The following is a 72,089-nucleotide window of genomic DNA, read 5'->3' on the forward strand; positions in this document are numbered from 1 at the left end:
TATTAGAAACCCCAATAAAACACCCCATTTTAAAAACTAGACCCCTCAAAGTATTCAAAACAGCATTTAGAAAGTTTATTTAACCCTTCAGGCATTTCACAGAAATTAAAGCAAAGTAGAGGTGAAATTTGCAAATGTAATTTTTCTTGCTGAATTTCAATTGTATTCAATTTTTTTCTGTAACACAGAAGGTTTTACCAGAGAAACACTACTAAATATGTATTATCCAGATTCTGCAGTTTTTAGAAATGTCCCACATGTCTCTAGTGCGCTCGTGGACTAAAACACAAGACCTAGAAGCAAAGAAGCACCTAGTGCATTTTGAGGCCTCTTTTTTATTAGAATATATTTTAGGCAGCATGCAGGGTTTGAAGAGGTGTTGAGGTGCCAAAACAGTAGCAATCCCACAAAAGTGACCCCATTTCGGAAACTACACCCCTCAAGGAATTCATTTATGGTTGTTGTTACCATTTTGACCCCACAGTTTTTACACAGCACGTATTTGAATTGGGCTGTGAAATTTAAAAAATTAAATTTTTTCCAATAAGATGTAATTTGTGATAAAAATTTCTTATTTTCACAGGGAACAAAATACCCCATTTTGTTGCCCAATTTCTCCTGAGTTCAGCAATACCCAATTTGTGGCGATAAACTGCTTGTTCTGACAAGTCCACCTGTCCCATGTACCTATTGTAGTCCAGGATGCAGTCTGGTTTGGGGGTCTCTGTACTGGTACCTCGTACAGGTACATGGGTACTGGTGTGGCATCTCTCTTGTCTTGTACTTGACACACAATATGTTGCTGCTAGATTGTGCACTGCTCTCACCCGTTCTGAGTGTTTGCCCAAGTGTCTTAGGGAGGCCTCTCAGATTTCTTCAAAGGCTGGGTTCACACGACCTATTTTCAGGCGTAAACGAGGCGTATTATGCCTCGATTTACGCCTGAAAATACGGCTCCAATACGTCGGCAAACAGCTGCCCATTCATTTGAATGGGTTTGCCGACGTACAGTGCTGACGACCTGTAATTTCCGCGTCGTCGTTTGACAGCTGTCAAACGACGACGCGTAAAATGACTGCCTCGTCAAAGACGTGCAGGACACTTCTTTGGACGTTTTTGGAGCTGTTTTCTCATAGACTCCAAAGAAAACAGCTCCAAAAACGGACGTGAAAAACACGAGTTGCTCAAAAAAACGTCTGAAAACAGCTCCGTATTTTCAGACGTTTTTGGTCACTACGTGTGCACATACCCTAAGGGTATGTGCACACACACTAATTACGTCCATAATTGACGGACGTATTTCGGCCGCAAGTAGTGGACCGAACTCAGTGCAGGGAGCCGGGCTCCTAGCATCATACTTATGTACGATGCTAGGAGTCCCTGCCTCTCCGTGGAACTACTGTCCCGTACTGAAAACACGATTACAGTACGGGACAGTTGTCCTGCAGAGAGGCAGGGACTCCTAGCATCGTATATAACTATGATGCTAGGAGCCCGGCTCCCTGCACTGTGTTCGGTCCGGTACTTGCGGCCGAAATACGTCCGTCAATTACGGACGTAATTAGTGTGTGTGCACATACCCTAACAGTGCCGCAGGACTTATGGAAGCGAGGCACTTGAAGAGTGGGACTCTGGTATAAAAATTATCCAGGTAGAGTTGGTAACCCTGGACCAGCAGTGGGTGCACCAAATCTCACACAATTTTTGCATTAACTCCCAGTAAGGGGTGCATTCTGGGGGCTGAATACTGGTGTCCTTCCCTTCGTATATCCTAAATTTGTAGGTATACCCTGATGCACTCTCGCACAGCTTATACATCTTCACACCATACCTTGCCCTCCTACCCGGCAGGTACTGGCAGAATTGAAGCCTCCCTTTAAAATGTACCAAGGACTCATCAATAGAAATACACTTCTCGGGGGTGTATGCTTGGGAAAACCGGGCACTGAAACGGTCTAATAGGGGTCTCCGTTTATACAAACGGTCAAAACTGGGGTCGTCTTGGAGTAGGCAATGCTCATTAGGAGAAGCTAAGTATTGCCTCGTTTTTATTTCTTTTTAGGTTCCAGTTCAGTTCTGAAGTTGCTTTGAGGGGCCTATATATTAGAAACCCCTATGAAACACCCCATTCTAGAAAGTAGACCCCTCAAAGTATTCACAACAGCATTTAGAAAGTTTATGAACTCTTTAGATGCTTCACAGGAATTTAGAGCAAAGCAGACGTGAAATGTACATATTTGTCAGAAAATCTTTTTTATACCATTTTTTTCTATAACACAAAAGGTTTTACCAGAGAAACGCAACTCAATACTTATTGCCCAGATTCTGCAGTTTTGAGAAATATCCCACATGTGGCCCTAGTGTGGTACTGGATTGAAGCACCAGCCTCCGAAGCAAAGGAGCACCTAGTGGATTTTGAGGCCTCCTTTTTATTAGGCACCATGTCCGGTTTGAAGAGGTCTTGTGGTGCCAAACCAGTGGAAACCTCCAAAACGTGACCCCATTTTGGAAACTAGACCCCTTGAGGAATTCATTGTAGTTTTCTTGGGGTGCATGCGGCTTTTTGATCAGTTTTTATTCTATTTTTAGGTGGCGTGGTGACTAAAAAACAGCAATTCTACTATTGGTTTTTTTATAGCGTTCACCGCGTGCTATAAATGACATTCACTTCTGCGGGGCAACACGATTACGGCGATACCATATGTTTATAGTTTTTTTTTTTAATGTCTTATGGCGTTTGCATAATAAAATACGTTTTTTTTTAAAAATCATTCACTTTGTGTTACCTTATTCTAATAGCCATAACTTTATTTTTCCATCAATAAAGCCGTGCGAGGACTTTTTTTGCGTAACGAACTGTGGTTTCAATCATTACCATTTTTAGGTACATGCGACATTTGATCTCTTTTTATTCCATTTTTTGGGAGGTGAAGTGACCAAACAATTGTGGTACGGTTTATTATTTTCTTTTACGGCGCTCACCGTGCGGGATAAATAACAAAATAGTTTTGTAGTTCAGGCCGTTACTGACGCGGCGATACCAATTATGTATAGTTTGTTTATATATCTATTTTTATTAATAATAAAGGACTGATAAAAGTAAAAATCCTCCATTTTCCCTTATTACTTTTAAAACTTAATTTTCTTATTTTTACACATCTTTTTTTTTTACTTTATTACTTTGTCCCACTAGGGGACTTGAGGGCAAGAGGCCCTGATCGCTATTCTAATACACTGCACTACATGCGTAGTGCAGTATATTAGAACTGTCAGCTACTCACTGACAGCAAGCATAGTGGGTCCTGACTTTGTCAGGACCCACTAGGCTTCCGTCGATGGCATAGCCGGACGCCATTGTTTGGTGTCCAGTTGCCATAGTTACAATCGCCGGCCACTATCGTGTAGCAGGCCGGCGATTGTCTCTTAACCCCAAAAAATCTGCGCTCTATTGAACGCAGATTTTAAGGGGTTAATCAGCGGGGACACCGCGATCAGTCCCCGCTGTAGGAGCTGCGGCAGCTGCTGTACGAGACAGCAGCTGTGTCAGCTCCTGCATGTGTCGGGAGGACGGACGAAATGGCCAGTACTCCCGTGACGTACTATTCCGTCATGGAGCGCGAACGATACAGCTACCATGACCTAATAGTACGTCCAGGAGCGGGAAGGGGTTAATTCCTGCGAAACGCCTAAAGGGTTAAAAACACTTTCTGAATGGTTTTGAATACTTTGAGGGATTCAGTTGGGGTGATTTATAGGGACTTTAATATATAAGGCCCTCAAAGCCACTTCAGAACTGAACTGGTCCCTGAAACAGCCTTTAGAATTTTTTTTGAAAATATGAGAAATTGCTGCTAAAGTTCTAGGATTAACGATAGAGTATTACAACTAACAATTTAACTTTGAGTGAATACTGGTCAGTGATCTTGCAACAGGGGGCTTGTTACCGAACATTGGAGGTCTTGACCCTATTGCTGACCACAGCACTATACGTGGCTTTAAGAGCCGGACGAGCGCAATATAGCGCAAGGTGTAGCGTGGTACGGCGCTATTACTAATCAATCATTAGGATTCAGCTTATATATATATAATAGGAGAGACTGGTCTGTGGGTAGTTAGTATCTTTGCCTCATAGGCTAGGTCTCTGCTGCTGACCATATGATTGAGCCTGTTATTTTGGCTTTAAGGGCCCATTTTTAAGATTATCTTAATAAAACTTATTTTAATCGTTCAACTCAGGCAGTCATATTTAAAGTTCTAAGCCTTGTAACGTCCTAGAAAAATAACAGGTTCAAAAACCGATGCAAATATAAAGACATGGTGAATGTAAACTAGTAACTGTTTTGTGTGGTATACAAGCAGATACATTTAAAATTAGAAAACCGCAGATTTTTGCAAATTTTCTCCAAATCATGGTGTTTTGTTTTTTTACAAATAAATGAATTTAATCAACCAAATTTTTTCACTAACAAAAGTACAAGATGTTACGAGAAAACTCCGAATCACTTGGATAGGTAAAAGCATTCCGAAGTTATTACCACATAAAGTGACATGTCAGATTTGAAAAATTGGCTGTCATTAAAGAGGCTCTGTCACCACATTATAAGTGCCCCATCTCCTACATAATGTGATCGGCGCTGTAATGTAGGTGACAGCAGTGCTTTTTTTTTTAATAAAACGATCTGTTTTCACCACTTTATTAGCGATTTAAGTTTTATGCTAATGAGTTGCTTAATGCCCAAGTGGGCATGTTTTTACTTTAGACAAAGTGGGCGTTGTACAGAGGAGTTTATGACGCTGACCAATCAGCATCATGCACTCCTCTCCATTCATTTACTCAGCGCATAGGGATCCTGCTAGATCCTTATGTGCTGTCTTATACTAACACATTAACGATACTGAAGTGTTTAGACAGTGAATAGACATTCCACGGGATGTCTATTCACAATCTCTGCACTTCTTTACTGTTTCTGTGGTAGTTACAGCAGAGGAAGCGTGATCTCGCTGTAAATGACAGGTTACAACGAGATTACACTTCCTCTGCTGTAACTACCACAGAGTAACGAAGTGCAGAGATGGTGAATAGACATCCCGTGGAGGTCTCTAAATCAATGGAGGGGAGTGCAGGACGCTAATTGGTCAGCGTCATACACTCCTCTGTACAACGCCCACTTGGTCTAAAGTAAAAATACGCCCAGTTGGGCATTAAGCAACTCATTAGCATAAATCTAAAATCGGTAATGTAGTGGTGAAAACAGATAGAAATGCTTTTTATTTAATAAACGGTCACCTACATTACAGCGCCCATCTCCTTATGTAGGAGATAGGGCACATGTGGTGACAGAGCCTCTTTAAGGCCAAACCAGGCTCAGTCTTGAAAGGGTTAAAGGCCTTGCGTTGGCTTACGATATGGGATGTGATTAAGGCCAATGCATTGCTCAACAGGTTGTACAGATACTGTAAATGGTGAACATAACTTACATTTCGAAGGTTCGAGCACAAGAGTTTGCCCATTCAGGTGGTATCTAGTGTTCTAACAGCTGGTCAACAGGTCTACCTTCTGCGTGACTTATCATCCACATGCAAACCTAGGAGGCTGGGTGTCATGTCAGATGCCAATTACAGGAAGAGAGAACAGGATTCTTCTTATGCATATTGATGGAGAAAAGCAGATAGAGCAAACAATTCTAAATCAGAGGGGAGACACTTGAGGCTGCAGCACATTCTGGGTGTCCCAAAACGGGTATAAAATACCCAGGTTTGGACCTCTAGGATAGAGAATAAGGACTAGAGATATCTCCAGGGAGGACAATAGTAAAATTTGGTTTATGCCAGGAGGAACTCCGCTCAGACCTTTATCAATATATTGGTGGCTTTTCATTTGACATCTGGTTATTGTATTGTATTGGTCTATAGAAGTGGTATTCGCAGATTATACCATTAACCTGGTGATTGTTTGGTGTTTAACTGATCTTTGTCTATTATCCATGTTGATTTCTTAGGGCCTGTAAACAGCGTTGCTGTCCGTTGAGGGGTTCCGTCAGCGGTTTGTCGGGTTAACCCCTCAAAGGAAAGGAAAACTGAAACCTTAATTTGCATCACCATTGATCTCAATGGTAAACAGAAATGTTGCTAATAGCTTCCATTTGTCACTGTTGTGACAGGGTTCCATTGTTCTGATGGTATCTATAGCGCAGTCGACTGCGCTATTGAATCAGTCAAAAACAGAAAACATGAGGGGAAGTGAAGGCAGCGCGCCGGAGCGGAATTGGAGTGTAGGGACTGCACTGTACTGTATAGTAAACTACGTGGCTGGTGCAAGGCTGCCAAAAATGGTGACTGCCATAGTAAAAAACAAAACAAAAAAAAAAAAACACTGTAGGAAAGATGGTGCAGCTTGCAATAGGCCGGCTGTAAATGGTGCCTAGTAGCAATTAAAGCCTGTAGTGCCCTAAAACTAGTAGCCATCGGTGGGCAGCGGACCCATAAGTGTACTAATAGAACTGTATACAAGCGGGGATGGGGTTCAAACACTATTCATCCAAATCAGCAATTTCCTTCCTCCATCTCCCATATTTGTGACCCCCTCACTGTTTCACACTTAAATAAAGGGGACACTAGTGGGGGAAGTTATGCTTAGGCTGGTGGGTGACAGAGGAGCAGACACTCGTCTTCATAGACAAGTCAGACAAAGGTGCATTTTCAATAGGACACAGGTGTGTCTGACAAAGGGGGATTAGGTTAAACCTGTATCCCAGATAAAAAAGGGAATAAAACAAACAAATGCTGAAGACAACTGCATTAGCGGAAGGGCACCTCCTACAGACCCTAAGGTAAGACTGAATAGCTCAGTGTCTGGGCAGGGTCTTTAGTGTAGGAGGGGGGCACGATTTAATTTTAGCGTAAAGCCTTGGAAGCAACCGCATATATCCACAATTATAAAAGTTTCCACATACAATACTTTGGAGGCAAGAATTTATAGTCTTCTTGGAAAAGCCAATTTGTTTTCAATAATACACAGAGCCAATGGTGGTTGTGATACCAACTGCATGTTCATGATTTATTTTCTTCATAACCAGTTTTACAATAAAGGAGAAAATTGAAACGTATAACAGATCACTGTCAACTTTTATAAGATGGCTTCCAACAATTAAAATTACACATTGCTTATATTATGTATCCTGACAAGATTTAAATACATATCGTTTGTCAGTACCTTCAAAATGGGAAATCCGAAAACAGTAAATAAGGATTTTAAGATAATTGCGTGGGCAGGAAGTTTACTGTGAAAACCTCCGCAGCACCGTTGTGACACGGCACAGCTTACATCTGTTAGAGGTATAACAACATTTGCTGGAGTTTAGTTCCCTATGAAGGTTTCAATGTTCCGACAAAAAGGGAATAACCTTGCCAACATTATATATTTTAAAAAAAACAAAAAAAAACCCCAAAAAACAAAGAATACATTAGTGTGGACGTTTGAGGAAAAAAAAATAAAGATATAAAAATGGTAAGTAGGGAAGTTTCCAATTACGGTCAGAGGAAAATGACCACAAAACAAACAAATCTACTGAACGGCAGAGAACACTCCAATTTTCAGATTACCATTCAGATCAAATTCTAATGACAAAAAAAACAGGAAAATATATTAGCAATGCAAACTTGTTAAAAATGTGCATGGCTTTTTTTCGAACAGGTGATGGGAGCAACCAACCATTAACCCCAAAAATGTCAAAAAAGTATCACCTTTTGCTGGATAAAATAGAAAAGCGCATATGTAACTCTTAAAACAGAAATTAAAGACAGAATTGGAGGTGAAAAAGTCAAGCAATAGCCTAAATCATGTACTAAACCAAGTCTGTCTTTTGGTGTTGGTTCTTTTTTTTATTTTTATAACTTTTGTTTTTTTTAATAAAATCTCACCAAACAATCACCCTCACACCCTTACCCCCCCCCCCCCCCAACCCCACAATCTAGTCTTCTGTACTCTGCGCTTCTTCATCAGATGTCTCTTCACCAGACTTCTCTTGCGGAGGACTGGCAGGTTTCTTCTCTGGGGGTGGTGTCTCTGGCTCATCATCTTCATCTTCATCCTCCTCCTCAGTTTTGGGTGATGGAGATTTTTCCTTGGATGCCTTTGCTGCTGCAGGGCGACTCTTTCCTTTGGCCTTTGCAGGACTTGGTGTTACTACAAAATACAATATGGCACAAAATAAATGCTGTGCAGAGTTTTGATTTTTGTTTTTTTTTGAAGAACACAATGTTGGTTAGTTACACGCACTATATAGTTTCTCCCATTTCTGGCAGAAAAGTAAGGCCTCCTGCAGATTGTGCCTGCTGCAAAAACAAAAATCCCCACCCTAATCAGATCAATGGTACAAATTTTCAGTCACAGAATTATCTTCAACAAAATCTGCGGCATGTGCAGGGGGCCTTTGGGTAGATTCACACATGGCAGATTTTGTTGCGGAAATTTCTGCAGCAAGCACATTTGATTTCTGCAAGCCCCATTCAGTCGCTGGAATTTCTGCATGTAAATCCACCCTTAAACCAAAGCCGGAAAAAAAAAAAAGTTTTTTTTTTTTTTAGTTCATTAGGGGTCTTTAAGAGATCTGAATTCTCTTCAGTTTCCCATGACACTATATGGTACTTTAAATGCTACCAATCGAAACTACAAATCTTCCCGCAAAAAACAAGCCTTCACACCACTCGACGGAAAAAATATTATATAAAAAAAAGTTATGGCTCTTGGAAAGCGGCGTGAAAAACGAAAACGAAAAAAGATGGCTTCGTCCCAAAGGGGTTAATAGGAATACATCATTGCCTATCCTGTATCCAACAAGCTATAAATGACAACATTTTTACTTCTAAAGGGGAAGATCTGACCTTCTCCATTCCCATCTAGATAGAACAAACTAAAAACATGTAAAGCCAGGCTAGCACATGCCCCAGTTGCAGTACAATCGCAACTCAACCAGGCTGTGTGCACCGAGCCCTGCAGTGTGTCATGGCTGGTTTGAAGTCCTGGGGTAAGCCATTTCTTACCTGTAGCTTTTAGTCTCGGCTTCGGTACCTTCTTCTCCCTCTTTTCAGGCTTAGATTTCTTAACAATTTTTTTCTTCTTCTTTGATCGACCATAATCACTGTCATCGTCATCTTCCACCATAAAGTCTTCATCACTCCCAGAGTCTTCTGTAAAAGACAAACAAACCATGTAATTTTAAAAATTGAATTGCACAGAAATTGTGAACTGTTGCATTTCAGGTACATATTTCAAAGCAACGGGCTGTTATTACTATATACTACTCAGATATAGATGTTATTGCAGGTGGGAAGTAAAATAAGAATCTAATCTTGTGTTGCAGTACTATGCTCCATCGAATGTCAAAAGCTTTTCACCCCTAGAAGATTGCTTTTATGCAAGAGAATCTGTTAATGTAGCGCACAAAGCATTTAACACTGGCACACAGTCCTGTATGCCACCGCGCAGACTCGTGAAGCTCATGAGGCTTGTAAAGGACTGTCAGGCAGCATTTAATCACTACTGCATGTGATATTTACTAAATCAGTGACGTATTTTTAAAGAAACGTCCAGCAATATCACGCCACTATTGTTGCATTAAAGGAGTTTTCCACTACCGCACAACTGATGACCTATACACCAGATAGATCAGTATATGATTGGTGGTGGTCCAACACCCAGACAACGCGCCAATCAGCTGCCTCCAGGCACGGAATAGCCGCCAAGCTTCAGCTCCGCTCCTATTCACGTTCTGCAGCACCAACTGCTTCCAGCTCCGTACACTGCATACTGTGCAATGACGTCCGGTGCCCGTAGCAGATTGTATACTGTGAATAGGTCATCAGTTGTGTGTACACACACACACACCTCAACAAAAAATTTTTTTTTAAATAGGATTAAATTAATAACAGAAATAGGATGCAGAACACTTAAATCGTAACAATCTGAGAAGTCTCCTCGGCCATATTACTGCATCGGCTCTGCTCCCTCACTGACACCAGCACTCCGGTCATTAGGTGGTCATGCACGTTGCTCTACACTATGAACACCAGGTGGCGCCATACTATAAGCAAATTGGGTAACTTCATTGGATCATTTTAACAGCAAGTAAATGGGAAAAACCATTAATTTGACCGAGATGACTGGTCCACATTAAATAAAATACTTTTGATAGGTCTAGACGTTTTGATTGGTGGGGGTCCAGGTGCTGAGACCTACAGTCGCTGAAACGAACGGCCTGCATCTTTTCGCTCTGGTCGGCACTATTCGGGCTGAAAACAGCTCGCATAGACATTCCATGTAAGCAGCCTTCAGCCTAGCAAGAAGTGCTGACCAGAACCAAAGTGCAGGGCACTCAGCTGAGATCTCCTGCACCTTTGTTTCAGCAGCGGTGGGAGTCTGCGCATCCAACACCCCCACCGATCAAAACTTTCAATAGGTCTATGAAATCAAAAGTTTTTGGAAAATACAACTACTCTTTAAAATAAACCAATGCTTCTTAAACTCACTCTCCAATAATTGTGCTTCATCTTCTTCCTCTTGCTCCTCCTCTTCACTCCCAGCATCTCCCATTAACATCTCCCTTTGCTTGGAGGCAGCCTTGGAGGCAGCCTGTCTTGGTTGGCGAACATTTTTACGTTGCTCCTTTTCATCTTCGCTGTCACCTTAAAAAAAAATAAAAAATATGAAGGCAGGCAGAAATAAAAGTTGAGCAAAGAAATTAAAATAGGTATAACTTGATAGCCGTGGAACGAAAAAGGCCATAATTACTTGAAGCTATGAAATAAAATTAGAAATAGATTAGATGAGCCAATACAATATCTAATATGGATCAGGGTAGCTTCTAAAGAGGATTTCTGTTTAAGAAAATATTATGCACAACGTATTTGCTACCTTGGGCCGATCGCTTTTTTCCTCTGGAAGCACGCCTCTTTTCAGGTGTTGGCTTTTTGACTTTTTTACTCTTTTTTGGACTCTCATAGTCACTATCTGCTTTTCCATCCCCTGCTGCCAAGTCATCATCACTGCCCAAGTCTTCCTCTGGAACAAAAATAAAATTATTAACTATAAATACAGAAATGGTAGGGCGCCGGGTAATTGCACATTTCAAAATTATGCCCACACAGCAAATCACACAAACCCCACACCTAGCTGCCATATTGTGAGTCTTCGAGGTATAATTTGTAGGCAGAAGTGCTAAAGCCCAAAACTATATCCAGAACTGAAGGACACACCAGAGACATTTTATTTTTCCACATCTATGTAGAAACATCCTAGAAATTTGAGAGAGGTCGTCAACTCATTTTTTCATATACTGTACAAAAAATACTCAGGCTAAAAATTAGAATTAGGGTTTTTTACATTACAAAGCTCCACAAAAGCAGTATGAGCATTGATTCAGATTACATTCACCCACACATTAGGGGCGGCAACGTTTTTGACCCCTTAACGACATCCGACGTACTATTATGTTGCTGTTAAAGTGTAGCTAAACGTTTGACTAGCTTCCGACATGTCATAATGACACGTCAGAAGTTTGGATTGGTGGGAGTCCGAGCACTGAGACACCACCAATAGCTAGAACGAAGCAGATTAAGCACTCGTGTGAGTGCCCAGCCGCTTCCATACATCGGTTTTCTGGAAAAAGCCGAACACACACACAGAGTACGGGCTCATAGGCTTTCCGTACACCAACACATTTATTTCCGGAAAAAGCTGAATAGACACGAAGCAGCTGAGTGCTCACACGAGTGTTTCAGCTGCTTCGTTCTAGTGATTGGTGGGGGTCTCAGTGCTCGGACCCCCACTAATCCAAACTTCTGACATGTCAGAAGCTTGTCAAACATTTAGCTACATTTTAAAGAGGCTCTGTCACCAGATTCTCAAATCCCTATCTCCTATTGCATGTGATCGGCGCTGCAATGTAGATAACAGTAAAGTTTTTTTGTTTTGTTTTTTTAAAACCGTTCATTTTTGGCCAAGTTATGAGCTATTTTATATATATATATGCAAATGAGCTTTGAAATGGACAACTGGGCGTCTATTGTTTTTAACTGGGCGTGTTTACGTGTATGACGCTGACCAATCAGTGACCAGTCAGCATCATACACTCCTCTACATTCATTTACACAGCAGCGATGTGCAGCCACATACACAGAGATTAACGTTAATCAAGTGTCCTGATAATGAATACACATGAAATCCAGCCTGGACGTCATGTGTACTCAGAATCCTGACACTTCTGAATCTTTTCTGTGAGATTTCCAGCAAGTGAAACGAAATCTTGTTTACCTCTAATCTCACGAGATTTCGTTTCCCTTGCTAGAAATCTCACAGAAAAGAGTCAGAAGTGTCAGGATTCTGAATACACATGACGTCCAGGCTGGATGGTCATGTGTATTCATTATCAGGACACTTGATTAACGTTAATCTCTGTTTATGTGGCTGCATATCGCTGCTGTGTAAATCAATGGAGATGAGTGTATGATGCTGACTGGTCAGATTGGTTAGCGTCATACACGTAAACACGCCCAGTTAAAAACAATACACGCCCAGTTGTCCATTTCAAAGCTCATTTGCATATATATATATATATATATATATATATATATATATATATAATAGCTCATAACTTGGCCAAAAATGAACGTTTTAAAAAAAAAAAAACAACGTTACTGTTATCAACATTGCAGCGCCGATCCCATGCAATAGGAGATAGGGATTTGAGAATCTGGTGACAGAGCCTCTTTAAGTACTTAATGCAACACAGCGTATAGGTACATAGTGTTGCTGGTGCGAGCTCAGAAGCTGAGCCCGGACCTGTCAGCTGTATATTACAGATCAGAGCTAGATTCCGATCTGGAAGGTTACCCCTAAGGGTATGTGCACACACACTAATTACGTCCGTATTTGACGGACGTATTTTGGCCGCAAGTACCGGACCGAACACAGTGCAGGGAGCTGGGCTCCTAGCATCATACTTATGTACGATGCTAGGAGTCCCTGCCTTGCTGCAGGACAACTGTCCCGTACTGTAATCATGTTTTCAGTACGGGACAGTTGTCCTGCAGCGAGGCAAGGACTCCTAGCGTCGTACATAAGTATGATGCTAGGAGCCCGGCTCCCTGCACTGTGTTAGGTCCGGTACTTGCGGCCGAAATACGTCCGTCAATTACGGACGTAATTAGTGTGTGCACATACCCTTAGATGCAGCGGTTAAAACAGAGTGCTGCATCTATGGGCTTTACTAGCAGATCAGCACCCCACGATCGCATTGCAGGGTTCTGATGGCTGCTTTGGCAGACCGGAGGCTTTACAATGGCCTTTTGTCTTCCAAGTATGGAAGCTCGTTAAAGAGACTCTGTCACCACATTATAAGTGCACTGTCTCCTACATAAGGAGATGGGCGCTGTAATGTAGGTGACAGTAATGCTTTTTATTTAAAAAAAACTATCTTTTTTCACAAAGTTAGGAGCAATTTAAGTTTATGCTAATGAGCTTTCTTAATGCCCAAGTGGGCGTGCTTTTACTTTCGACCAAGTGGGCGTTGTACAGAGGAGTGCATGACGCTGACCAATCAGCATCATGCACTCCTCTCCATTCATTTACACTGCACTAGCGATATAGATAGATCGCTATGTGCAGCCTCATACACAAGCCCTAACATTACTAGTGTCCTGATAATGAATACACATGAAATCCAGCCTGGACGTCATGTGTACTCAGAATCCTGACACTTCTGAATCTTTTTTGTATACGAAATCTCGCGAGATCTGAGCTAAACGAGATTGTTTCACTTGCCGGAATCTCACAAAAAAAGATTTCACAAGTGTCAGGATTCTGAGTACACATGACGCCAAGGCTGGATTTCATGTGTATTCATTATCAGGACACTGTAGCAATGTTAGGGCTTGTGTATGAGGCTGCACATAGCTATATATCTATATCGCTAGTGCAGTGTAAATGAATGGAGAGGAGTGCATTATGCTGATTGGTCAGCGTCATGCACTCCTCTGTACAACACCCACTTGGTCGAAAGTAAAAGTACGCCCACTTGGGCATTAAGAAAGCTCATTAGCATAAACTTAAATTGCTCCTAACTTTGTGAAAAAAGATCGTTTTTTTTAAATAAAAAGCATTACTGTCACCTACATTACAGCGCCCATCTCCTTATGTAGGAGACAGGGCACTTATAATGTGGTGACAGTCTCTTTAAAGTCATCCTTCTCCTTTAAATGGCAGTCGAGGTCTATTAAATATTTGGGGGTTCAGATTCCTAGGGACCTAGTGGATCTTTATACTCTTAACCATCAGCCTTTACTTAAAATCACTCTCAAAAACTTACAATCATACGATTGAGCACAACTCTCATGGTTTGGCCGCATAAACGCTATCAAAACGGACATCCTCCCTCGGTTTTTGTATCTGTTTCAGGCCATTCCAGTACTGATTCCTGGAGCGTTTTTTAAGACTTGAGAAGGCCTTTCGAAATTTTGTGTGGGGCACTTTGAGACCACGCCTCAACCTGAGGTCACTGTCCCGTCCGAAACTGAACGGGGGAGCTGGACTCCCGGATCTGTCCATATATCATCAGGCCGCGGTACTCGCAAGGGTAGTGGACTGGTTTCATAATGGATCCAATAAACAGTGGGTGAGGATTGAGCAATCCATAGTCACTCTCCCTTAGATCGTTGCCGTGGATTCTTCCTGATTATCAGCCGGCTCTCATGACCTTTCCGCTACTTACCCAGCACTATCTCACTCTGTGGGACAGACTTGTAGGTTAGAAAGGGCCTTTCTCATAGACCCGGGCTTCTTAGCCCGCTGTTTGATAACCCGGAATTTCCACCAGCTGTCAATACGACTCATTTTTTGAGTTGGTCCTCTTCTGATGACACGAGACTAGGTCAGGTAATGTCAGATGGGAGACTGCTTCCTTCCTTGTCGGAGTTGCGTGGGACTTGCCCGGGGAGGACGCTTTCTTGGATGGAACATGCCCAATTGTCTAACTTCTTGCGTTCGGCTCTGCCGGACGGGATGCGTATCCCCACTGAAACTGCCTTTGAGTGGGTGTTGCTCCGGCTCGGGTGATATCTACTCTATATACCTTACTTTTGGAGACCTGTGGGGACCAGCCTCCTGCATACGTTAGCGCCTGGGAGAGAGAACTTGGAGTAACCAAGTCATTGGCAGATTGGGACCGAGTTTTCTTTCTGTCTCACAAAATGCCTGTGGCTTGCCATGCACAGGAAAAGAATTTTAAGATACTGACTAGATGGTACTGTTGCCCACAGATTCGAAATAGGATGTACCCTGAGGTGTCGGATTTGTGTTGGCGTTGCGGGAATGAGACCAGAACGATGTTGCACATTTGGTGGTCGTGTCCAGCATTGCAGACCTTCTGGAAAGCGATTTTTGAAATCTATGCAATAGTGGAGGGTACTCCGCTGGTGCCCACTCCTCAGGTGGCTTGGATATCCCCGATTGCTGGCCCCTTACCGAGTATTAAGAAGGGTCTACTACGGCATTTCTTGACTGCGGCCCAAACAGTTATTCCTAGACATTGGAAGTCTACTGTGCCGCCTTCCGTTGGCGAATGGGTGGTGGAGATGGATTTTTTATGTCAAATGGAATCTCTGGCAGCGGAAGACAGTGATCACTTTGGTGGAGTTCTTTCTCTGTGGAGTGCATGGTCGTCCTTCAAATCTGGTCCACACTTTGCTGATTGGCTGAGCTGAATCCTCACATAGTTGGGGTCCGTCATGCGCGGCCTGGTACTATAGTGGCTACCGTCTAGGGGGAGGGAAAGCCTATTCTTCCTCCTCAGTCCATCCCTTCTTCTGTCCCCCCCCTTGGGATATGACACAGAGTCTCTCCTGTGATTCATGCTCATTATTTCTTGGCTTCTTCGTCTTGTCTTTTGTCCTTCCTCCCTTATCTTTCCTCTTTCTTTGAGACCTGGGGGAGTTGTCACACACTACACAGAGTTCATGGTTCTAATTTTAAGATGTGACACTACTGGTTCTAGTACTTACATATCATATGTTATGTGAATTTCTTGGATACTGCATGTGGGAAATATGACTAAGCATACTAATGTCTTACCTATGAGTAATGCTGATAATAATGATATGTATGTTTTCTTATGTATATGTTAACATTTCCAATAAAAACCTAGTTTATGAAGAAAAAAAAAAAGAAAACCTCATGTACCCCAAAATGGTACCAATGAAGACTAGATAGTCCCGCAAATTTTTTTTTAAAAAAATGTTATGGCGACAAAGTGTGCAGTGCAGTCCAAAAGCAGCTAAGATTGGGCACCATTTATCAGTGCGACACTGGCCACACATCTACAGATTACCATTTACGGCATTATTATACCAAGTATTCTGCCCAGCTTACATAAGCCCCCAAATTATAAACTGAACAACCAGTAAAACCGCAAACAGAATTACACCAAGCAAAAGAGACGCTCCAAAAGCCAAATGGCACTGACTCCCTCCCTTCTGAAGCCTACAGCGTGCCCAAACAGCAGTTTACGCCCACATAAATGACATCGCCATACTCGGAAGTACCCGCTTAACAGTTTGAGGTATTTGTCTTCAGTGGCACACTGAGCATAACACATTGGGCACTAAAATTACAGTGAAAAATCACCATTTTCACTATACACTGCGCATTATTTTCTAATGAAAAACACCTGTGGGATCGAAACGCAAAATGGGGGTTACTACTTGGGTTTGTTTTACTACTTGACCACGGAGCCCTGCAATTGTGGGCCAATGCAGCAAAAAAAAAAAAAAAAAAAAAAAAAAAAAGGTAGGCCTCAAATTCACATGTTGCCCTTTACTTCTGAGCCCTGTCAGTCTAGGCAAATGATAAATGCCTTGAGGGGTGTAGTTTCTAAAATGGGGTCACTTCCTGGGAGCTTCCACTGTACTCTGGTACCTAAGGCCTCATGCACACGACCGTGTTTTTGCGTCCGCAATTCCCCCGCAAATCCACGGGAGAATTGCGGACCCATTCATTTCTATGGGCCCATACACACTATCCGTGTTTTCACGGGTCTCCGCATGTCCGCAAATCCGTGCCGCAGAAACTCAGGACATGTCTTATTACGGGCCGCAAATTCGATGCGGACATGCCAATAGAAGTCAATGGGCCCGTGGAAATTGCGGATACACCTCCGTGTGTCATCCGCAGTTTTGCGGAAGTGTTGCTAGGCGACGACCGGGAATGAGTTCTGTCGTCATCCTGTTTTACCTAGGCTTTTTTTTTTTTCATCCGCATTTTGCGGATTACATACGGATGAACTGCGGATGACATTTCACGGAACACGGTCCTGGAATTTGCGGACCAGAAAAAAACACTACGGTCGTGTGCATGAGGCCTTAGGGTTTTTCATAGTCGACATGGCGCCCAAAAACCAAATCCGCGTGCCAAACAGCGCTCCTGCATTTGAACCCTGCCGTGTGTCCAAAAAGCAGCTTATGACCACATGTGGGTTTAATGCCATACTTGGAATAATTGCTTTTCAAATGTTGGAGTGCTTTTTCTCCTTTATTACTTGTAAAAATTTAAAAAGTCTAAGTTTTACCAGGGAAAAAAAATAAAATTTAATTTTCAGTTTCTTGGCCTAATTCCACTAGATTCAGCAGAACAAAAAAACAAAAAACTGTGGGTCAAAATGCTCACCATACCCCTTGATAAAGTCCTTGAGGGGTGTAGTTTGCAACTTGTATTTTTTTTGGGAGTGTTTAAAGCGGTTTTGTGGTGCCAAAACAGTGTAAACCTGACATGGTGCCTAATAAAATACTCTAATAAAAAGGAGGCCCCAAAATCAACACTGTGCTCCTTTGTTTGAGGCCGGTGCTTCAGTCCAGTAGCATACTAGGGCCACATGAGAGATCTCTAAAAACTGCAGAATCTGGGCAATATTGAGTCGCGTTTCTCTGCCAAAACCTTCAGTGTTGCAGAAAAAGATTGAGGCTCCATGCACACAACCGTGCCCATAATTACAGGAACGGACAGCTGGCCGTATTTACGGGCCGTGCTCCCAATATAAAGAAAGGGGGCACAGTCCGTAAAAATAAGACACGTCCTATTTTTTTTTTTCTGGCAAGTCCTTAAGGGGTTAATATATACTATAAATTACAATATAACTACTTAGGAAACATGTAAAGTTAACCTTCAGCAGGTAAGGAAAAGAGAAATTGAACAATATGGTAAGGATGTATTTACATGAAAAGTTACAATCTGTTTTTTTGCTGCGATTTTTGCAATCGAGGCGAAACTGCAGCAGTTAAACAAAAACAACTAATGCAAATACACACTTTGAAGATCTTCATTTAAATCGGCTCAAAGATATTCATTGTAGTGATATATTTCTTTAGTATAAAACCTCTAAGTCTTGTAAGTTTACCTGCAGAGTTACCCTCTTCTTTTTTGGTTTTCTTGACATCTTTTTCTTCGGATTCCTCACTGTTCAAAAAGTGTTAAAAAATTGGAAAACTTTTAATGTGCACACAAAAACAGATATGTCAGCTGAATATACTGTACCAGGTAAGGGCAGTACAATAAGGAACAAGTCCGTTCTATTAGCCGAACCACTGTGCAACCAAGATATAGTAACGGTTGAGTGTTTAGAGAGCAACCAGGGCAATAAATGGAATGGGTGGACTACGGGTACCCAGAAGGATCAAAATTAGGAATATTTAGGAAAAAGTAGTACTGAGGGGTAACGGAGTATGTAAAAATAAAACATCACTGCAGAGATCTGTATAAGGACTAACCATAACAAGGGATTATCCTTTAGAGCTAGAGGAAAGGTTTCTACACAAAACACTTATACTGTAAAAGGGAATTCTTTACTGTAAAAGCAGCGAGGCTATGGAACGCTCCTTGCAGAAAGTTATGGTGAATTCACTAGAATTTCAAAAGATGCCCGTGAGTGTTATAATATGACAAGTTATGGGTACTAGTTGATAGGTCGTTTGACGGATTTATTTAGATTGCTACATTTGCAGTAAGGAAAACATGGTTTCCTTAAAACAAAATAAGCATTTTGCCTCATGGAGGTTTTTCCGTTCTTCGGGATCAACATTGCAGGAGAATAGGCTTAACTTATGTATTTTTTTTTTCCACCGTACAAACTGCCAGTGGGAACTGGTTCACTTTCACTGGGATTGCCCATCAGGGACATTTACTGCATATCCACAGGATATATCAAATGTCAGATGCGGGTCCCATTTATCTCTAGAACAGGGCCCCCTGAAGCCCGTTCTACCTTTCTCGCTTCCTGCTGCCCCGAGCCACTTCCTGATCACATGGTCGGAAGTTTCGAAAATAGCATAGCTCGCGGAGCTAGATGTTTTCGTAACTCCCATAGGAGTGAATGGCAGTTACGGAAACAGGTGGTGGTGCCCACAGAGAGCAGCGTTACCACCCCTTTGGTTAGTATAGCCTCATTTGCAAATGAACCCTTTCCGGATTAGACTAATTTTGCATTTTATGCTTTGTTTTTTCCTCCCCGTCTTCAAAAAGTCATAATACTTAATTTTTTGTTGACAGTCTTAGGAGGGCTTAATTTTTACGGAACAAGCTGTACTTTCTAATGCTACTATTTATTATGTGCAGTGTACTGGGAAACTGGTGAAAAAAAAAAAAATCAGATTGGGGTAGAATTGGAAAAAAGCAGTTCCGCTACTTTATGGGTTTCTTTTTTTACGGTGTTCAATGTATGGTAAAAATGACACATTACCTTTATTCTGCGGGTCAGTACGATCAGGGTTACCAAATTTATGTCGTTTGTTATGTTTTAGTAAAAATCTTGAAATAAACAAAAAAATTTTGCATCACCATATGGTGACCTACATAACTTTTATATTTTGGTGTACAAAGCTGTGTAAGGCATCTTTTTGCACGTGGGAAGACGTCGTTTATATTAATACCCTTTGGGTGAATGTCTAGCATTTTGACCACTTTTTATTCAATCTTTTAGAAGGTTGAAGTGGCACAAACAAATAAAAAATAAAATAAAAAAAAAAACACGAAGAAACCCTGCAATTTAGCCGCAGGCAGATCTAAATAGCAATCTCCCTATAGCAGGGCTGGGAGCATTCACAAAGCTCTCAGCTGCTGTAGGAGTACAACGGCTCCAACGATCTCGCTGCCGACCCGAAGTGAAAGGGGCAGTAAAAACCAATCGGTGGTCACATCTGACACCGGCATCTGAGGGGTTAAATGCTTACAATCAGATCTCAGATCGCAAGTATTGCCACTGGGTCCCTGCAGTGTAAGGCGGGATTCACACGACCGGGTCGTTCCCGAGCCCGAGTGTCGGCCATTTTGCCCGGCCGGTTTGCATAAAGTTATGCATCCGTGCCGGGCCGATCCGGACAGTGACATCAGCTGCAGCTCCTGAAGGGGAATCCCCATGTGTTCAGGGATTCCGCTTCAGGAGTTTCCCCTGATGTCACTGCCCAGATATGGACAGAGACATCAAGCGCTCTGTCCAGGAGTGGAATCCCCGAAAACACGGGGATTCCGCTCCTTCAAGGAGCTAAAGTGCGGCTAGCACATAGCAGAGCGGGGAGATACCTCCCTGCTCTGCTATAGTGGCGTCGCTACAGTAGCAGCCGCAGCAGCAGCTGCTAGCGGCGCCATCGAAGGTGTCGCCGGGCCAGGGTGCTTTTAACAAGCAGGGGAAGGGAGCCAGCGCAGCGCTCCCTTCCACCTGCTGTACACCCCGGCCCTGCAACACAGTGTACAGCGATGCCATTCGTCAGAATGGCATCAACTCCTCCTCCTCACATGCACTCTGCGCTGTGAGGAGATAGAGCGCAAGCGCCGGGAAACCCGGCCATCACTCGGAACACATTCCGGTGATGGCCGTGTAATACCCGGCCCCATAGACTTCTATGGGAGCCGGGCGGCCGGGTACCCGGGCGAAGATAGAGCATGTCCTATTTTTTGACGGCCGAATTTCCCGGCCGTCAAAAAAATCGGTTGTGTGAATAGCCCCATTAGGGGTCTATTATTCCTAATGCAGCCGGGTGCCGGCCGATTTATGAACGGCCGGCACCCGGCCGGGAAACCCTGCCGTGTGAATGAGGCCTAACGCAGCAGACCCGGCAGCTAAGAAGCACGTTCTGGTTCTGAGCGAGCGCCATTTCATAACACCCTTTCCTGACGTAAATAGAGGCATATTCGCGATGGGAAAGGGTTAATAAAAAAAAAAAAGCTGTTAACTTTAAAAAAGATCTGTCACTAGTTTAGTAAATGTTTCTTTAAGACTATATAAACCTTTGAAACTGCTGCAAAAGAATGACAGAATAAGCCAATACAGATAACTCGGGAGTTTGTAGAAAATCCAGATTTTTTTTTATTTTCTTAAAGCGAACCTGTCTTGGTCATTAAACAAACGACAAGCTGCTGCAGAGTTTGCAAATCCCTTTGTAGACATGACTCTTTAGAAATCATCCATTGTAATATGTGTGAGAAGAAGTAGTTATAACTTGTTGCAGGCTGTATGTAAATCCAGCCAGTAGTCATCTGGTCGTTACTTGAGGGTTGAGAAGTCTGAGCTGGACGTGATCACACCCATTCTGCCTTGGTGGGAGACCAGCTCAGCAGGGCTGGCGTTTGCCGTCAGTTCTATATTTGCAAATGAATAAGCAGAATGACATCTATTTGACCAAAAGCTTGCCGACAGGCCCATGAGCATCATCACTTAGGCTTCATTCACATCTGCGTCAGGGCTCCATTTCAATGGTGACGGATCTGCTGCCAATGGTTTCCAGTTGTCTCGGTTGTGCAGGGGTTCCGTCGTTTTGACTGAATCAATAGCGTAGTTGACTACGCTATTGATTCCGTCAAATCGACGGAACCCCTGCACAACCGGAAACCATTGGCACCGGATCACTCACCATTGAAATTAATGGTGATTGACACAAACGGAAACCAGAGGTTTCCGTTTCAATCAGGGCTCCGTTCCGACAGAACGGAGTCCTGACGTAGATGTGAACGAAGCCTTAGATGCGGTAACATGGAACCTGTGTTTTATCATTTTCTAGTGATCGTAATTGGAGAAGCTTCACTACAAGCATTCCAGGACCTGTCACCCAGTGATGTCAGATTAGCAATTCATTGGCCCTAGGAAGTGACAATCAGAAACAGCACATTCTGACTGGTAGAGAGAAGGGAAGCTAGTCATAATATAAATTATAGCCACACTTAAATTCAATGCAAGTATACATCAAATTCACACACCACAGGTTTTAAAGAGGATATAGTGAAGGCTATTTTTATTAGATGTGCACATTTACCTGTCCTCCTGCGAGTTTTTGCCAGATCTTCTTTTCTCCTTTACCTCTCTAGGAGAAGACCGAGATTTCTTGGAAGGAGGAGCAGATACTTTTCCATAATCTTCATCTGTTTGACAAAAAAAAAAATAATAATTTTTTAAAAAAAGGACTAGCGCAGAAAACAATGATACAACTCTTTTTAATCTCTCCCTCAAACGCCAAATTGCTTTATGCTGCAAATTTGGGGTAGACACTCTAGTGTCCTCACACAATCCCCCCTCCCTTATTCTGGCTAGTGCCAGGAGGAGGAGTTTGAATCTTCAAACCTCCTACACTGTGTGCCGCCATTTTCTGAGTGACTGCAGTGTGTAGGATTAGATACAGTGCTCAGCAGACAGTATAACACGAACATAAATTAACTGCTCCTATTGCCGCCTCCGCTCCAATTCCTTGAACATATGGCCGGAAGCCGCGGCCGGAAGTCGTCATCTTACTGTCCGGCAGCAGCTTCCAGTCGCCATGAAAATGGCGCCGGATTTCGCTCTGCGAACGAGCTTCGTTTTGGTCTGTGTGGGACGGCTCCCGTTCTCTATGGGGATGTATGTGCCGTATTCCGTCTCTGTATGTCGTTAATCGACACAGAGATGGAAAAAAAAAAAAAAAAGTCAGCCCCCATAGAGAAGTAAAAGTACAAAGTAAAAAGTAGAACACGAGAACACAAATAAAATTTATGCTAATATATTAAAAGCAATATGATTAAAAAAAATTAATTTCATGACACCTTCCCTTTAACATGCAGTAAAAACTGCAGGTTAACTTTATTTAGCGTGTCAATAAGATTACGGCAGTAACAAATGTATATAGATTTTTTTTTTTAATGTTCCACTACTTTTACAAGGAAGAAACTGAGGGTTAAAAATAAAATTTGAGTTGTTGCCATAGTCGAGACTAGAACTTTATTTTTCTGTCGATTAAGCGGAACGAGGGCTTATTTTTTGCGGGCGACCTGTAGTTTCTATTGGTACCATTTTGGGGTACATAACTTTCATTTTTTGTGGGAGAGGTAGTTTAATTTTTTATGGCGTTTAAAAACCCATTTTACTGTTTATTACTTGTCGTCATAGGGGATTTGAACCAGTTTGATTGCTTGCACGATATACTGCAATACTAATGTATTGCAGTATATCGTTATACTGACACTCTCCTATGAAGCCCTGGTACAAAGAGTGGACCTTGGGGCCTCCATGAGGCCACATACAAACCAACAGCACCCTGTGACAGCATCACGGGGTGCCCTTACAAGGTAACAGGGGGCCCACATTTCTAGCCATTTCAATGCCGTGCATTTAATGGGCTAAACGAGAGGGATCGCGTTCAAGCGGGATTCTGCTTGTAACACTGAAGTGTCGGCTGTAAGACCGTCTGCAGCCAACACACTCGTTCTATGGAGGCTCCATACTCCCCCACCCGACGTGCGACACACGGCGGGTGTCAGGAAGGGGTTAAAGTACCTCCACAAAAAAGATCGTGTGCACTATAAAAGGTTTTTCTAAAACACTTGAATTCTGATTTGGCTTTTAGCAGCAGCACAGACTGTGTAAAGTCGGTGCTGCTGGCTGCTCATAACTCTTCAGAGCGTCCTGCTCGTCTACCATATCCAGAACATCCGATCGCAATATAGAATTCTATAGCACTAACGGGCATTCTGGATATGGGAGCCATGTAGACAAGCAGGAGGCGCTCTCTCCTACTGAAGAGTAATGAGCAGCCAGCAGCACCAACTTTACACAGTCCGTGCTGCTGCTAAAAGCCAAATCAGAATTCAAGTGTTTTAGAAAAACGTTTATAGTGCACATTCCTGCACGATACTATATTTTCAAAGAAAGCAGAGGGACACTTTAAATGGGATTCTTCACTTTCACTATTCAGTGTGGCTCAACACCACGTGTCATATTTGATTGTGACTAGCAACCTACAACAAGGTCAGGAGTTAACTATTTAGGGGTTTGTGATCACATGAGTATAATTGCAATGTTTCAGTACAATGGTGATTTCAAAGAAGGCAGACTAATGAAGTCCTACCATTTAAAGGGAATGTGTTGCCAGAAAAACATGTTTTTTGTTTTTTTTAATTAAACATTTAGTGTGTAGGTGATTAAACATTGTTCAAATTTTTTTTATTTTTTTTCACGAGTCAGGAAATATTATAAATTAGATTCTAATTTATAATATTTCCCATTGCTGGTCACTAGATGGAGCTATTCCCCAAAATTGCAGCATTGCAAAATTGGGTAAAAAGCCCTCGCTCTAGTGAGCTCTCAGCATCCCCCCCCTCCTTTATCCTGGCTAGTGCCGGGATAAACGAGGGGTTTGAACGGTCTAACCTCCTACACTGTGTGTCGCCATTTTTTGAGCTAACACACAGTGTAGTAGGTTTACATACAGTAGTAAACGTACACAAACACGAACATACATAGAAATCTCTTACCTGCTCCTGCCGCCGCGGCTCCCTCCGGCCCGTCCGCTGCCACTGGTCCAAGTGCACAAGTCCGGAAGCCGCGACCGGAAGTAGTAATCTTACTGTCCGGCCGCGACTTCCGGTCCACAGGAAAATGGCGCCGGACGGCGCGCATTTCAAATTGGACTGTGTGGGAGCGGCGCATGCGCAGTTCCCACACAGACGGCGTACACAGAAGTGGATGGGACGGGACCCGTTCGCAGTCCCTATGGGACTGTGGCTGCCGTATTCCATGTCTGTATGTGTTGTTAATCGACACATACAGAAATGGAACAAAAAATGGCAGCCCCCATAGGGAAGAAAAAGTGTAAAAATAAGAAAAAGTAAAACACAAACACACAAATAAATATAAACGTTTTTAATAAAGCACTAACATCTTTAACATATTAAAAAATTTGTGATGACACTGTTCCTTTAAAGAGAATTTGTCACCATGTTTATGTGGACCTTTGAGGGCAGCATAAAGTGAGACCCGGAATCCAAGTGTATAACTTACTTTGCAATGTTCAGTTTTTCTTATTTGCATTACGGTTGACAACTCATTGCAACGGCCAGGATCAGAGAACTCTGTTCCAAGCCATTTAGCCACTTAGGCCCTGTTCACATCACGTTTTGGCCCTATGTTTAGCATGTACATTGGGAAAGCTCCCTACGTACACGCTAAACGTATCCATATGGCTCCATTAGCCAGAGAGAATAAAATAAATTTAAAAAAAGTGTTCTTTTTATGTAGGATGGAATAACATAGCATACCACGCTATTCCATTCTAAACACGAGGTATACATTTTTTTTTTTACATGGGAGAATATGTGACGGATGCAACTATATAGCATCAGTCATAGGTATACATTAAACGTGTACCTCGCTGAGCTTTCCTTGAGCTGGAATGCAGGGAAGAGCATCAGGCAGCGCTCGACTGGGATACTGGCCCCGAGGAAGCCCCTGACTTCACTGTCCATGTATTAACAGTGATGTCAGGGGCTTATAACTACGAAGTTCCTGGCCAAAAGTATCTATAGCGCCCTGGCCAAGGTCTTTGGGACCGAAGAAGCCCCTGGCGTTACTGTTCAATCTAGGAGTGGAATCCCCAGCCAGAGTGTTGCCGGCGCTCTGGTCAGGGAGTCTCACATTCCAAAACCCCTAACTTCACTGTCCATATATGGGCAGTGACATCTGGAGTTTCCCCATCACTCCAGGTCTGGACCCAGGAAGGGAAGTATATATATTTTTTTTATTATTATAGGTTCGGTTGTTTGACTACCTCGATGACTTTCATTTTCAATAAAAATTCAAAATAAAAAAAAAGGTTAACGAGGGTTGTTTTTTTTTTTTGTTTCAGTACAACTTCAAGTTCCAACTTTTTTTTATTTTAAACAATATTACTACTGGCTTAATAATGACTGCTGTCTGATTGAGTGTCCAGTACTAAGGCAGGGCTTTGTGTTAGCTGGTGAAAAGGCTAACACTAGACCCCCCCCCCCCTACATTATTACCCAGGAAGAGCCGGGTACGATACAGCACCTAACCATCTGTAGTGATTGCTGGATACTGGCGCAGCCACAGGCTGGTATTAGGCAAGAGAAGGCTAAAAACCGTGTCCTCTCACCCTGGTAATGCTAGCCTGCTGCGGTAATATTGTATCTGGCTGGTTATGAAAAATAGGGGGTACCACACTTTAACTAACCAGATACAACGTAACAGCAGTGTAGCATTACTAGGTTGAGAAGGACCACGGTTTTTGGTGTTTCCCAGTCTCGTAATACCAGCCTGTGGCTTCCCCAGTGCCCGACCATTACTACAGATGGTCGGATACTAGATCGTACCCAGCTCTTCCCGGTACTGGGGTAATAATGGGGGGTTAGTGTTAGCCTTTTCACCGGCTAACGCTAAGCCCCGCCTTAGTAATGGATGCTGTGAATGAATAAGACAGCGTTCATTACTAAGGCATAGTAATAAAGTTTAAAAAAATAAAATAATAAATTTATTGAAATAAAACCCACCACCGCACGCACGCACGCCCCCCCCCCCAGGAGATGTGGGCCCCACACACCCCCCCCAGTACATGGGGCCACACACACACACACCCCCCCCAGTAGATGGGGTCACACCCCCCCCAGTAGATGGGGTCACACCCCCCCCCCCAGTACATGGGGCCACACACACACACACTCCCCCGCAGTAGATGGGGCGCCACACATACACACACACTCCCCCCGCAGTAGATGGGGCGCCACACATACACACACACTCCCCCCGCAGTAGATGGGGCGCCACACATACACACACACTCCCCCCGCAGTAGATGGGGCGCCACACATACACACACACTCCCCCCGCAGTAGATGGGGCGCCACACATACACACACTCCCCCCGCAGTAGATGGGGCGCCACACATACACACACTCCCCCCGCAGTAGATGGGGCCACACACACACACTCCCCCCGCAGTAGATGGGGCCACACACACACACACTCCCCCCGCAGTAGATGGGGCCACACACACACACACTCCCCCCGCAGTAGATGGGGCCACACACACACACACTCCCCCCGCAGTAGATGGGGCCACACACACACACACTCCCCCCGCAGTAGATGGGGCCACACACACACACACTCCCCCCGCAGTAGATGGGGCCACACACACACACTCCCCCCGCAGTAGATGGGGCCACACACACACACTCCCCCCGCAGTAGATGGGGCCACACACACACACTCCCCCCGCAGTAGATGGGGCCACACACACACACTCCCCCCGCAGTAGATGGGGCCACACACACACACTCCCCCCGCAGTAGATGGGGCCACACACACACACTCCCCCCGCAGTGGATGGGGCCACACACACACACTCCCCCCGCAGTAGATGGGGCCACACACACACACTCCCCCCGCAGTAGATGGGGCCACACACACACACTCCCCCCGCAGTAGATGGGGCGCCACACATACACACACACTCCCCCCGCAGTAGATGGGGCGCCACACATACACACACACTCCCCCCGCAGTAGATGGGGCGCCACACATACACACACACTCCCCCCGCAGTAGATGGGGCGCCACACATACACACACTCCCCCCGCAGTAGATGGGGCGCCACACATACACACACTCCCCCCGCAGTAGATGGGGCCACACACACACACTCCCCCCGCAGTAGATGGGGCCACACACACACACACTCCCCCCGCAGTAGATGGGGCCACACACACACACACTCCCCCCGCAGTAGATGGGGCCACACACACACACACTCCCCCCGCAGTAGATGGGGCCACACACACACACACTCCCCCCGCAGTAGATGGGGCCACACACACACACACTCCCCCCGCAGTAGATGGGGCCACACACACACACACTCCCCCCGCAGTAGATGGGGCCACACACACACACTCCCCCCGCAGTAGATGGGGCCACACACACACACTCCCCCCGCAGTAGATGGGGCCACACACACACACTCCCCCCGCAGTAGATGGGGCCACACACACACACTCCCCCCGCAGTAGATGGGGCCACACACACACACTCCCCCCGCAGTAGATGGGGCCACACACACACACTCCCCCCGCAGTGGATGGGGCCACACACACACACTCCCCCCGCAGTGGATGGGGCCACACACACACACTCCCCCCGCAGTAGATGGGGCCACACACACACACTCCCCCCGCAGTAGATGGGGCCACACACACACACTCCCCCCGCAGTAGATGGGGCCACACACACACACTCCCCCCGCAGTAGATGGGGCCACACACACACACTCCCCCCGCAGTAGATGGGGCCACACACACACACTCCCCCCGCAGTAGATGGGGCCACACACACACACTCCCCCCGCAGTAGATGGGGCCACACACACACACTCCCCCCGCAGTAGATGGGGCCACACACACACACTCCCCCCGCAGTAGATGGGGCCACACACACACACTCCCCCCGCAGTAGATGGGGCCACACACACACACTCCCCCCGCAGTAGATGGGGCCACACACACACACTCCCCCCGCAGTAGATGGGGCCACACACACACACTCCCCCCGCAGTAGATGGGGCCACACACACACACACTCCCCCCGCAGTAGATGGGGCCACACACACACACACTCCCCCCGCAGTAGATGGGGCCACACACACACACTCCCCCCGCAGTAGATGGGGCCACACACACACACTCCCCCCGCAGTAGATGGGGCCACACACACACACTCCCCCCGCAGTAGATGGGGCCACACACACACACTCCCCCCGCAGTAGATGGGGCCACACACACACACTCCCCCCGCAGTAGATGGGGCCACACACACACACTCCCCCCGCAGTAGATGGGGCCACACACACACACTCCCCCCGCAGTAGATGGGGCCACACACACACACTCCCCCCGCAGTAGATGGGGCCACACACACACACTCCCCCCGCAGTAGATGGGGCCACACACACACACTCCCCCCGCAGTAGATGGGGCCACACACACACACTCCCCCCGCAGTAGATGGGGCCACACACACACACTCCCCCCGCAGTAGATGGGGCCACACACACACACTCCCCCCGCAGTAGATGGGGCCACACACACACACTCCCCCCGCAGTAGATGGGGCCACACACACACACTCCCCCCGCAGTAGATGGGGCCACACACACACACTCCCCCCGCAGTAGATGGGGCCACACACACACACTCCCCCCGCAGTAGATGGGGCCACACACACACTCCCCCCGCAGTAGATGGGGCCACACACACACACTCCCCCCGCAGTAGATGGGGCCACACACACACACACTCCCCCCGCAGTAGATGGGGCCACACACACACACTCCCCCCGCAGTAGATGGGGCCACACACACACACTCCCCCCGCAGTAGATGGGGCCACACACACACACTCCCCCCGCAGTAGATGGGGCCACACACACACACTCCCCCCGCAGTAGATGGGGCCACACACACACACTCCCCCCGCAGTAGATGGGGCCACACACACACACTCCCCCCGCAGTAGATGGGGCCACACACACACACACTCCCCCCGCAGTAGATGGGGCCACACACACACACTCCCCCCGCAGTAGATGGGGCCACACACACACACTCCCCCCGCAGTAGATGGGGCCACACACACACACTCCCCCCGCAGTAGATGGGGCCACACACACACACTCCCCCCGCAGTAGATGGGGCCACACACACACACTCCCCCCGCAGTAGATGGGGCCACACACACACACTCCCCCCGCAGTAGATGGGGCCACACACACACACTCCCCCCGCAGTAGATGGGGCCACACACACACACTCCCCCCGCAGTAGATGGGGCCACACACACACACTCCCCCCGCAGTAGATGGGGCCACACACACACACTCCCCCCGCAGTAGATGGGGCCACACACACACACTCCCCCCGCAGTAGATGGGGCCACACACACACACTCCCCCCGCAGTAGATGGGGCCACACACACACACTCCCCCCGCAGTAGATGGGGCCACACACACACTCCCCCCGCAGTAGATGGGGCCACACACACACTCCCCCCGCAGTAGATGGGGCCACACACACACTCCCCCCGCAGTAGATGGGGCCACACACACACTCCCCCCGCAGTAGATGGGGCCACACACACACACTCCCCCCGCAGTAGATGGGGCCACACACACACACTCCCCCCGCAGTAGATGGGGCCACACACACACACTCCCCCCGCAGTAGATGGGGCCACACACACACTCCCCCCGCAGTAGATGGGGCCACACACACACTCCCCCCGCAGTAGATGGGGCCACACACACACACTCCCCCCGCAGTAGATGGGGCCACACACACACACTCCCCCCGCAGTAGATGGGGCCACACACACACACTCCCCCCGCAGTAGATGGGGCCACACACACACTCCCCCCGCAGTAGATGGGGCCACACACACACACTCCCCCCGCAGTAGATGGGGCCACACACACACACTCCCCCCGCAGTAGATGGGGCCACACACACACACTCCCCCCGCAGTAGATGGGGCCACACACACACACTCCCCCCGCAGTAGATGGGGCCACACACACACACTCCCCCCGCAGTAGATGGGGCCACACACACACACTCCCCCCGCAGTAGATGGGGCCACACACACACACTCCCCCCGCAGTAGATGGGGCCACACACACACACTCCCCCCGCAGTAGATGGGGCCACACACACACACTCCCCCCGCAGTAGATGGGGCCACACACACACACTCCCCCCGCAGTAGATGGGGCCACACACACACACTCCCCCCGCAGTAGATGGGGCCACACACCCCCGCCCCCCGTAGATGGGGCCACACACCCCCGCCCCCCGTAGATGGGGCCACACACCCCCGCCCCTAGTAGATGGGGCCACACACCCCCGCCCCTAGTAGATGGGGCCACACACCCCCGCCCCTAGTAGATGGGGCCACACACCCCCGCCCCTAGTAGATGGGGCCACACACCCCCGCCCCTAGTAGATGGGGCCACACACCCCCGCCCCTAGTAGATGGGGCCACACACCCCCGCCCCTAGTAGATGGGGCCACACACCCCCGCCCCTAGTAGATGGGGCCACACACCCCCGCCCCTAGTAGATGGGGCCACACACCCCCGCCCCTAGTAGATGGGGCCACACACCCCCGCCCCTAGTAGATGGGGCCACACACCCCCGCCCCTAGTAGATGGGGCCACACACCCCCGCCCCTAGTAGATGGGGCCACACCCCCCCGCCCCTAGTAGATGGGGCCACACACCCCCGCCCCTAGTAGATGGCTCCATTGGAGCTCCCTTTAGGAAAGGAATCCCAAGCCAGAGCATTGCCGACGCTTTGACCAGGGATTCCTCTGCTGGAGGAGCCACTGACGTCATCCTGGACAGGAATGTGCTTTCAGGGGCAACCCCAGAGCAGAGCACTAGTATAGGCTCTGCTCTGGAACTCTGTGGAAGCCCCTGATAAGTGTTCATATATGGAGTCCCATAGCAGAGCAGCTTCTAGCACTTTGCCTGGGATTCCAAGCTCTGCTCTCGACATCACTGTTCATATATGGACAGATGTCAGGGGCAACCCCAGAGCTGGAGTCCCGGGCAGAGCACTAGTATCGCTCCTACTGGGACTGCAGCTGTGCTCCTGACATCACGGTCCAGCTCTGGGGAAGCCCTAGACATCGGTATATGGACAGCGATGTCAGGGAATTCCAGAGCAGAGATAATACTAGCGGCTCTGTGTCCCGCAGGCCACAGATGACAGCCTCGGGGGCCACATGCTTGAGACCCCTGGTCTACCCTGTCCCTGCTCCCTCGCAGAGTCCTATCACCTTCTGAATCCTTCTCGGTTCTTCGTTCAACATCTGCGTTTGCTGTGCAAATTGCCAAGAAATCAGCCAAAGCTGCGTACACAGTTCAATGGTTGTGAGGACATGGTAGCAAGTTAAAAATGGCAGAGAAAGTGCCAAAAACCAATGCTAAAGCAGATCTGATCAGACCAAACTCTATATACTCAAAGCATGGGAAAATAGTGACTGGGCGATCAGGTTACCTTCCTGTGGGTATTTTTAGTGGGTTGGGACAAAAAAACAAAACTAAGTGACAGATGAAATTTGTTCGGTTTTAAAATGGACAGTGAAAAACAGATGACAATCTGATCAAGTCGTGCGAATAGAGCCTTAGAATATAGCACAACAAAATTATTTTTTGAATATGGCTATGTTCAGAGTTTTCCGTTTGGAAGTTTGAGGCAGATTTTCCTCTCCCTGCATGCAGACTTTAGCGGCGTTTTTCGCCCGCGGCCATTGAGCGCCGCAGGCATAAGACGCTGCGAAATATGCTTCCTCTGCCTCCCATTGAAGTCAATGGGAGGTCAGTGGCGTAAACGCCTGAAGATAGGGCATGTCGCTTCTTTGGGAGAAAACCGCCCCCTTCTCCCATTGAAATCAATGGGAGGCATTTTAGGGCCGTTTTTGACAAGTTTTGCGGTGCGGTTTCCACGTAAAAAAAACTGTGTGAACATAGCCTAAATTTCTTTTTTCTTTTTAAAAAAAACAAATACACACCCACAAGACTTATCACCGTAATTGTATTAACCCGCAGAATTAGATTAACATGTCGTTTTTACTTCTCTGAATGCCGTAGTGGAGAAAGCACTTTTTCCCATTCAACCCACCAAAAAAAAGATATAAAAATATGGCCAGTCGCCCAGTACATATTTAATAAAACAAATGGCGCAATGAAAAATAGCTGTGACGGCAAGGGTTTAACACGTGTTTGGCTTGTGAAAATATCCATAAAAATTCACATGATGCACTCAAAATTAATTTGCCTAACACACAGTTAATCAAAGAGAGCGGATTTAAACGAGCGTGTGCGTTTTGCGTTAATTGCGTGCGCAAAAGGCACTTAACAGCTCCGTGTGTCATGATCATATGGTGCGCGGCTGCATGCTTTTCACGCAGCCGCCATTATGAAACTGTTTGGAGGTTTGTAAACAGAAAAGCACGTGGTGCTTTTCAGTTTGCAATCCTAGTTTGCCTGCTGTTGCGCGAATCACGCACGTCCCACGTAGGTGCCTGTGTGTGGCATGCGTGATTTTCACGCACCCATTGACTTCAATGGGTGCGTGATGCGCGAAAAACAGACATAGAACCTGTCGTGAGTTTTACGCAGCGGACTCACGCTGCGCGAAAATCACTGACAGTCGGTACTGCCCCATAGACTAGCATAGGTGCGCGTGAAAAGCACGCGCGTTGCACGGACGTATTACACGTTCGTGTAAATCCGCCCTTAGGCTTCTTTCACACTGCCCAGAGTATACGTTTACCTCTTCAGTCAGAGGATCGAAAAATTAGAATTACCATTTGTTTAACTGGTTGCCGACACAGGACGAGTATGCTCGTCCTGAGCAGCGAGCACTTCGCGCATTAGGACGAGCATACTCGTCCTGTGTGACAGCCGTCTGTGCCGTCTCTGTGTGTGCGATCGAGAGCGGGGCAACGGCTGTAATACACAGCCACGGGCCCGCTCTGACAGCGGAGAGGAGAGAAACATCTTCTCTCCGCTGTTAACCCTTTGAACGCCACGATGACAGCTGATCGCGGCGTTCAAGGAGAGGGGACTGCACATTGATAGCGTCACAGAAAATAACTGACGCGATCAAAGCCAACAACTCGTATGGCCAGACAGCCCAGGGTCCAGTGAAGGACCCCAGGGCTGTCTGAACATATTTCCTGTTAGGGCATATTGAGGTATGCCCTAACAACTGCCTGTGTACGATCAGTAACAGGCTAATGTACTGGCATATAGATCTATGCCAGTACATTACAGTTACAAAATAATAATCAAAATGATAAATCCCTTTATGGGATTAAAAAAAAAAAGTTAAATGTAAAAAAAAAATAATGGTAAATAAATATAAAGTAAATAAAATACACAGAAACACATTTATTATAATAAACTTTTTAAAATATAAGTCCCAAAACATGAAATAATAGACATATTTGGTATCACCACGACCGTAACCTGTACAACAAATGTATAACATTATTTATGATGATCGGTGTATGGTGTAAAAAAATAAAATATTAAAACTGCTGCACAACTGCTTTTTAATCTAATTAAAAATTTATAGAAATTAAACGATAATGTATTTGTACCAAAAAATGGTACGTACATAAAGTACAACTCGTCCCGCAAAAAACAAAGTCTCATACAACTACGTCGTACAAAAAATAAAAGCGTTATGAGCGTCGGGATGCAAAGAGGGAAATTTAAAAAAAATTGCTCTGTCCTCAAGGCTAAAATTGGCTGTGTCCTTAAGGGGTTAAATGGTAATTCTTTTGTTTGTTGCTTTCTGTTTGCTAGGTTTCTGGTTTTTTGAACGAAAACAAAAGTTCTGCAGACTGCACTTTTGCTTCCATCAAAAAACAAACAAACACAGAAACCTAGCGAAGGGAGACTAACCGGAAAGCAACTGAAAAAAGAATTACCATTGAAGTTAATGGTAATTCTAACAGGACCGTTAATTTACGTTTAATGTTTCGATTCTCTTCTTCTGACGGAAGAGGTAAACGTATACTAACTGTAGTGTGAACTTAGCCTTACACAATTATTGACATCAATTTTTTGCTAGCTCATGGACAAAAAAAACGAAAACTTATAGGTCTACTATTGTTGAGGTTTGTCACATGCTAGTTAAAGGTAGCCGAATGCCCTATTAGGACTCCTCTCTGTGCCATAACAGAGAGCTTCTATCTGGGCAGTTGAGGCTCCAGCAGACCCAGCGTGCCGATGCATTACATGGACGGACATTTATTTACAAGGCCATCATGCAATGCAGCAGGGGAAGTGTGCGCCTAGATGTGGCTTACCCCGCCAATTAGCTTATAGCTGCTGCGGCTTCATTTTAAAAAGGGCTGTCTTTGAGACATGCACTAAGGGGGGTGGGGGGGGGGCAGAAGTTCCTAAGCAACAGACTACTGTCAGTAGGCTCTGACAAAGTACATATCAGTGTATTGATAAGCACTTGAAAGAAAAAAAGCCAATAGCGGTGTTTTTTTTTTTAAAAAAAAAAAACACAACTCACATGACAAGTACAGATTTGCGTTTGTTAAAAGGATTTTTTTAAGACATTTGCAAAAAACCCAAATAAAATGAAGAATAAGGCCAATATACATACCATCAGAATCCTGGAACTGAGAATAATCAACCACTTTTCTGTTCCTGCAAAATAAAGTAAAAGACTAGTAGTATTTGGCTTTAAAACAAAGGGGGAGTGGCTAACTTAGTAGTGACTGTTTGCTTCATTAATGCAAACATTTCCCTTCTCTGTACAATATCAGACATCTAAAGTGCAGAAGCAGCTCCCCTTACATAGATGTGACTTGCTCAAGTAATATTTCTAACCCATCGTCTATGAACCTCACTTTTCCAGCATCACATGAGGTAGCATACGTCAATGTCTTATTTACCTCCTACTAAATACAGCAAACAGACTAGTATGCAGTCAGGATAGAAGATCCCTAGAAGCAGGTATCTTTAGCTTTAAAAGATTGTCCAAAACCAGAAACCGTGGTAAGCAGCGCAACAGAAACACAAAACTACTACAAAAAAAAAGTCAAATATTTTACCGCTATTTAAAATCTCCAATGTAACAACTTATGAGGTGCACGAGTAACCCGCTACTTTGTCCACAGCAGAGTAAAATCGTGGCTAAAGGGTCCGTATTCCGTTCAGTCTTTGTTCAGGCGGAGCAATGTGTAGCAGCCAATGTGTACACACTTTTTGCCCTTCCCCCAGAAACAGCTGCTAGCCCAACCCTCTAACCTAGTATACAAGCTTCGATGTATATGGCAAAGCAGGACTCATCATAGTCTACAATGCACAAATATATGCACACACGTGATTACAGCTTTACTCCGCTGCATATACATCACATGTCCCTGCGTCTACGAACTCCACACAAGCCTATTACATGACCCGGAATAACCATCACTGGAAAGGAAAAAAAAAACTCAAAACATGCATCAAAACCCCTCGCTGCTCAACTCGCAGCACGCGAAGGCAAACAATCCACAGCCAGCAAGACGCAGCGCTGCCTATGACTACCCAAGGACATACAATGGAAGAACTAGCACCTGTGCTACATAACGTAAAGGCTCTGGGCTGGAAGCGCTATGGCTGCGTCCTGCTTCACACCTCTTGCAAACTAACATGATTATTCTCCATACATAAGTCGCACGGAGACACATTAACACAAAATTATATATATATATATATATGATATATAAATAAAAACATTTTATAAAAAAATAAAATACAGCGATTATACATACACGTGTATCAGGAGGAGCTAGGACAGAGGATGAGAAGACACGCACGGCCTGCTCCCCCAGGCCTCGTACTCACCTGACCGGCCTGGACATGGTTCCTGCGGATACTACACAGCGACAACAGCCGAAAGGTGGGAGATGAGTGGGGCGAGCGACTTCCTTTGTATGAGACCCCCGGGAGCCCGCTTTATGGAGGGTGGGGGTTGCTAAAGAAGGGGGGTTGGGATATAGGAGGCCCAGGCGTATGTATTCTCTCACTACAGATTGGGGGAGAAAAATCCCAGCTATCTCTTCTTCCCCGGGAAAACCTCACATTAATGGCCGTCTAAGCCAAGAGTGAAAAGAGGCGGGAAAACCGGGGGAGGCGGAGCAGACAGCCCACTCTACCACAAGGCAGCGTAATCCGCGAACACTACAATGCCAAGTAACACTCGCTAGTCACACCCACCCACTGTAGATACAAGTACAGAATCCGTAATACAAATTAAATTGCAATTTATCGCTGTCTCAGTCCGCGAATCCCCCCCTCCCCAACCGCCGCCTCAAGCCCCTGAGCCAAGAGAGCAACCTAACTCGCTGAGTGCACGCCTCGTAATGCCATTGGGGCGTTTACGACACACAGACCGCTGATTGGATTATTCAAAACATCACTCTTGGAGATAATTTGCTGCGAGGAGGTCTGAGGAGGAGGTGGTGCGGCGGGTTGGGCACAAGTGGGAGCGGTTGAGAGGTCACTTCTCACAAAAATGGAAGATGGATTTTACCTCAGACTGTGAGGACAGCAGATTCGCCACAATGTCTTGTCGCCTATTATATACTATCATGTCACTCGTGTGATTATAGACACAAACCAGAGCCCTGAGGGGATAAAAGCACTGAGTTTATTTGTAAGACTTTCTTGGCGTATAGTGACTTCGTCTCTGCAGATTCGCCATTAAAAATACGAATTTGCATACATGTGAGGCAAAGTAGAGCTCATGTGAAGCGAAGACATTTCTATAAACTTCCTGTCCGTTTTCACACTAGTCACCTTCCTCCAGCCTGAAATGGCTGCTTACATGGAACAATAAATTGTATCCTACTGCACAGAAAATGGAGATGTGTTGGGCATAAATTGTGGCTCAATGATACATTGGATAATGTAACCCCTACTATGAATTATGCCAATATTAGAAGTCAATATTCTTTATTATTTATCCACCAAACTTTACAGTTGGCACTATGCAGTTAGGCAGGCATTTGCCAAACCCAGACTCGACCATCTGACTGGCAGATAGAAAAGGGTGATTCGTCACTCCACAGAACACGTTTCCACTGCTCCAGATTCCAGTGGCGTCATGCTTTATACCACTCAATCCGTCGCTTGACATTGTGCTTGGTGATGTTAGGGTATGTTCACACGCTTAACAAAAAACGTCTGAAAAATACGGAGCTGATTTCAGAGAAAAGAGCCTTTGATTTTCAGGCGTTTTTGAAGCTGAGAATGAAATTTGGAGCTTCTTTTGAGGCGTTTTTTTCAGACGTTTATTGAGGCTTTTTTGAGGCGTTTTTCATAGTGTTCAATAGAAAATCAGCTCCAAATAACGCCTCAAGAAGTGACATGCTACTTCTTTTTACGGAGCGTCTTTTTACGCTCCGTTTTTTGACAGCGAAGCATAAAATAAAGGCTCGTGGGAACAGAACATCGTAATTCCCATTGAAAGCAATGGGCAGATGTTTGTAGGCGTATTAGGGGCGTTTTTTCAGGCGTAATTCGAGGCGTAAAACGCCTCCATTACGTCTGAAAAGAGGTCGTGTGCACATACCCTCAGGCTTGCGTGCAGCTACTCGGCCATGAAAACCCATGCCATGAAGCTCCCGACGCACAGTTTCTGTGCAGATGTTAATGCCAGAGGAGTTTTGGAACTCTGCACTTATTGAGTCAGCAGAGCGTTGGCGACTTTTCTGCACTATGCGCCTCAGCATTCGGCGACCCTGCTTTACAACTTGTATATGTCACGAACTGACTTGTTGCAACGGTGGCATCCTATTACAGTACCAAACTCAAATTCAGTGAGCTCTTTAGAACGACCCATTCTTTTATAAATGTTTGTAAAGGCAGACAGCATGGCTAGCTGCTTGAGTTTATATACCTGTAGAAATGGAACTGAATGAAACACCTTAATTCAATGATTAAATGGTGGGTCTCAATACTTTTGTCCATATAATGTATCGTGTGGACAAGTCATAGGACCGCATATATTTAACCCCTTAAAAACAGCCAGTTTTAGCCTTGTGTACACAGCCCGTTTTTTCAAATCTGACGTGGCATTTTATGTGGTAACTTTGAAATGGTTTTACTTATCCAAGTGATTCAGAGATTGTTTTCTCGTGACACATTGTACTTTATGCTAGTGCTAAAATATGGTCAATACATTCAGCGTTTATTTGTGAAAAACACCAACATTTATGAGAAAATATGGAGAAATTGTCTACATTTAAATGTATCCGCTTGTAAAACAGATAGTAATACCACACAAAATAGTTACAAGTTAACTTTAACTATTAGGGATGCACGATGCATTGAAATTTCGATACCATTTCAATTCTGTGAGGGGCAAATCGTTCAATACCGTCAATTTATGTTTTTCAATACTAAACTGTGTGGCCGCACAGCTTAATATTGAAATAAATGAGAACATGGCACATGCGCAGTGTAAAGCGCCCGCGATGTTCTCTTCATACAGTGACCCTTTCCCTTCCCCTTTTTCACATTCTCAGATTATCATTGGTGGCAGTAGAGAAAGGAAGAAGGAGCGTTCCTCCCTCCTACTGTGATGCCCCACTTGTCATTAGTGCCGGCCGTGTCACAGTAGGAGGGAGGGAACGCTCCTTTCTCTTCTGCCACCAATGTTAATCTGAGAATGTAAGAAAGGGTCAGGGAGGGGACTGTCACGAGCGGCACAGGTTTCCTGATGACGTGCCTGTGTCACTCGCGCTGCAGTGTAGGGACAGATCGGCCCGAGCCAGGTATTACCGCAGAGCACAAGCTTAAAATAGCTGAAATAAAGGCAGCCAGCATTGAGGAACATTGGGGTCAATGTGACCCACGTTAACTCCAATGTTGCCATTATGTGAGGGAAATTATGAAGTCACTTATTATTAATGTGAGGCACATGGTGTTAATTTAGTACCTCCATATGCCTCACATTAATAGCAATTAACCCCATCATGTAACTGTAGCGTCCATGGCCACGGGCCGACGGGTTTACTCACCTCCCGTCGCCCGCAGCCATGGATCAGTGAGCTCTGGTCCCCATCTCCTTCCTAGGAGACGCCAGCGCTCACTTCCGGTCCGCTGTGTCCCGTAGGGTGCGCGCGCACGCTCGTGCCCGCTCTTAAAGGGCCAGCGCGCGTGCACATGAAAAAAATCATCATCAACCCACATGATTTCCTGGACTATAAGAAGGCCCCAGCCCTTCTGAACCTTGCCTGAGCGTTGTTAGTATATCCCAAGTCTGTCTTGCAAATGGTCCCTTAGTGTTTCCCGTTCCAGTTGTTATCCGTGCCCTGTTATCTGTTCCTGTATCCCATGCTGTGTTCTTGTTCCTGTGCCTACTAGTGTTGGAGTCATGTCCTACTGCACCTGCTGTCGTTTGCCACATCCAGTATCTTCTGCCACGTCCAGTGTCTTCTGCCACATCTTGTACTGTCCGCCACAACCTGCTGCACCGACCTCCATCCTAGTCTGGACTAGTTCAGGTACTCAAGTATTACGAACTGCTATAGACTTTTGTATAGACTGAGACCTGGTCAACTGCCTCTCCGCTACGGCGGAGCGGCCTAGTGGGTCCACATACCCTGTGACCGTGACAATACGCTTAGGCCATGGAACCTGCTGGCCAGCCCAAGACCGCAGTCAAGAAGATACAGTCGGAGATGCATGACCTACGCACACGTCAGGATCAACTCCTTGAAGCTGTAAATTCCATCAAGGTCCGTCTGAATCAACTCACTCTTCCACCTCCGGTTCTTCCTCCAGAGGCTGTTGCCGTACCACTGCCCGTTGCTCCTCCTGTTTGTTCTGGATCCACAGTGCCTCTTCAACCTCGCTATGACAGTGATCCCAGAGCATGTAGAGGATTTATTAACCAGTGCACGGTTCATTTTAGGCTACGGGCTCATCTCTTCCCCTCCGAGGAGGCCAAACTAGCATTTATCATCTCCCTTCTTGCTGGCAAGGCCCTCGCATGGTCGAACCCAATCTTGGAGCAACAAGTACCTGTATCCTCGAACCTAGCCTTGTTCCTGCAGTCCTTTTGTGCCGTGTTCGAGAAGCCGGGTCGAATATCCTCTGCCGCAGCCACTCTGTTGACCCTCAAGCAAGAGGGTTCCACAGTAGGGGAGTATGCTATCTCCTTCTTTACCCTGGCAGCAGAGCTGGCATGGAACAATGAGGCACTGGTGGCGACCTTCTTGCAGGGACTGTCCTCTTACATTAAAGATGAACTGACGGCCCGCGACCTTCCTTCTACCTTGGATGCCCTCATCCTATTAGCCACTCGGGTTGACATGAGAATCCAGGAGCGCACTCAAGAGGTTCGACAGGAGAGCCAGGGCCACAGATCAGCACCCTCGGTCCAGAGACCACTATTGCCTTCCCCTAGTGCGCTACCTGAAGAACCCATGCAGGTAGACGGAGTCCGGTTGTCTGAACAAGAGAAGCAGCGCAGACGCTCCTCTGGACTATGTATGTATTGTGGCCTTAAGGGTCATTTTGTGCGCCAATTCCCACAGAAACCGGGAAACTCCAGTATCTAGGGTTGGTTGGAGAGGCAACTCTAGGTGGGACGTCTCCAAATGTTAAAACCTCTTCCAAATTATCGATTACTGTGGCCATCATCTCCGGAGAGACATAACATCCCTCCTCTGCCTATCTTGACTCCGGAGCAGCTGCTAATTTCATCCAGCAGGATCTAGTGGATCATTTACATCTACCCACAGTTCTTCTGGAAAGACCCCTGGCAGTTGCCTCTGCGATTGGTCTACCATTGCCCGATCCAATTGTGTTCATCACGGAGCCGTTGACACTATGGGTCAGAGCTCTTCACTCGCAGCAGACCGCCTTCCTTGTTCTACCTAAGGCTATCAATCCTATCCTGCTGGGTCTGCCATGGTGTAGCGTCCATGGCCACGGGCCGTCGGGTTTATTCACCTCCCGACGTCCGCAGCCATGGATCCGTGAGCGCTGGTCCCCATCTCCTTCCTAGGAGACGCCAGCACTCACTTCTGCTCCGGTCTGCTGTGTCCCGTAGGGTGCGTGCGCATGCTCATGCTTGCTGTTAAAGAGCCAGCGCGCGCACATGAAAACCATCATCATCAATCCACATTATTTCCTTGTCTATAAGATGGACCCAGCCCTTCTGACCCTTGCCTGAGCGTTGTTAGTTTATCCCAAGTCTGTCTTGCAAATGGTCCCTTAGTGTTTCCCGTTCCAGTTGTTACCCGTGCCCTGTTATCTGTTCCTGTATCCCGTGCTGTGTTCTTGTTCCTGTGCCTACTAGTTTTGGAGTTGTGTCTACTGCACCTGCTGTCGTTTGCCACGCCCAGTGTCTTCAGCCACGTCCAGTGGCTTCTACCACGAACAGTGTCTTCTGCCACGTCCAGTGTCTTCTGCCACATCTTGAACTGCTAGCTATGTCTGGTGACCTGCTGCACCGACCTCCATCCGTGCTGAAGCCACAGCCACTGTCTGGACTAGTTCAGGTACCCAAGTGTTACAAACTGCTATAGACTTTTTGTATAGACTGTTACCTGGTCAGCTGCCTCTCCGCTACGGCGGAGTGGTCTAGTGGATCCACATACCCTGTGATCATGACACATGGCTTCGCCTACAAGCCCCGCTTCTTGACAGGAGTTTCAGAGAGATTCTTCAATGGGGCTCCAGATGCCATAGCCATTGCCTGTCACAAGTTCGTCCTGTTATGCCCCCTCTGCCTCAGTCACTCTCCGATCTACCATCTCAGCATGCCAGTTTTTTGGATATCTTCTGCAATCGAGAGGCTAAGACGTTGCCTCCACATCGGAATTATGACTGTGCCATTGAACTGGTTCCAAATGCTTCTCTTCCCCGTGGACGGGTATATCCTCTCTCCTTGCCAGCGACTTTATCCATGTCAGCCTATATCAAGGAAATTTGGAGAGGGGTTTTATACGAAAATCTTCCTCCCCAGCCCTTAAGAAGAGAGACGGATCTCTTCGACCCTGCATTGACTACCGTGGTTTCAACCAGATCACGGTCAAGAACAAATACCCATTACCACTTATATCCGAGCTGTTTGATTGCATACGAGGAGCCAAATTTTTTTCTAAGCTAGACCTGCGGGGGGCTTATAACCTAATCCGGATTCGCCGGGGTGACGAATGGAAGACGGCATTTAACACCCGTGATGGGCACTACGAATACCTAGTGATGCCCTTCGGACTGTGTAACACTCCTGCAGTATTTCAGGAACTCGTCAATGATATCTTCGGAGATCTCCTCTATATGTGTGTTGTCGTTTATCTCGATGATAGTTTTATTTTCTCCTCAGATCTGATAACCCATCGGAGGCATGTCCGTCAGGTACTTCTGCGACTAAGGGAGAATCGCTTACATGCCAAGTTGGAGAAGTGCGTCTTTGAAAAGAGTTCTTTGCCCTTCCTGGGCTACATCATCTCGTATAATGAATCCAATTAATGGTAATGTAAATGTCGTTCACTGAATAGATAGATTGACTGCCTGATTAGAACGATTAAAATTGAATTTTATTAGTGTAGTATAAAATATGGCTCATATAGCCCAATAGTAACATATATTCAGGCTCAGGCAAGGTAGTCAGGGATAGGAGGTGGTGAGACTCTCCTCTTATAGTATACAGCCCTGACAGCAACTTGCTGAGAGAAAATAATTCCAGCCCACCGGGCTCACAGCAAGTGGTCAGAGAAAAGAGTTAGTCCTGTTGACAGACTAATCTTGGACAATTCTCAGAACCACCGCTGCATTAATTAGGACAACCCTACGCGTTTCAGTGTCACTGGTAAGTGTGACACATCATCAGGGATTGTAAAAATTGATGCCGGTTAAGCACAATTTTGTGCTAACATTTGTTTCTCCCGGCTCGTGCACGACTCTAATACAAATGGCCGCACACGAGCCGGCGAGACTGGGAGCATATGAAGGGCTAGAGCCCTCCCCCTGCACTGACGAGGCTGTCAGCCCACCACCAATCAAACAAAGACACGTCACAGCAGTGACGTATCCGGACTGTGGCGAGCCTCCAAACAGCCCAGCCAATCAGGCTGAAGTATGACGATAAAGCGTCCTTCGTAACCCTGGAGACCTGAAGCGGATACACACAGATTACGGGACAGACATGTAATAGGTAAAGATGCTAAAGATTCGTAATATCACGATGATCAGCAGACCATCCTCAATACTCCTGTCGGATAGACCTAATACTAATACATACTCCGGCCAAGGATAGAATTCTAGCCCTTTTTGACCATCATAACTCTCAAAGAGTGTAATGCTGTCAGAAAGTAGTAGGTATAATTTAGGGTCGCCATTAATTAAAATAGACACAGTTTAGGCTGTACATAGATGCCCCATATTCAATTAAACGTAATATCACATATCAATGAATCAGTTAGAGAAAAAACCGCATATGAGCCCTCTAAGAGTGTGAACAGGGGTCAACAGTAGTTTAATGTGAAAACACACAGATAATACTATTAGAAGAGGTCAGGTGCATAGTTGGGCCACACATACCACCACCCAAATGGGGGGGAAAAGTAAACGAAAAGAAATACATTTCTTTGATATTATGCTCACAGAAAGCATGCATATGAGATCTTTTCATTTAAACTAGCGGGACTCATAGTTTGCATACGAAAGATCCACTGCGCTTCTTTTTGTAAGATCTTCTTATCATGATCACCACCTCTCGCCAAAGGTTTAACATGTTCAATCCCTTGAAATTTCAATATCAAGGAGTCACCATTATGGCATTCCCATACACGCCGCGACACCGGAGTATCTTCCTTTCTCCTTATATCCCCAATGTGGTCCCTAATCCTCCTTCTAAATTCTCTCTTCGTTTTGCCTATATACTGTAACTGGCAGCCACATGTGATCAGATAGACTACACCTTTGGTCTTACAGTTAATATAGGATCTGTTGTCAAACACCCTGCCAGTCTTGGTGCTTTTGAAATTTTTACTGCAAAAAATCGAGTCGCATGCCTTACAAGAGCCACATCTGTAACTCCCATTGAACCCCCTGTCCAACCAGGTGTTTGGTTTGTTTTGTGTGCTCATGTGGCTATGCACAAGATGATCTTTTATATTGCGCCCTCTTTTGTATGTTATAAAGGGAGAGTCCCCTACCAGATTACCGACATCAGGGTCAGCTTGCAAAATTCCCCAATATCTCTGCAGGATTTCTCTAACCTCCTCATTAGCAGAGTCGTAAGTACCAATGATCCGTATAGTGTCATCATCCTTCAAACGTGATTTAGGGTTAAGAAGATCATTTCGGTTACATCCAAGTGCATTCTGATAGGCCTGTTTGAGAACATGTTTCGGATATCCTCTCCGTATAAATCTGTCCTCCAGTTCCCTCGCTGACATTTGGGCTGGTGGGAGCATGAAACTGTCTTTAATGATGTAATGGAAAAATGGACATCGTGCATCGTGCTATGGCTGAGATTTATAGACGATATCCTGATCCTCTGGAAAGGTACCAAGGCACAATTTGAGGAATTTGTGGCGACTCTAAATGTAAATAATCTGGGCTTATTTTTTACCTGTGAGATCAATGACAACAAGATCACGTTTCTTGATATTATGATCTCGAAAACACCATCTGGGAACATCCAAACCAACATGTTCCGTAAAAAGACTGCCACTAATAGTCTCCTCAGATGGGAAAGCTGCCATCCAGCTAACCTTAAACGTGAGGGTGAGACGCAATTGTTCCACTATATCAGACTATAAAATGTCAGCGAGGGAACTGGAGGACAGATTTATACGGAGAGGATATCCGAAACATGTTCTCAAACAGGCCTATCAGAATGCACTTGGATGTAACCGAAATGATCTTCTTAACCCTAAATCACGTTTGAAGAATGATGACACTATACGGATCATTGGTACTTACGACTCTGCTAATAAGGAGGTTAGAGAAATCCTGCAGAGATATTGGGGAATTTTGCAAGCTGACCCTGATGTCGGTAATCTGGTAGGGGACTCTCCCTTTATAACATACAAAAGAGGGCGCAATATAAAAGATCATCTTGTGCATAGCCACATGAGCACACAAAACAAACCAAACACCTGGTTGGACAGGGGGTTCAATGGGAGTTACAGATGTGGCTCTTGTAAGGCATGCGACTCGATTTTTTGCAGTAAAAATTTCAAAAGCACCAAGACTGGCAGGGTGTTTGACAACAGATCCTATATTAACTGTAAGACCAAAGGTGTAGTCTATCTGATCACATGTGGCTGCCAGTTACAGTATATAGGCAAAACGAAGAGAGAATGTAGAAGGAGGATTAGGGACCACATTGGGGATATAAGGAGAAAGGAAGATACTCCGGTGTCGCGGCATGTATGGGAATGCCATAATGGTGACTCCTTGATATTGAAATTTCAAGGGATTGAACATGTTAAACCTTTGGCGAGAGGTGGTGATCATGATAAGAAGATCTTACAAAAAGAAGCGCAGTGGATCTTTCGTATGCAAACTATGAGTCCCGCTGGTTTAAATGAAAAGATCTCATATGCATGCTTTCTGTGAGCATAATATCAAAGAAATTTATTTCTTTTCGTTTACTTTTTCTCCCCATTTGGGTGGTGGTATGTGTGGCCCAACTATGCACCTGACCTCTTCTAATAGTATTATCTGTGTGTTTTCACATTAAACTACTGTTGACCCCTGTTCACACTCTTAGAGGGCTCATATGCGGTTTTTTCTCTAACTGATTCATTGATATGTGATATTACGTTTAATTGAATATGGGGCATCTATGTACAGCCTAAACTGTGTCTATTTTAATTAATGGCGACCCTAAATTATACCTACTACTTTCTGACAGCATTACACTCTTTGAGAGTTATGATGGTCAAAAAGGGCTAGAATTCTATCCTTGGCCGGAGTATGTATTATTATTAGGTCTATCCGACAGGAGTATTGAGGATGGTCTGCTGATCATCGTGATATTACGAATCTTTAGCATCTTTACCTATTACATGTCTGTCCCGTAATCTGTGTGTATCCGCTTCAGGTCTCCAGGGTTACGAAGGACGCTTTATCGTCATACTTCAGCCTGATTGGCTGGGCTGTTTGGAGGCTCGCCACAGTCCGGATACGTCACTGCTGTGACGTGTCTTTGTTTGATTGGTGGTGGGCTGACAGCCTCGTCAGTGCAGGGGGAGGGCTCTAGCCCTTCATATGCTCCCAGTCTCGCCGGCTCGTGTGCGGCCATTTGTATTAGAGTCGTGCACGAGCCGGGAGAAACAAATGTTAGCACAAAATTGTGCTTAACCGGCATCAATTTTTACAATCCCTGATGATGTGTCACACTTACCAGTGACACTGAAACGCGTAGTGTTGTCCTAATTAATGCAGCGGTGGTTCTGAGAATTGTCCAAGATTAGTCTGTCAACAGGACTAACTCTTTTCTCTGACCACTTGCTGTGAGCCCGGTGGGCTGGAATTATTTTCTCTCAGCAAGTTGCTGTCAGGGCTGTATACTATAAGAGGAGAGTCTCACCACCTCCTATCCCTGACTACCTTGCCTGAGCCTGAATATATGTTACTATTGGGCTATATGGGCCATATTTTATACTACACTAATAAAATTCAATTTTAATCGTGCTACATCATCTCGGATCAAGGTCTTAAGATGGATCCTGAGAAACTAAAGTCTATCCTGGAATGGCCTAATGGCCATACAGCGGTTCCTGGGATTCGCCAATTTCTACCGGCAGTTTATTCCAAACTTCTCATCTCTGACCCTTACCAAGAAGGCTGTGAACACCAAGGTGTGGACTCAAGAGGCAGAGTCCGCATTTATTAGCCTCAAGAAAGCCTTCACTTCAGCTTCGATCCTCCATCATCCTGACGTATCTCGGCAGTTCTCATTGGACGTGGACGCTTCCTCTGTTGGTGCAGGTGCACTTCTGTTCCAGAGGAGCTCCAAAGGAAAGGCAGTAGTATGTGGCTACTACTCAAGACTTTTTCTTCTACAGAACGCAATTAGTCTATTGGAGATCGGGAGCTACTGGCCATCAAATTTGCTGTGGAGGAGTGGAGACATCTTCTAGAGGGCGCAGCTCACCCCATCTTGGTCTACACCGACCACAAGAACCTTACCTACCTTCAGTCCGCTCAACGACGAAATCCCCGTCAAGCCAGGTGGTCACTATTCTTCACCCGTTTCCAATTTGTGCTCCACCACCGTCCCGCTGACAAGAATGTGAGGGCCGATGCTCTGTCCAGATCATTTGAGACGGAAGACACAGTGGAGTCCCTTCAAACTATCATAGAACCGTCCTGCATTGTCACTGCTAATCCTCTGCAGGTTAGAGACATCCCTCCAGGGAGGACTTTTGTTCGGTTGGCAGACAGGAGAAGAATTCTCCACTGGGGACACAGTTCTAAACTGGCTGGGCATGCTGGTGTCCGTAAAACCCGAGACCTGATTGCTGGTAACTTCTGGTGGCCCACTTTACCTAAAGATTTTCTGGACTTTGTCTCTTCTTGCACGGTGTGTGCTTCTAACAAAGTTACTCACTCCAAGCTTGACGGCCTGCCTCAACCTCTGCTTGTACCCAATGCCACCTGGCAGCACATTGCGATGGACTTTGTCACAGACCTTCCCCCCTCAGCAGAATGCAACACTGTCTGGGTGGTGGTGGAATGGTTCTCGAAGATGGCACATTTTATCCCGCTGACCGGCCTACCTTCTGCTATCCGACTGGCGAGTCTCTTCATTCAACACATCTTTCGCTTGCATGGCTTGCCCCTCCACATTGTGTCCGACCGGGGGGTTCAATTTACCTCAAAGTTCTGGAGAGCCTTTTGTAAACTCCTGGGTGTGAGATTGGACTTTTCCTCAGCCTATCAGCCCCAGTCCAATGGGCAAGTTGAGAGGATCAACCATGGAGAACTATATCCGCCACCTCATCTCTTTACAGCACAATAACTGGGTACAGCTTCTTCCATGGGCCGAGTTCTCGTACAACAACCACACAAGTGAGTCCACCACTTCCACTCCATTTCACATTGTGTACAGTCAACATCCTAGAGTCCCTCTTCCAGCGTCGACTACATCTCAGGTACCCGCTGCTGACTCTGCATTTGGGGACTTTCAGAAAATCTGGCAACAGACCCGGTCCTCTATTTTGCTTGCAGTTGATCGCATGAAGCGAAAAGCAGATACAAAGAGAAAAGAGCCGCCTCAGTATCTTCCGGGTACCAAAGTCTGGCTATCCACTCGGAACATTTGTTTGAAGGTGCCTTCATACAAGTTTGCTCCCAGGTTCCTTGGTCCTTTCGAAATTCATGTTCTGAGGTGGTGGAGATACATAGATGATGTACAACTTGAAGATTTCTTTGGGTACATTAATTCTATTGATGAAGACATCGAATTCACGATGAAATCATCGACAACATGTTTGCATTTTTTGGATAACCGGGTTTATAGGTTGGGTGACAAGTTAGTCACCGATCCCTATAACAAGGCCACTGACTGCAATAGTTTTTTGTGGTATGATAGCCAACATCCCCGTCAGATGGTAGATCTTTACCCTTTAGCCAGATGCTGAGGGTTAAACGTGTTGTAGTAGAACCCCAATACCTTACATAACGCCTGGATGAAATGAGTAACAAATTTGTCCAACGTTGATATCCACCAGCCCTTTTATGGAGACAGAGGGGAAAGGTTGAAACCATGGCAAGGGAGGAATTACTTACCTCGGGTAGACGGGAGTCATCGGGTAGACTTGCATTTGTTTCTACTTACTCTGATATCAGTGGCAGCGTTTCTAATATTATACGTCAAGAGTGGCATATTCTCAATAACCTTACTAATGCTGTTCCTGAATTTGGTTGCCCTCTGTGGATGGCATTTAGACGCCCAAATTTTTTTAAGGATCATCTTGTACATGCAGACATAGGTTCCCTATAAATGAATCGTCAGACGACTTTAGCCCCCACAAAATTGTGTTATTTCCCGTGTCTGAACTGTACGAGTTGCAGTAATATGGTGAAAGGGAACACATTTGTTCACACTGTGGATGGTAGGGTCTTTCATATTAAACACAGTGGCGTAACTACCGCCGTAGCAGCAGTAGCGGCTGCTACGGGGCCCGCGGCATGAGGGGGCCCGTGTCGCCCACCGGTACGGGCCCCCACCATGGCCGGAGGCTCCGCTAGCAGCCGCTATGGCTCCTACAGCGGGACGCCACTGATCACTACGGCAGAGCAGGGAGGTATCTCCCCGCTCTGCCATTAACTGGTTCCCGACCGCTGACTGTATTTTTACGGCCAGCGGTCAGGGTCCTTAAAACCCGAGCCATAGACTTTCTATGGCTCGGGCTTTAACTTGCTGCTCGCGCGATCGGGCAGCTGAATATCGGGTCTCCGGCTGTCAGTGACTGCCGGGGACCCTGAGGAGAGGATAGAAGCAGCTTTCGCTGCTTCTGTCTTCTCCGATCACTTGTACACAGCGCTGAATGCGCGCTGTGTACAGGAATAGAGACAGCAGCAGCGGCGCTGTCTCTATTACTCCCGGTGATCATGTGACTGGTCACATGATCGCCGGGTTCCGTTAGTGGCAGGCTGCTGCTGGGTCTTACTAGACCCAGCACAGCCCTATTAGTGACAATCGTCACTATGAGAGGGCTGATTTCCCCTGTAACTGGGGCTGCTGTGCAGCTCCAGTTACAGTGGAAAAACATGGTGTAAAAGAAAGAAAAAAAATATATAAAGTTCCCCAAAGGTCTTCTTTGACCTTTGGGGGACAGACCATAGTAATAAAAAAAAATAGTAAAGTCAAGTGCAAAAAAAATTAAAATAATAAATACACATAAAATACCCACCCCAAAAAAAAAACGTTCCCCCCGCCAATCATTGTTGTAACGCTAGCGCTGACCCAATTACCCTAATATAGACATGTAATATATAAAAATTTACGGTAGACGATCACAAATAAAAGGTCTATTTTAGGGTAAAACTATGTTATTACCAAAAAAAGATAGCTGAAATGTAAAAAAGCTTATTTTTTTACTATTATTTTCAAACTTTATGAATAAAAATTCTAAAATAGCAAAAAAGGTGCGTATAAAAACGATAAAAAATGAAACCTGCATTTTCTACGGAAAAAACGACGCAAAAATCACGTCGTTAGCCCAACAAATAAAAAAGTTATAGCCATTTAACTAACACGTGCTAAAAATGGCTAAACGGTGTCTGGTCCTGAAGGCGCAAAATAGAGCAAAAGACATGTATCCCCTATCCACAGGATCTCCACAGGATAGGGGATACATGTGTGATCGCTGGCACTGATAGGGAGAACGGGGGACTGAAAGTCCCCTGAAGTTCTCCATCACAAACCTCGGACTTCCGGGGGTGGCTGTATGGCGTTCCCTACAGGGGGGTGGCTGTATGGCGTTCCCTACAGGGGGGGCGCTGTATGGCGTTCCCTACAGGGGGGGCTGTATGGCGTTCTCTACACGGGGGGGGCTGTATGGCGTTCTCTACAGGGGGGCTGTATGGCGTTATCTACAGGGGGCTGTATGGCGTTATCTACAGGGGGGCTGTATGGCGTTATCTATAGGGGGGCTGTATGGCGCTATCTACAGAGGGGGGGGGGCTGTATGGCGTTATCTACAGGGGGGGACTGTAAAAAAGGCACTATCTACAAGGGGGGAGGGCCCCAGTCAAAAGTTTGCTATGGGGCCCAGTCTTTCCTAGTTACGCCCCTGATTAAACATTTTCTGACCTGTGCTTCATCCTATGTTGTCTTTATGTTACAGTGTCCCTGTAAATTGATACACGTGGGGGGAAACTACCCAAGAATGTCGTGTCAAGATTAACAAACATAGATCTAATATTCTAACAAAAAAATTAGACCTTCCTGTTTCAGCACACTTTGTTTTGGTGGGTCATGGTGTCAGTGATCTGAAATTTTGGATCATTGACCACATACCAATACATCGGAGGGGTGGAGAGTTTCTAAGTTTAAGCGCAGGGAACTCTAATGGATATTTAAATTAAACTGTGTATCCCCACATTATTTGATTATTTACTTTAAAGTTAGCGCAGTAATTGGCTGATGTGTGTATTGAATAGGTTTATATTGTCCCCTGTTTTGCCATGCTTTCTTCTGGAACGTTTTTTTACGCTGTACATGAATCTGAACACATTCTGAATGACCATTCATTGTGGTATATGTATTTTTTACATATATTTTTCTGGTTGCAGATATAATTCGTTGAATGGGCTACCTCCTCTAGTCTTTGGAGTCTCGTGATCTCTTCTGTGTCAATTTTTACTACATTGCCTTTATTGATCAGGACATACAGGCTACTATCAATATATATTTTGAATATATCGCTATTTTTTTGTCTGGGTGTGGTAATATTCATTATATTGTCATTGGAGTTTTATACAGGGCGTACGGGGTTTTTGTCGCTTATACTTAATTGACCCATAATTTGTTGTCACACAATAGATTCAGTGTGTGACTTTCTCTGGAACATCCTCCAGACCAATCGGTATTACGGACGGTCTGGGGATACATGTGACATCCCTTACATCTCCCCACACATTGTCTCTTTTATCAATATTCTTCATCACAGCTATTCTGTAGCAGTAGCGATTTTTGCCCTTTTCAATAATGGCTTCTTTTTATTGTGTAGTGGTACACGCATGCGCGGGATGGACCCGACGTCCTCTCGCGGGACATTGGTCCACGCATGCGCTGTCTAGACTAGGGAACCTGCGATGTGATTTCCCTTCTAGATACATTTTGACATGCGCAGTGGGAGTACATTGACACCGTATCCCATAAGGACTGAGTCCATTTTGCTTCTGCAGACATTAATCTGCCATTTGTTTCATCACACAAACACTTGGGCGAGTTATCAATTTACACATCATTATCTTATTAATGTACATTGAACTGCTTATTGTTGTACCAGTCCCTTAATGTTTTAGATGTTTTTGTATAATCATCTATTACTGTGACTTTGTGGGTTTTAAACTGTATTGCTGTACTTTATACTGATATATTTTAAATTTTTATCTTTATAATTTTTTTATTGTCAATGACTCCGTGAGTCCTTATATACTTGTGATTTGATGTGTTCGCTATGCTTGAGAACGTTCCTGTTGGACTTAAACGTCACACAGGTGATTAAAGCTATTTTCTTTGGAAGTGCTGCCTCTGTGTCTATTGTCTTGTCTAGTCCTATATGCAGGGCCGTATTTAGAGTTTGTGCTGCCCTAGGCACTTTTAGTGCTGACGCCCCCAATAACGCAGCTTTTCCGCTGCAAGTATCGCAACATATGCTAAATGTTGCGGGTTTTACCTCCCCATTGTATTCAATAGGGAAAACCCTTCAACAGAAAACCAGCGATTCCACAACACACACAATTGACATGCTGCGGATTAAAAAACGCACCGCAGGTCAATTTATGATCGTTTATCAGTGGGTTATTTATTCAGCGTGTAGATGAGATTTGTTCGACTATCATCCACTCTACAGCTACTGTATTACACGGCGGATTTTTCGCAATGAAATCCGTTGTGTAAAATCCGCAGTGTGAACGCTATATGTGGACATACCCTAAAAGAAATGCTCACTGCTACCCCATTAACATTCCCTCCCCTGCCCTCCCCATGAACACTTGGGACCATTTCCCCTATTATTGATCAGGTCACAGTTTATTATTTTTTTAGAAAAACAAACAAAAAACTCCTGCAGCAGCTCCCTTCCCAACTAAAGCAAAAAAAGCCCTGCCGGGTTAACTCAGTACATCGTCCTACTTTTAAAAGTAGGCCAATGAACGGAGGTAACTTGGGACCATGTGATGTGAACTAACCAATGACAGCTTAGAGTAGTCACTGCTTAGTTTACTGTCACAGACCCAGGAAGGTAAGTATAATAATCGTTTTGCTTTTTTAGTTATTAGTGTTACTAATGTATTTGGTGTTTTTTACAGGTTCGGTTGTTGGACTATGTCGGATTCAAGGACTACTTTGATAACAGCATTTTTATTTTCAATAAAATGGTTAATGAGGGTTGCATGGTGGCTTTTATTTCTATAAAATATTTTTTCTGTGTAGGTGTTTTTTTTAACTTCATTACTACTGCCTTAGTAATGGCAGCTGTCTGAAAGACGGCGTCCATTACTAAGGAGGGGCTTAGTGTTAGCCGGTGAGGAGGCTAACACTAACCCCTCCATTATTAACCCAGTACCCAGCACCAACAGAGGTGCCTGGAAGAGCCGGGTACAATCCAGTACCCGACCATCTGAAGTGATGCTTGGGTACTGGGGCGGATGCAGGCTGGTATTATTAGCCTGGGAAAGCCCAAAAAGAATGGCCCTTCCCACCCTGGTAATGCTAGGCTGCAGCTGCTTTATTGTATGTAGCTGGTTATCAAAAATAGCAGGGAACCCAACTTGTTTTTTAAATTATTTGTTTTTTAAAAAACTATGTGAGATTCCCCCATTTTTCATAACCAGCCAGATACAACATAGCAGCAGCAGCCTAGCATTACCAGGGTGGGAAGGCCCATTTTTTTGGGCTTTCCCAACCTAATAATACCAGCATGCGGCCGCCCCAGTTCCCAGTCACCACTTCAGATAGTCAGGTACTGGATTGCACCTGGCTTATCCCGGCATCCCTGGTGGCGGTGGGTACTGGGGTAATAATGAGGGAGTTAGTGTTATCCTCTGCACCAGCTAATACTAAGCCCCGCCTTAGTAATGGACGCGGTCTATCAGACAGTTACCATTACTAAGGCACTAGTAATGTAGTTTTTAAAAAAACAGACATAGAAAAAATATTTTATTCAAATAAAACTCCCTATACAACCCTCGTTAACCAATTTATTGAAAATAAAAATGCCGTCCGATGTAGTCCTCGAATCCGTCGTAGTCCAGAGACCGACCACGTAAAAAAAAAAAAAAAAAAACATTAGTAACAATAATAAGTAAAAAAGCAAAACCATTATCATGCAAATCTTTCGGAGTCTGTGACAGTTAACTAAGCAGTGACAGTTCTTCGCTGTCGTTGGTTCATTTACATCATGTTGTCCCAGGTTTCCTCAATTCATTGGCCTACTTTTAAAAGTAGGCAAATGAACTTAGGTAATCGGCCACCACGTGATGTAAACTATACAATGACAGCTTAGAGCTGTCACTGCCTTAGTTTACTAAGCCTTGTAAGTGACACAGGATCACCCGAGATGTGCCACAATTTTGGCGCATCTCGGGTGCACATGCTACTATAAACCTAGTGCGGGGATTCCTTCAGGTACAAAGAAATCCCCGCACTAGGAGTTACTAGCGTAGACGGGGCTTAGCAATAAAGTTTCATTTGATGCAGGCCCGGTCTTTTCTGATCAGGCCTGCTCCAGCGGAAAGACGGCAGGCGGTGCAATGACGTCCTCGCACCACCTGCGCCAGAAGAAAGCGTAGAATGATGAGGAAGGGAACTCCCCTGATCTACCTGCACTTTCAATTGTATCCGCTTCCTAAGGACGCGGATACAATTAAAGACAGTACATTAGGGTTGTCATGATACCAGAATTTGGAATTCGATACCGATACTTTGTGTAGTATTGCGATTCTCGATACCAAAACGATATTTTGCCAACAATAATAAAAAAGTTCTTCCATTTTCTGATGTACATTAATAGTAATTAACCCATCGTGTTTCTCAGTCATAATGGACAACATTGGGTTAATATGTGAGGTATATGATGTGGTTAATTACTAATAATAAGAGGTATAAAATTCCCCTTCAGCACCAAAGTCATTTTGGCCTTCAGGACTAGCCCCATTTTTTCAAATCTGACGTGTCACTTTATGTGGTAATAACTTTGGAATGCTTTTACCTATCCAAGCGATTCAGAGATTGTTTTCTTGTGACATATTGTACTTTATGTTAGTGAAAAAATGACGTCAATATATTCATTGCTTATTTGTGAAAAACACCAAACTTTAGAGAAAATTTGAAAAAATTATGATTTTTTTTAATTTTAAATGTATCTGCTTGGAAAACAGATAGTAATACCACACAAAATAGTTACTAATTAGCATTTCCCATATCTCTACTTTATGTTTGCATCTTTTTATGAACGTCCTTTTATTTTTTTAGCACGTTACAAGGCTTAGAACTTTAGCAGCAATTTCTTACATTTTTAAGAAAATGTCAAAAGGCTATATTTTCAGGGACAAGTTTAGTTCTGAAGTGGCTTTGAGGGGCCCATATATTAGAAACCCCCATAAAACACCCCATTTTTAAAACTGCACCCTCAAAGTATTCAAAACAGCATTCAGAAAGTGTTTTAACCCTTTAGGCATTTCACAGGAATTGAAGCAAAGTAGAAGTGAAATTTACAAATTTACGTTTTTTTGCCAAAATTCATTTGTAATAATTTTTTTCTGTAAGGGTATGTGCACACAATAGCAGGCATTTACGTCTGAAAAGACAGACTGTTTTCAGGAGAAAACAGCTGCCTCGTTTCAGTCGTAAATGCTCCTCCTCGCATTTTGCGAGGCTTCTCTGACAGCCGTAAATTTTGAGCTGTGCTTCATTCACTTCAATGAAGAACGGCTCAAATTACGTCTGAAAGAAGTGTCCTGCACTTCTTTTGACGAGGCTATATTTTTACGCGTCGTCGTTTGACAGCTGTCAAACAACGACGCGTAAATGACAGGTTGTCTGCACAGTACGTCGGCAAACCCATTCAAATGAATGGGCAGATGTTTGCCGATGTATTGTAGCCCTATTTTCAGACGTAAAATGAGGCATAATACGCCTTGTTTACGTCTGAAAATAGGTCGTGTGAACCCAGCCTTATAGAAACAAGCCCAGTAGGCCAGCTCAATTGTCTCTCCAATGAGAATACCCAGATCCATTCCCCTAGACAACGTATACTATTTTTAACAGGTACTTGCTGATCCATATGCTATACCTCATTTTCATCTTCACTTATGCGTGGAGAATTATTGGAATGTCCACTAATTTAATTTGTGATCAGTCAGATCACTGTGACTGCTGCTCATAACTACAACTATGATTGGCGAAACTGTTACCCACAGCTCCAACTGTGGTGGCGGGGACTCGTACCCTTCTCGCTCAGAATCTCACAGCACTAATCTATGGCACTTGACTATTAGGTTGTCTGCACAGTACGTCGGCAAAACCATTCAAATGAATGGGCAGATGTTTGCCGACGTATTGTAGCCCTATTTTCAGACATAAATCGAGGCATAATATGCCTCGTTTACGTCTGAAAATAGGTCGTGTGAACCCAGCCTAACACAAAAGGTTTTACCCGAGAAATGCATTACAGTATTTATTGCCCAGATTCTGCAGTTTTTAGAAATATCCCACATGTGGCCCTAGTGTGGTAATGGACTGAAACATCGGCCTCAGAAACAAAGGAGCACCTAGTGGATTTTATGGCCATCTTTTCATTAGAATATATTTTTGAAAAGGTCTTGTGGTGCCAAAACAGGGAAAATCGCCTAAAAGTGACCCCGTTTTTGAAACTACACCCCTCAGGGAATTTATCTAGCAGTATAGTTAGCATTTTAACCCCACATTTTGCTACATTTATTTCAATTAGTCTGTGAAAATGAAAATCTCCTTTTTTCCTGGAAAAACTTAAAATGTTTGCATTTTTGCAAGGAATAAAGGAGAAAAAGCAAACCAACTTTTGTAAAGCAATTTCTCCCGATTACGGAAACACCCCATATGTGGTAATAAACTGCTGTTTGGACCCACGGCAGTGCTCAGAAGGGCAGGAGCGCCATTTGGATTTTGGAGCGCAGATTTTACTGGAATGGTTTTCTGTGCCATGTCGCGTTTGCAATGAACTGGAGGTCCCTAAAGAGTGGAAATCCCCCCAAAGTGACCCCATTTTGGAAACTACACCCCTCAAGGAATTTTTCTAGTGGTATAGTTAGCATTTTTACCCCACAGGTTTTTTGCTGAATTTATTGGAATTCGTCTGTGAAAATGAAAATCTACCTTTTTTTTCTGAAAAAACATAGAATTTTCTAATTATAATAAGGAATAAAAGAGAAAAAGCACCTCAACATTTGTAACGCAATTTCTCCTTTTATGGCAATACCCCATATGTGGTAATAAACTGCTGTTTGGACCCATGGCAGGGCTCAGAAGGGAAGCAGTGCCATTTGGATTTTGCTGCTCAGATTTTGCTGAATTGGTTTCTGGGGTCCATGTTTCATTTGCAGAGCCCCTGAAGTACCAGTATAGTAGAAATTACCCTGGTGTGATCCCATTTGGGAGACTATACCCCTTAAAGAATTAAATTAGAGGTCTAGTGAGCATTTTGATCCCTCAGGTGTTTTATAGATTTTATTAGAATTGGGCCGTGAAAAGGAAAAATATAATTTTTCCAATAACATGTAGATTTAGTTAATCATTTTGCATTTCTACAAGGAATAGAGGAGAAAAGACACCCCAAAATGTGTTACAAAATTTCTCCTGAGTAGGGAAATACCCCATATGTGGTTGTTGTATTGCTATTTGGACACATGACAAGGGTCTGAAGGGAAAAAGCGCAATTTAGAGTGGAGATTTTACAAAATTGTTTTTTGTTGCATTGCGCGGAGGTACAGTAATACCCCATATCGGGTCATAAACTGCTGTTTGGGCACACTGTCAGGCCCAGAAGGACCACCATTTGGCTTTTGGAGTGCAGATTTTGCTTGGTAGTAGTTTTGTTTGGGGTTTTGCAGCTTATATGCGGAGTACATTAGAGTATATGTAAACTGTGAGGAGTATATTAGGGTATATTTAAGCTGCACGGAGTACATCAAGGTATATATCAGCTGGGTGGAGAACATCAGGGTATATGTAAGATGGGCGGGGTGCATCAGGTCATAATAGGATGATGTAATAATGGGGTAAATGAATAATAAAATCAATTATCCATGGATAGTGACGTACGATTTGAACAAATCCTTTATGCACAGGCCAGGTTTTGGAGTTTAGGAGTCGCACTTCTAAAGGGTGTCCGTGGTATTGCACAAAATATCCGCACTCCAGCATTGCCTAATCTTTGACTTCTTCACTAGCCCCATATGTAGCACAGATCCCAAAGTATTATAGTTTCCGGTGCATTTACAGGGTCTACCAGTGGGGGCTGCAAATAATAACGTAGGGTTTTAGGTGAAGAACTGCTGCACATATAATTTAGTCTGGGCCGTCATTTTGCATTATTGCGTTCCGAGAGTCATAACTTTTTATTTTTCCGTTGATGAGCTGTGTGGGACGAGCTGTAGTTTTTATTAGTATCATTTTGGTGTACATGCAATTTTTTTGATCAGTTTTTAGTCTATAGTTTTTGGAAGATGAGGAGACCAAAAAACTGAAATTCTCTAACTTTTTTTATAAATTTTTAATGGCATTCTCTGTGCAGTATAAACAATGTGTTTACTTTATTCTGCGGTTCGATACGATAATGGTAATACCATATTTATATAGTTTTATGTTTTACTACTTTTACACAATAAAAACATTATTTTCTAAATAAAATAATGTTTTAGTGTCACCATATCCTGAGAGCCATAACTTTTTAAATTTTTTTGTCGAAGGAGCTGTGTGAGGGCTTGTTTTTTGCGTGACAAAGTGTAGTTTTTATTGGTACCATTTTGGGGTACTTGCAAATTTTTGATCACTTTTTATTCCATTTTTTTTGGAAAGAAAAAAGGAAAAGGAAATTCTGCCATTGTTTTTTTGTTTTTTTTTTAGTGTTCACTATGTGGGATAAATAATATGATATTTTTATAGGTCAGGCCGATACAAACACAGCGATACTTATTATGTATAGTTTTCTTTCTTTATTCATTTTTTTCTAATTATAAAGGACTTGATCAGGGAAACAGGGCGATTATTGTTTTTATTAGATAAAACTTTTCTTTATTTATTTGATCACTTTTTATTCCATTTTTTTGGACACATTGTGACCAAAAAAGAAAATTCTGCCATTGTTTTTATTTTCATTTTTCAACTGTGTTCACCATGCGTTATAAATAATATGATATTTGACTTGAAGATCTGATCTTCTGATCCCCAGTACAATACACTGCACTACTTATGTAGTGCAGTGTATTGTAACTGTCATTTTACAACTGACAGTTAAGCTTATTACGTCTTGCGTTGGGCAAGACCTAATAGGCTTCCGTACCTGGCAACCAGGAAGCCATTGCTAGACGAGCCCCCTCCCTCTGTGTCGATTACTTAAATGCCTCTGTCGCTATTGACAGCGGAATTTAGGGGTTAAACGGCGGCGATCTGAGAAAACTGTGATCGCCGCCATTGCAGTGGGATGTCGGCTGTACATGACAGCCGCTGAAGATGAAGCGCGCACAGCTCCTGTGCCCACTTCATCCTCAGGGAGTTACTGTAGGCCCATTTGGGGAACGCACCGCTAAAAAGGGCGTATAACCCCCATTTGCGAGAAGAGGTTAATAAGTGAAAGAAAGACGTTATTTATTTATTTATTTTTTATACTGTACACATCATAAATGACGCTATAAATTTGTTGTGCAAGTTATTACAGTCGCGACAATACTGAATGTGTGTACATTTCATGTATTGAGACTTATTTAATGTGTGTGTAGTGTTTTTACAATTTTTTATTTATTTAACATTTTTTATTTTTAAACTTTAAAGGGGTATTCCAGTTACAAATTACTCCCTATCCGTAGGGTAAGGGGTAACTTGTTGATCGGTGGGTGTCCGACAGTTGGGACCCCTATCGTTTACGAGAACGGGGGTCCCGTACCACTCGTTTGAACCGAGCGGCAGGTCGCTCATGCGCATTATCGCTCCATTCATTCTCTATGGGAGCGGCGGAGATAGGCAAGTACAGTGTTCAGCTATTTCCAACGTTGCCATAGAGAATGAATGGAGCAGCAGTGCGCATGAGCGACCGGCCGCTTGGTTCAAACGAGGAGTACAGGACCCCCGTTCTTATAAACGGTGGCGGTCCCAGCTGTCGGGGGTAACTTGTAAACTTGTAACCGGAATACCCCTTTATTGTACTGGCATATATCTACATGCCAGTACATTAGCCTGTGTACTGATAGTAAACAGGCAGTTGTTAGGACATAAGTATGCCCTAACAACAGGAAATATGGTCAGACAGCCCTGGGGTCCTTCAATGGACCCTGGGCTGTCTGCCCATATATGGTATGTCCCTCAGTCGCGTCACAGGGATTCCCTGTGACGCGATCCAATGGGCATCCCACTTCGCATTTGCCCATTGAATGCTGCGGTCAGCTTTGATCACAGCATTCAGGGGAATAGCCGCAGAGATGAGAGGTTTCTCTGATCTCCGCCGTTAGGGCTGGGTTTCGGCTGTGTTATACAGCCATTGCCCCGCTCCTGACAAGTGCGCGGTCAGTAAGCGGTGGCGCTGGCCCTGAAGACAGAGAACATGGGGGTTTTTCAGTGCACCCACCATGTTCTCTGCCTTCAGTGCCGAATGTAGCGTCTGTGAAACGTCAGGATTACTCACCCCCCGACGGCCGCAGCCATGGATCTGTGAGCGCTGGCCCGCATCTCCTCCCTAGGAGATGCCAGCGCTCACTTCCACTCCGTTCTGCTGTGTCCCGTAGGACATGAAAATAATCATAAATTGACCCATGATCACCCTGGACTATAAGAAGGGCCCTGCACCTTTACTCATGGCCTGAGCTTTGTTGTGTTTGTCCATGTTAGTCTTGCAAATGGTCCCTTAGTGTTATCCTGTTCCCAGTCTTCCCGTACCTTCTACCTATATCCCGTTCTACCGTTCCTGTGCCTTAGAAAGTTTGAGTCTTGTTGTGCCACCGGTCACGCCTGCTGTGTTACAGCACGCCTGGTGTTTGCTGTCAAGGTCCCATCTGAGCCTAGCCGTTACTACTGTCTGAACTGCTACGGGTACCCTTGTAATACACAGCCGCAGCCCCGCTCACTACATTCATGTATAACAATACTAACCTGTGCGACCACACAGCTCAGTAGCGCAATACATTAATTGCAACACTACACTATACTACATTACATTAAACACGTAGCAATAGTTACCTGACCTGCTGCGGTGTCCTCCTGTCCCGCACTGCCGTCCTCTCCCTCTACAGCGCTTCTCAGACTGAGTCTAAGACACGCCCACTGTTCTCGGATTGGCCACAGCTACTCTGGCTAATCCATTAACAGTGGGCGTCTCTTACAGTTACAGACTAAGGAGCGCTGGTGAAACGCACACCACCCCCTGCCCTGTGAGTAACCTGACCGCTGGCCTGTCATGTCACGAGTTAAGTTATAAATGTAAAAAATATATATATATGAACCTCCACCAGCCCACCCCTCCCTGCTGGACGCCCTAGGCACTGGACCCCCAGTGCCTAGTGGTAAAAACGGCCCTGCCTATATGTTGATGAGTGGTACGGAGAGCGGGCCAGGAGATTTTGTCAAATGCCTTTTCAGCGTCTAGTGAAAGGATCATGAGAGGGATTTGGTGGGATTGGGCACAATGTATGATGTCTAGGGACTTGAGTGTGTTGTTGCAGGCCTCACTGCCAGGCACAAATCCCACCTAATCCGGGTGTATCATGATAGGTAAATGTTTATTTAGTCTAAAGGCCAGAAATTTGGCATAAATTTTCAGACCCAGATTCGGTAAGGAGATGTGCCTATAGATGGCACACAACTGAGAATCTTTGTCTGGTTTAGGGAAGACAGCGACATGCGCCAAGGTGGAGTTGGAAGGAAAAAGGACCTCAGGGGAGATTGAGTAAAAAGGGTTAAGTAGTAGTGGGGGCAATTGGTCAGCTAAGATTTTGTAAAATTTGGCAGTGTATCCATCCGGTCCAGGGCTCTTCCCCCTCGGAGATCCTTTATGACAGCAAGGATCGCTGAGGTGGAAAAGTCTTCCTCCATATCTGATATGTTTTCCACGGGCAGGGAGGGGAGTGAAGATTCTAGAGCTCAGAATAAAAACTCTGGAAGTTTTTAGCAATTTACAGTGTGGTGTGGGCTATCAGATCTGTTGAGGACTTAATACGAGGAATGTGAGATTGAGAGATCTGGCCTCTCAGTGCCCTGGCCAGCATACGCCCACTTTTGTTGCCACCTTTGTAAAATTGACTATGGCAAACCTGTAAGATTCCTTTATGGGCCGAGTCTAAGAAATGCCTGGCCTCTTGTTGAGCACTCTGTAGGTTTTGAAAAATCGAAGTAGAGAGCGCATGCTTATGGGCCCGTTCAAGAGGGGAGATCTTCTGTAGGGCAAGTTTAAGGGTACAAGCCCGTTCTTTTTTTATGTCGGGTGCCATGTTTTATAAGAGTACATTTGAGTATGCATTTGAGGGTTTCCCATTGTATCACATTGGAAGTGGTGTCTTAGGAATGATCAGATTCAAAGTGGTCAATAGTTTGTTTTAGGTAAACCTCATCAAGGAGTAGAGATTCGTTAACTCTCCATGTCCAAGAGCCTCTAGTGACGAAAGGGAGCCGTAAGGTGAAAAATACTGGGGCGTGATCTGACCATAATATATCGCCTATTGATGTAGAAATCACCCAGGGTAGGGCATGATGTTGGAGAAGGATATAGTCCAAACGACTGTATGTACCATGTGGAGGAGAATAAAAACGACAATCCTTATAAAGAGGATGTTGGAGACACCATGTGTCGCAAAGTTTAAGGTGAAGAGTAGCACGTTTGACTCTTTAAATGGCATTATAAGATATGCCAGAGCAACCAGTGGAATTATACAGAGTCGGGTCTAGGATAAGATTAAAATCTCCACAAAGTATCACAGTGAACCGGACTAAAGGTAGGACTGTGTCTATCAATGAGTTGTGTCAGACAAGAGACTTGGCCTTGGTTGGGGGTGTATGCGTTAATGATGGTAAACTCTCGGCCTCCAACAGTGAGGAACAGTATTATGTATATCGGGGTGAATTGTACAACTAATAATCTGGTGTGTGAAGGATTTATGGATAGCCACTGCAACTCCACGGGACCTTGCCAGTGGATTATTGTTTAGGTGCCAGTGTGTGTAAAATTTGTGCTTAATAGTAGGTGTATGGCTTTCTTAAAGTGCATTTCTGGGAAGCATGCGATGTGAACCTTACATTTGTGCTGATGATGGAGGACCTGCATCCGTTTCTCCGGAGTATTCAACCCCTTGGCATTAAAGGAAGCTTCTGTGATGTCTGCCATTGATGCGAGAGGAGGTTCAGTACTTGATCCGTCTGTGTGAGAATGGGAGAACAACAGTCCAGGTTCATCATGGTGGGGAGAGAAGGGAGAGAGCTGGGAAGAACAGACACAGCATACATCAAAAACAGTAACAAAAAAGGCAGTATCGTATAGAATGCCGCATAAACTAAGTGCATACATTCAAGGGACCGTAAGGCAATAGGAGTGCCCAGGATAGTTCCATAACCTACTAGGAGGAGGTAACAGCTATGTATTGGAGACTTCAGCTCTCTCGATAGTATGATGAGGTGAATATGATCTACTGGAAAAATAGTTACATACAGAATGAGAAGGTGAGGGGAAAAAACATTATGAGAGCATGGAAAGGATGGAAATCAAAGAAGGTTCCAAATAGTTGTATATTCAATGAACAAGGGAAAACTAGCAGTTGTTTGCTATCTGATTATGGAACAGCGTGCAAAGTACTCAAACATCATGTGGAGCGGGCTGTTTCCATCGATGAGGGGGATGCATGATCCGCTCGACGTCCGGACCTCCTTCGTGAGCCTCGTTGGGGACGACCTTCACAAGGATGCGGAGGTGAGGAAGAAGCTTGGTTGATTGAAGGTCTGCCGACAATGTAGGATAGAAGGGAGGGCAATTCTGGTATAGACAGATGAGGAAGATGCAAGCTTTGTAGGAAATGGGGAAGGTCATCAGGGGACCGCTATGTGAATATCAAAAGTAAATGCCAAAAATGTCTGATAGATGTGGGTTCCATCTCCGGGGAGCATGCACGCAGCTCTCTCCATTATGTTGTATGGTTTATGGAAACAACTGAGCAGCGCTTGCTCGGCTGCTTCCGTAACCTCCATTGAACAGAATGTAGGGTGCTGCACGCGTGTCCCTCTCTCTCCTAGTCTCCGCCTGGATTCTGCGGCCAGTTCTCTATATAGGTGTTGGTCCCAGAGCTGGGACCCACATCTATCAGAAATTCTTGGCATTTCCTGTGGTTATGCCATAAATGTCCAAGACAGGAATACCCTTTTAACTTATATGGTCCTCAGAGTGCTTGTGTCCGCAGAGGACTGGTATCTACCTATATATGGTCACTGTATGGTGGTAATATTGGTCTTTGATTAATTAAAGGTGTTTTACTACACAATCAAGACTGGTCACTTTATTTCTATATAGCTGAAGGGTGGGCCCCAAGAATTAATGCCTGTGGAGGGCGCAAGGCACTCCAGTCCGACGCTGTTCACGGAGGTCATCTAGCAGCAATACTGAGTAGTGCAACTGTGAATCCAGCACTGGGGTAATATATAACACTTATTAGAAGCAGCGGCATCTCTGCGTGTCTCTCTGCCTCCATCTTCCCCTCTCCATAGACTTCTATGTGCAGCTGTAACCTGCTCCTTCAGTGATAATTTTGAGGAGACAGATTTAGCAGTAAATTTAGAGTGAGTGAACAGTTTAGCGGAGTTTTCCAAATTAAGGCTCAAACTAGGTGAAAACCTTACAGGGGATGTGTCTATAGCATTAAAATTTATTCTTGCTGACATTACAATTATTTGCACTTATTAAAAATGATGCCCCGTTACATAGATGGTTACTTTTGATGTAAAGGATGGTGCCCCTGGTGTTATTGGTGCCGTCTTCTTTGTCTGTCCATTTATGTTTTCCTTCTGATTGTCAAGCATGTGCAATCAATCCTCTGTTTTGTTGTCACCCAACTTGGCACCGCTTGACCCACGCATGCGCAGTGTTAAAAGCAGATCCGCCCTCCGATACTATTCAAGTTCAGTAAAAGCCATCCATGCACAGGAGAGAGGGGATCCCTCCGGTAGATGAGGGCCGGCCGTCGCCACTTCCTCAACATCTGATCAGAACGTGGACTCGGAAAGGTCCATCGGATGGCAGAACCACTGCAAATCGTCCACCATGCTAAGACTCTGGCTGATTTATAGTCTCCTAAGTTTCTCAGGATGGCTAAGTATTGCTTAATATGTCATATGACCTAAGTTTGTTTACTTCCTGTTTCATATTATATAAGTCTTATGATGTAATATACTATTATTTAATGAGTATGACCCTTCATACTTCAGGTACTTGCAATATGCATCAATCCTTATTGTACCCTCTATTGGGATTCTTAAGGTGATAAGAATATTCCCATTACTGCTCCAATATATGCTTTTTGTGTTTGATAAGTAATGTGTATTACCTAAGTATTTCAACTTTTCTTTTACACATGGATTGCTCCCTGGAGTGGATCCAATGCTACTCCACCCAATTTTGTAAACCCTTGAGGTCAAACCAACGCTCTTGGTTACAAAATATAACGTTATGCTACTATGCATGATAGCTCGTTCTTTTTTTTTCCATTTAGGTTCTGTTGTACTAATGCACTTAATTACTCAGTGTTTTGTTCATACATTGTTTTTTTTGTGTCCTCGGTGTAGAAGTCATGTTACAGATTACCTCTCGAAACACTCATGTGTAGAGTCATAACTCACAATGTCAGGGGATTCAATCCACCCACTAAAAGACGTAAGGAATTCCTTAACTATGAAACCCATAAACCTGATATTCTATGCCTCCAAGAGACTCATTTCACCTCTATGTCTCACCCCAAGTATTTTAATTCCAGATACCAAAGGGTTTATCACTTTACATTTCAATCCAAGTGTAGTGGGGTATCTATATTATTTAGGAACTCGTTTGCCATAAATATTACAAGTTCAGTTATAGACCATCAAGGTCAATTCATTATATTGCTGGGCACAATTAATGATGTAACCATATGTATAGTTAATTCTTATGATCCTAATGATTCTCCCATCTCATTTTTTCTCTCAATATGCAAACAGCTATTGTTATTGGATTATACCAAACTCATCTAGTGTGGGGACTTCAATTTTATTAATGCCTTCTATTGATTCCACATCGGTGGCAGAGGACAACCGCACACATCCTCAAACACAGGCAATACATGATATATTCAATACGCTGACATTAGTAGATACCTGGAGGGAACATAAAACAATGGTTTGGGGATATACATATTATTCACCTTCTCACAGACATCATTATAAACTTCACTGGATACTTACCAATGCTATTTCTAAATGGGATATTTTATATTCAAGACATATGCTTTGTGTTTGCTCGGATGATGACATGGTATTAACAGTTTTTGATGATACTAATAAGTCAACTCCGCAGACCAACGGGCGCTTGAATGAATCCCTTCTCACTAGACCAGAAATAACTACTATTACACCGTGTTCCAAATTATTATGCACATTGGATTTAAGTGTCATAAACATTTAATTATTAGTATTTCAATTAAACTCATGGATGGTATTGTGTCTTAGGGCTCTTTGGATCATTGTAATCAATCTCAGACACCTGTGATAATTAGTTTGCCAGGTGTGCCCAATCAAAGGAAAACTACTTAAGAAGAACGTTCCACATTCTCAAGCAGGCCACAGGTTTCAAGCAATATGGGAAAGAAAAAGAATCTCTCTGCTGCCGAAAAGCGTGAAATAGTGCAATACCTTGGACAAGGTATGAAAACATTGGATATTTCAAGAAAACTTAGGCTTGATCATCGTACTGTGAAAAGATTTGTGGCTGATTCAAAGCACAGACGGGTTCGTTCAGATAAAGGCATAATGAGGAAGGTTTCTGCCAGACAAATTAATAGGATTAGGAGAGCAGCTGCTAAAATGCCATTGCAAAGCAGCAAACAGGTATTTGAAGCCGCTGGTGCCTCTGGAGTCCCGCGAACCTCAAGGTGTAGGATCCTCCAGAAGTTTGCAAGTGTGCATAAAGCTATTATTCGGCCACCCCTAAACAATGCTCACAAGCAGAAACGGTTGCAGTGGGCTCAGAAATACATGAAGACTAATTTTCAAACCCTGTTGTTTACTGATGTGTGCCGTGCAACCCTGGATGGTCCAGATGGATGGAGTAGTGGATGGTTGGTGAATGGCCACCATGTCCCAACAAGGCTGCGACGTCAGCAAGGAGGTGGCGGAGCCATGTTTTGGGCTGGAATCATGGGGAGAGAGCTGGTAGGCCCCTTTAGGGTCCCTGACGGTGTGAAAATGACCTCTGCAAAGTACATAGAGTTTATGACTGACCACTTTCTTCCATGGTACAAAAAGAAGAACCGTGCCTTCCGTAGCAAAATTATCTTCATGCATGACAATGCACCATCTCACGCTGCAAAGAATACCTCTGTGTCATTGGCTGCTATGGGCATAAAAGGAGAGAAACTCATGGTGTGGCCCCCATGTTCCCCTGACCTCAACCCTATTGATAACCTTTGGAGCATCCTCAAGCAAAATATCTATGAGGGTGACAGGCAGTTCACATCAAAACAGAAACTCTGGGAGGCTATTCTAACATCCTGCAAAGATATTCAAGCAGAAACTGTCCAAATACTCACAAATTAACTTGGCCTGTTAAGTTTTTTTTTTATTGAAAGAGCTTTTGATTTCTGTAAATATGACCTTCTGATGCTGCAAATTCAACAAATTACCATTTTAGTTCTCTTTACAACCTTTAAAATGTTTTGATCTCTGTTGTGCATTATAATTTGAAACAGTGCATTTTGAGTTTTTTACTTCTAAAAAAAATCTGTTATCATTAGGAGATTTGTTCAATAAAATTTGCATTATACTCCAACGGTTGATGGCTTGAAGATTATACTGACTGTCATTTGCATCGACTATTTAGGAAAGTCAGCGAAAAATAACATTTGCATAATAATTTGGAACGCGGTGTACTAAATCCCTTGAAGATTATTTCCATAATAATTTCACTCCGGATGTCTCGTCCAAAATTGTCTGGCTTGCTCACAAACCTGTAATTCGGGGTTCTTTTATTTCTTTGGCTTTTAGATTGAAAAGAGACCATACCAAAGCGCAAAACGACCTAGAATATAAACTGGCAAATCTAGACATTGCATATTCTAGGAACCCTTCCCGATATTTATATAAAGCACTGATTGACACCAAAACCATATTAGACTCAGTACTGACACACACGGCAGAAAAAGCCTTGTCATGGACACAAGCCACGTATTATAAATTGGCCAACAAACCTGACGAAATTCTTGCTGGAACATTGAGAGAAAACCAAACTATTAACCATATTCACTCCATACAAATTAGACCAAGGATCAATACCTCCAACCCGGAGCAGATTTATGATAAAATTATGGCATTTTACTCCAATCTATGCTCCTCCCCTGTACCAGAATCAGCATACGTTTAATTTTCCCCCCGATTTACGACTCCCTGGTATAACTGCTTTGGATAGGGAAGGGCTGAATGTGGATAACACGGAAGACGAGCTATCAGATGCTATCAAACATCTTAAATTGGGGAAAGCATCGGGACCAGACAGATTTTCAGCAAAATATTCTAAGAAATTTGCCCCACAGCATCTACCCCATTTACTGTCATTCCTTAATACTATTATGTCTGGTAAATGCCCTGTCCCAGAATTTCTCTCGGCACAGATCACAACAATCCCAAAGCCTCATAAAGACCCAACTAACCCAGCCAATTATCGTCCCATTTCCCTGCTAAATTAAGATTTGAAACTTTTTACCTATATATTAGCTTTTCGTTTAAATAAACTGCTCCCATGTTTGGTGGATAGAGATCAAGTTGGTTTTAAAACCAGGCAGGCAAACAGCAGATAATGTTTGGAAGATTCTAAATGTAATCCACTATGCAAAGAGAACCACTACTCCCATTATAGCTCTCGCCCTTGACATAGAGAAGGCATTTGGTCGTTTATCCTGGCCTTATCTCCTACACACTTTAAATGCCATGGGCATCAGGAGTTCCTTCTTTTCCACTGTCACTGCCCTCTATTCTTCCCCCACTGCTACTTTGAAAATTCCTTCTCATCATCCCAAACCTGTTAAGATATTTAGAGGAACACGACAGGGGTGCCCCCTCTCCACTCCTTATTTGCATTAGCAATAGAGCCATTAGCTATAGCTATAGGGGACAATACTAATACCTCTGGCCCAGAAATTGGCGGGAAACAATATAAATTAAATCATTTTGCTGACTACTTATTACTGACTCTTACTAAACCATTACTCTTGTTACCTAATCTAACTAGCCTTTTGGATTAATTTTGTCGAATATCAGGTCTAAAACTAAATCGCACTAAATCGGAGATAATGTTTAGCAATATCTCTGCTGTGACCCAAAAATTAGTGAATATGAATTTTGGATTTAACTTGTGTTACTTACATTACTTACCTTGGGATTAAGTTAACGATGTCCTTGCAATCTCTATATAAGGTCAATTATGTTATCTTCCCTTAAAAGGTCTTAGAAAAGTTGGACTCGCCGTTTCTATCCTGGATTGGACGCATACATTCCGTTAAAATGGTCACATTACCAAGATTGTGATATAGTTATTTAGAACTTTGCTTATCCCAGTTCCTAAACAAGCTGTTGACTCTTTTCAAAAATCTATCTTCGGGTTTATATGGCGTTATAAACGTCCACGTATATCAAGGTCTGTCATGTATCTACATAAAACGAATGGAGGATTCTCTGTACCTCATTTATTTAAATATTATCAGGCTGCTAGACTTTCTCAATTAACTAATGTCATGTCGGGTACTCTAGCACCTCTCTGGACTAACCTTGAAGCTCACTTAATATCCCCCTTGAAGTGGCTCATATTAATCTGGACCTCTGAGCGGTATCCTCCAAATTTTAGAAATATGTCTACATTTTCCTACTTTGACCTGGTTTTATGGAGGAGCGTTAGATTTAAGTTTTCTTTACAGGGTAGGCCTTCAATTCTAACACCTCTATTTTATAATCCTGAATTTCCCCCAGCTTCAAACCAACACTTTTTTTAGATGGTGGTTAAACAATAAATTGTTGACCGTGAGAGACTTTATCCCTAATGGGAAATTGATGACTCCAAATTATTTTAATATTACGTTTCACCCGCCATCTACTGAATTTTTCCGTGCTCAACAGATTTTGCGTTCACCTGTGCTTCACCTAAGTTAGACTTAGCACCTATGCAATCAGTATATATCTCTTTAGAGCTAAGTTACCAGGATCATTATCTTTTATATATTATAATTTAAATTGTCCACCTACTGAAGACAAATTGCCATTCATGATAAATGGGAGGAAGAGCTGGGGATCCAACGTAATCGAGAGCAATGGGGTTTCATTTACACTACTGCTAGCAAGGGGAGTTTACAAGTCACCCTGATGGATACTTCTCTTAAGTTATTACATAGAATCTATATGGTGTGTGGACACTGGCACTCATCTGCACACGTGGTGGACTTGTCAGAAAGTCAAATGCTTTTGGAGGACGATTATGACACTTGCTAACTCAGTGATGAATACACACATAGAACTAATGCCTGAGGTTTGTTTACTAGGGGTTAAACCAGAAGGTCTTTCTTACCCTACCTTTAAATTGCTTCAACTACTTATGATGTCAGCTCGCATACATATTGCACAAAACTGGAGACGACCTTTCACTTACGGCGGTAAAAAATCCTATGAATAAAATCTTGGTTTACAAAAAACTCAACGCTGTTAGATATGTAGTAGAATTTGATAAGATTTGGTCTCCATGGGTACGAACTATGGTGGTCCAAAACCGCTCTTATTATCTAGCAATATAATGTTCTCTATGTGTGGCAGAGGCGTAGCTAGGTTCTCCTGCACCCGGGGCAAAGATTCAGATTGGCGCCCCCCCCAACTTATTTCCTGACATCTCCTTCCCCCTCGCCATGTTTGCTTTCCCTAGCAATCAATGAGATGTAATTGTTTTTCACAATTTTTTTAATGTAACTCGAGTATAAAAGCATTTCTACATTTTACAAGCGATATAGTTCTATAATG

The 72,089-nt window shown here is 44.5% G+C and overlaps 1 protein-coding gene across 1 annotated transcript; it reads right to left on the minus strand.

Annotated features, from left to right (window-relative positions):
• Window positions 1-7,027: 7,027 nt before the first annotated feature.
• Window positions 7,028-37,268, minus strand: NUCKS1 (nuclear casein kinase and cyclin dependent kinase substrate 1). The gene is made up of 8 exons (XM_075853804.1): window positions 36,764-37,268; window positions 35,535-35,578; window positions 22,345-22,450; window positions 18,441-18,499; window positions 10,913-11,059; window positions 10,528-10,683; window positions 9,043-9,189; window positions 7,028-8,185 (listed from the first exon to the last, which is right to left on the minus strand). The coding sequence occupies exons 1-8, from the start codon at window positions 36,778-36,780 to the stop codon at window positions 7,971-7,973; spliced, it is 891 nt and encodes a 296-aa protein (XP_075709919.1). The 5' UTR covers window positions 36,781-37,268; the 3' UTR covers window positions 7,028-7,970.
• Between the last annotated feature and the right edge of the window lie 34,821 nt (window positions 37,269-72,089).

This window comes from Rhinoderma darwinii, chromosome 2, assembly GCF_050947455.1.
Source record: "Rhinoderma darwinii isolate aRhiDar2 chromosome 2, aRhiDar2.hap1, whole genome shotgun sequence".
NCBI lineage: Eukaryota > Metazoa > Chordata > Amphibia > Anura > Rhinodermatidae > Rhinoderma > Rhinoderma darwinii.

Excerpts from the sequence above, each read along its gene's own strand:
- NUCKS1 (XM_075853804.1), bottom strand. Across the intron at positions 9,190-10,527 it reads TGAAGCACAATTATTGGAGA|AAGACTCTGGGAGTGATGAA; the intron begins GTGAGTTTAAGA and ends TGTCTTTTACAG. Across the intron at positions 8,186-9,042 it reads GCCGAGACTAAAAGCTACAG|TAACACCAAGTCCTGCAAAG; the intron begins GTAAGAAATGGC and ends TGTATTTTGTAG.